This window comes from Primulina tabacum, chromosome 8 (assembly GCF_025594145.1).
Source record: "Primulina tabacum isolate GXHZ01 chromosome 8, ASM2559414v2, whole genome shotgun sequence".
NCBI lineage: Eukaryota > Viridiplantae > Streptophyta > Magnoliopsida > Lamiales > Gesneriaceae > Primulina > Primulina tabacum.
Window position 1 is genome coordinate 16,934,049 of NC_134557.1, and position 72,089 is coordinate 17,006,137.

The 72,089-nt window shown below is 37.0% G+C and overlaps 2 protein-coding genes and 1 long non-coding RNA gene across 3 annotated transcripts; 1 reads left to right on the top strand and 2 right to left on the bottom strand.

The window, feature by feature from the left end:
• The first annotated feature begins 19,168 nt into the window (after positions 1-19,168).
• Positions 19,169-20,799, top strand: LOC142553841 (uncharacterized). The gene is made up of 2 exons (XM_075664357.1): positions 19,169-19,596; positions 20,067-20,799. Exons 1-2 carry the CDS (start codon positions 19,251-19,253, stop codon positions 20,600-20,602), a joined length of 882 nt encoding a protein of 293 aa, XP_075520472.1. The 5' UTR covers positions 19,169-19,250; the 3' UTR covers positions 20,603-20,799.
• Positions 20,800-40,606: 19,807 nt separating this feature from the next.
• On the bottom strand, positions 40,607-43,725 carry LOC142554834 (calcium and calcium/calmodulin-dependent serine/threonine-protein kinase-like). The gene is made up of 7 exons (XM_075665505.1): positions 42,889-43,725; positions 42,601-42,655; positions 42,398-42,508; positions 42,027-42,259; positions 41,721-41,925; positions 41,055-41,114; positions 40,607-40,974 (listed from the first exon to the last, which is right to left on the bottom strand). Exons 1-7 carry the CDS (start codon positions 43,602-43,604, stop codon positions 40,798-40,800), a joined length of 1,557 nt encoding a protein of 518 aa, XP_075521620.1. The 5' UTR covers positions 43,605-43,725; the 3' UTR covers positions 40,607-40,797.
• Positions 43,726-68,531: 24,806 nt separating this feature from the next.
• LOC142554835 (uncharacterized) lies at positions 68,532-70,452 on the bottom strand. The gene is made up of 2 exons (XR_012822219.1): positions 70,309-70,452; positions 68,532-68,739 (listed from the first exon to the last, which is right to left on the bottom strand). It is a non-coding gene; the product is annotated as an uncharacterized LOC142554835 (long non-coding RNA).
• Between the last annotated feature and the right edge of the window lie 1,637 nt (positions 70,453-72,089).

The following is a 72,089-nucleotide window of genomic DNA, read 5'->3' on the forward strand; positions in this document are numbered from 1 at the left end:
AGCTTAATAAAATTATGGAAAAAATTATATTTAGGCTCAAATAATTAATAAAAGTCTAAGTTTTTAATTTGAAAATTTTATGCTAAGGTTTGGTTTAATTCGGGATTAAAACACATTAATATGTTATATTTAAAGAATAATTTAAAAGTCATCGATTTATGCCAAATAAAAATATGGAAAAATTCATGTATGTTTAAATAATTATTTGGGACATGTTAGAGTCAATGGAATTAATAAAATGTCAAAACGTGAAATTTTACGTCTAGGGGCAAACGGTAATTTTTGGGTTTCCCGGGCCAAAATGGTCATTTTGCACCCGATGTGAGATTTTGGTTCTGGCAGCGCCCCGAGCACAAATTTACTATATTTTAAAGGTTTATGCATCATGATCACGATTTTTAAGATTTTATGAAAATATACGTTGCCTGCTTGAATTTAAAGAAAATTTCATTTATGCATGATTTTTATAAGTGATGTAAATGATGATATTTTGAATGATGGGAATTAGTTGTGGCTATCGAATTATATGTAAATTTTTAAGTCGTATATTTAAATGCTGATGATGAGGCCTAGGCACAGTGGATGGGTGATCCTGTCATTGATGTCCAACAGCCGCCGGGTACCGCGGTTCTATGTATGATGGATCCATCGTAAATAATGAATGATGTACGATAGTCACCTCTAATGAACTGAATTCACCAATGATAAATGTTAAATGATGAATGATATTGTTGAAAACTAAGTTTCGCGTTTGACAAATTGCGAACCAACTGCTTATGCAAATAACTGAATACGAGAAAACCAAACAACTCAACTGAATGCGTATCAGCTAAATATTATACACGTAATCAACTGAAGCAGAAGTATAACTGACTGATCAGTTGGAAACTGATCAGTTGAAACAATTAGTTATGAGTTTTCCAGCAAAGTATCTTTCAGCAGATCCCTCAGCTATACACGTCATCAGTTGAGAACGACAACCGACAAATAGTACACAACCGACTGCAACTAGTAGTGGAACGCCGCATTTCGGAGATTGCAGTGTACGATTGTTAGAGAATATCGACGTGGCAATCAACGGATATAAAGATTCAAATGATATTTAATATTACCGTTGAGAGGGAAACCTATAAATAGAAGAAGAGAGCAGCTGAGAGAAAACACACGCGATTACTATTCTATTCGAACTTGCTGTTACTCTGCTCAAATCACAACTCGCATTCAGATATCAAAGCTCACTCTTATCAGATTTATCAGTAGCAATCAAGGCTACCTTTACGAGCTTGTTAGAACCTTGAAATCCTTGTTAAGATTTATATTCAAGTTGTGTTATATTCATTCGCACTGTAAAAGCTTTTGTGAACTAAGAGTTTCAGTTTGGCAGTGTTAAGTCCAAACTAAAGTGGGTCAGTACATCGTGTGTATTTGATCAAAGTCTTTTAATGAAAATCCTATCCTCATGATAGAAGGGGTGACGTAGGAGTTATTCCATTCTCCGAACATCCAGAAACATATCGTGTGTCTTTCACTTCAGGTACTTTCAAGTTATTCTATCTTTCAGTCAGTTTACTTCCGCGACTGTTTTTTAGTTAAACTGATTGTTGTCGACTGACGAGATACCGAGTGTCAGTTTATCACTAAACTGAACACAACCTTCGAAAATAATTTTAAATCCGAGAGTGTTTATTCAACCCCCTTTCTAAACACTTTCCACCTACTATCAGATCCTTTCAAGTGGTATCAGAGTGGTTATATCTTGTCTAAGAATATCTTTACTCAAATTATTGATCATGTCTTCTTTCAACAAAATCCCTATGTTCTCCATAGAGGACTTTGATGATTGGAGAATCAGGATGCAGGCTCACTTAGCTGCACAAGACGATGATATGTGGTACGTCATCACTGACAGACCAATGAAGATTCTGAAAGCTAATACAGAAGTCGCAATCACAGAGGGGGCACCTCACAGACTTGAAAAGCCCAGAGATGAATGGATTGCTGAAGACAAACGTAAAGCAAACCTGGACAATGTAGAAAAAGACATACTGTACAAAACACTGGACAAAGTAACGTTCAGTAAAATCAAAATGCGCAAGACAGCCAAAGAGATTTAAGAGAAGCTGATCCAGCTTTGCGAAGGGAATGAACAGACCAAAGAGAATAAACTCTCTGTTGCTGTTCAGAGGTTTGACAATATCAAAATGAAAGCTGGTGAAACGATGCATGAATATGATGAAAGAACCAGCTGCATCATCAATGAATTAAATGCACTTGAAAAGGTGTATACAAACAAAGAAGTTGCATTAAAAATTATCAGAGGTCTTCCCAAGGAGTGGGACGTAAAGACCATGGCGATGAGGGAATCTAAGGATCTGAACAAAGTTGAGATTCCTGATCTATTTGCTGATCTAAAGGCATATGAGTTCGAGTTGCAAACTCGAGAAGGAGAGCCCTCTACTCCAGCAGTCACAACTGCCTTAACTGCTGTTAAAACAAAACCATCTGGTTCAGTAGAGAAAGTTGCTGATCAACTAAGCAATGATGCCATGTCATTGTTCATCAAAAAGTTCGGAAGATTTATGAGGAAAAATCAGGGAAACTTCCAGAATCACTATCAGAGAGACAATTTCAAGGAGGAATCAAACGCTTGCTACAACTGTGGCAAACCCGGTCACTTCATTGCTGACTGTACTAAACCCAAGAAGGACATCCAAGGCTCAACCGAAAGAAAAAAGAAATCTTATGAGTACAAGAGGAGACCCAAAGAAGATAAGAAGTACTTTCGGAAGAAGCATGAGGTGCTCTTAGCTGAAGAGAGCAAATCAAAATGGGCTGAAACTGATAGTGAAGAGTCAGAGCCAGAGACCTCGTGTAGTTCAAGTGATAGTGAAGAAGAAGTGGAATGTCTGATGGCTGGTGATACAGAACTGGAGTCAAGCAGTCAGCAGGTATTTGACTTTGGCTCAATTGATTTCACCAAAGAAGAACTCATTTTAACTCTGCATGACATGGTTAGTGAGTATCATAAGCTTGCCTTATCATTTGAAAAGGCTAGAGCAAAGCAAAATGATCCTATAGACAATAAAACTACAACTGATGTATCAGTTGATATGTTGAGTCTTAAAAAGGAAATTGCTGAGCTTACCACTGAAAGAAGCAGGAATCAATCAATGATTCAAAAATTAATGCTTGACAATTCAAAGCAAACTGAGCTTATTCAGGCTTGGAACAAATCATCTATTGCATTAACTGATATACAGAACTCTCAGAAATCAGTTATTGATAAAACTGGTTTAGGGTTCAGTAACCAAGATGAAATGACTTCCAATGATACTCAACCAAAACTGAATATGGTCAAAGGGAAATACATTCACTTTGTCAAATCAGTTATGGTACAAGAACAACCTGAGCCAAGTAAACTGATTGAAAAGCCTACTGAAAGTACGAAGAAGGCTAGAAAATATGGTATTGGTTATAGCCCAAAAGTTTCAACTGGCTCACGCAGTCAGCCGACGAAAAGATTCAGCAAAAATTATTCAAATGGCTACTCCAATTACTATAACAACAAGCCGGTTCAGAAAAGATATCGGCCGAACAATCAGTTGAACAGATGCAAATCACATGTTGTCTCGTCTGCACACTACACATCGAGCACACACAAGTCGAGAAAGACCTTCTGGAATACAGCAACTGGACAGTCAGTTAGACTGATCCAAGTCTGGATTCCTAAAGGACTAATCAATTTCGGACCCAAATAAGAAAAAGGTACTGATATTATATTTTTTGTGTGATTGCAGATGTAACAGGTACAAGCAAGGAATCAATCTAGTACTTGGATAGTGGATGTTCACGACACATGACAGGAGATGCAAACTTGCTATCTAAACTGATCAATTACACTGGACCAAACATCAGTTTTGGAGATAATTCCATAAGGTAAAACTGTGGGTAAGGGTAAGCTTATCCATGGTAACTTTATCATTAATGATGTTTTATTAGTTGAGAATCTTAAGTATAATCTGATTAGCATTAGTCAGTTATGCGATAATGGATTCTCAGTTCAGTTCGACAAACATTCCTGTTCAGTCAAAGATGCAACTGATGAGGTCATACTAACTGGCAAACGATGTGGAAACACTTACAAAGTCAGTTGGAATGATCAACCTTATGCACCAATATGTTTTATTGCTTCTAAATCTTCTAAAAACTGGTTGTGGTATAAGAGATTAAACCACCTGAACTTCAAATCTATTGCATATCTGAGTAATAACGATCTTGTCACTGGTTTGCCCAAAATGGTTTTTACCAAAGATAAAATTTGCTCAGCATGTCAGTTTGGTAAACAAGTCAAATCTTCTTTTAAGAACAAGGGCAGTAAATCTTCTTCCCGATGCTTAGAGCTATTACATATGGATCTATTTGGTCAAATACCAGTCATGAGCTTAGGGGGAATGAAATACACCTTAGTGGTTGTAGATGATTTTTCAAGATTTACTTGGGTTATATTTCTCAAATCCAAAGACCAAACTACTGCTCAACTGATCAAGCTTTTCAAAAGACTATTAAACGAGAAATCAGTTGAAATTGATAGAATCAGATCCGATTGAGGAATTGAATTCATCAATCAAATTCTTTCAAAATTTTTAGAAAATGCTTGGAATTAGGCATGAGCTCTCAGCAGCTAGAACTCCTCAGCAAAATGGTGTAGCTGAGAGGAGAAATCAGACCCTTAAAGAAGCTGCTAGAACAATGCTTGCTGATTCTGGTATTTCTCAGAGGTTTTGGGCAGAGGCAGTAAACACTGCGTGTTACACTCAGAACAGATCAATGATTAATAAGAATAATTTGAAAACACCTTATGAGATCTGGCATGGAAGGAAAAGTGTGGTTTCCTACTTCAAAATATTCGGCTGCAGATGTTTTATTCTTGACAATGGCAAAAATCATTTAAAAGCCTTTGATGCTAAATCTACAGAGGGAATATTTCTGGGATATTCATCAGTTAGCAAAGCTTATAGAGTCTTTAACAAGAGCACACTAAATGTTGAATAGTCTATACATATTGCTTTTGATGAAACTGTATTAAGTGATAAGCCAACTGATCCAGTTGAGCTAGTTGATAGATTTACAGATATCAGTTTGGAGGATAATCATGAAGAAGAAAATCATATCAATCGAGACATCTTTCAAACACCTGAACCAGAAGTGTTAGATCAACCAGTTGAACAAGAAGTTGTTCCTGATAATCAGTTGGACGAGTCTATTGAGAATATTCAATTACCAACTGATGCAGCAACTGAAACTGAATAAAACAACCAGATGCAAACTAAAGCAGCTGCTGACTTGGATACAACAAACGCTGAACTCAGATGGAAGAAATCACATCCTCCAGAACTGGTGATAGGTAACCCATCTGATCCGGTAAGAACAAGAAATCAGATGCTCAATATATTTATTCATTCAGCTTTTGTATCGCAATTGGAACCAAAGAAAACTGATGAAGCTCTTGCTGATCCAAACTGGACAAATGCAATGAAAGAAGAGCTAAATCAGTTTACCCATAACAATGTCTGGAACCTAGTTCCAAGACCAATTTCAAAAACCGTTATAGTTACAAAATGGGTGTACAGGAATAAACTGAACGAAGATGGTTCAGTTGTGCGCAACAAGGCAAGACTGGTAGCACAGGGATATAGGCAAGAAGAAGGAATTGATTACGATGAAACATATGCACCAGTTGCAAGACTGGAAGCTATAAGAATATTCCTTGCCTATGCATCATTCAAAAATTTCAAAGTCTACAAGATGGATGTAAATAGTGCATTCCTAAATGGCCAGTTGCAAGAGGAAGTCTATGTTGAACAACCTCCAGGTTTTATCAATCACCTTCTTCTTGATCATGTCTACCTTTTGAACAAAGCCTTATATGGTCTTAAACAAGCTTCAAGAGCTTGGTATGAAACTCTTTCTAAATTTATAACTGATCACGATTTCTCTGTTGGATCGGTTGATAAGACATTGTTCAAGTTTTCAAAGAATGATCATATCTTACTCATTCAAATTTATGTGGATGACATCATATTTGGGTCAACTAACCCCAAATTATGCGAGAAATTTGCTAAGTTGATGCAGGAGAAATTTGAAATGAGCATTATGGGTGAACTGACATTCTTTCTTGGACTTCAAGTGAAGCAACTGGAGACAGACACCTTTATCAGTCAAACAAAATATACAAAGGAGTTGCTGAAGAAATTTGGCATGGGATCATGTTCAGCTGCAAGTACTCCCATGAGCTCATCAGTTAAACTAGACACTGATCAAGGAGGAATATCAGTTGAGACGACCCTTTGCAGAGGTTTAATAGGTTCATTATTGTACCTAACTGCTAGTCGCCCTGATATTGTTTTTGCTGTCTGTATGTGTGCCAGATTTCAAGCAAACCCTAAGCAATCACATTTTTCAGCTGCCAAACGTATTTTAAAATATTTCAAAGACACTCAAAATGTTCGGTTATGGTATTCTAAAGACTCCTCTGTCAATCTAGTTGGTTATTCAGATGCAGATTATGCAGGATGTAAGCTTGATCGAAAAAGTACAAGTGGATCATGTCAGTTTCTATGAGACAGACTGATCTCTTGGTTCAGCAAGAAGCAGACATCCATTGCTACCTCTACAACTGAAGCAGAATATCTTGCTGCTGGCAGTTGCTGTGCTCAACTGCTCTGGATTCAGCAACAACTGAGAGACTATGGAGTCATTGCCAAAGAATCAGCTCATATTTTGCGACAATACAAGCACGATTGCTATTACCTACAATCCAGTTCTTCACTCCAGGACCAATCACATAGATGTCAGGCATCACTTCATCAGAGATCATGCCTTGAAGAAGGACATACGACTGGAATATGTCTCAACTGAGCAGCAAGCAGCTGACATCTTCACCAAACCGTTGCCCGAGACTAAGTTTTCTCACTTTCGCAACATACTTGGTTTAATTGATTTATCATAATCAGCTCTACTGCTTAAATGTCGGTTTATTATCTGTCATCTCTTATGTTAAGTTCGTGGTTTATTTATCAACTGTTGAGAATAACTGTTGCAGGTAAATAAGAGACAAACATAAACCAAAATAACAATTTATTTATTTAAAGAAATTGGTGCGAATTACATCATACAATTCTTCCTGAACAAAAGCTCTCCACTTAGCCATCCACTGTCTTATATCTCCAGTGGAAGTTTTGAGGAAGCTGTCAGACTCAGCTATGAGCTCTAGGATTCTCCTTTCCTTGTAGAGCATCAGCTCGTAGATATGGTCTGGTTCGAAAATGCTCACCGTATAAGCAACATGCAAGCGCTCCCGGTACTTCTCCAGTTTTTCCACCAGGACGGGGGTAGTAGCCATCTCATTCTCCCAAAGAAACTGGAGTCCCTGCAGCTCTTCCCAGTAGCGAAGGATTTGATGGAGGACTTCATCTTCCATATCAACCTTTCGTTTCTCCAAAGCTGCGGTCATGAACTCTTCAGTCCATGTCTGGAGCCTTTGAACTACTTGCACCTGCCATTTTAGTTGCTGAATATTATTTGCTGTTTTGATTAAAACTAACTGAGCTACTCTTATTTATAGCTCAGGGTTAAGGAAGATGAAAGGACAAATCATTACGGAAGACAATTAACCTTCTAAGCTTAAGATTTAATTTAATTCGTCTCGCTTAAAGTTCTCGTAATTTATTTTATGCATTTATTAAGGGGGAATATTGATTTAACAAGTTAACTGAGAAGACAGCAGTTAGTAAATCCTCAACTGAAATGAGAAAGTTTTACAACTGATCGTTCAGCTGATGATTTCACTAATCTTCTCACGTAAGTTAACCAGTTAACCATTGTTATTCCAAATCAAGAGACGTGACTGATTATCAAGCATTAAATACTATCTTCCATCAAATGACAGGTTGAATCGTGGACTCATTTAATCCACATATTCCTAACACGCTTGCAGCACACGTACACACATTTTTGAATTCAAAATTTCGTGGACTGACACGTGTCCAATAATTCGAACAGTCACGTACATTAGTACTATGCCCGCTCTAATGCTCGCTCCATTTCAGTTCTTCTTTCTTACGCTTACAACAAATTTTCAGAGCTAAAGCAAATTCAAGCTTTCTTTTTCGCAGGAAATTATTCACGACAAATGGCAAATCAAACTCCCATACATATGCTGAATGCAATTGCGATTAACTTTGAATCAGCCTAACAGTTGGAGAAACCGATATCAAAAACATATTTCTAAAGCTAGAATCAGCAGGACTGAGAACGTTTTTGGGGCAATCGTCTCAAGAGATTTACCCAAAGGAACTCCAAGAATTTTACTCCACTGGAAAAATCACCTTTGATGGAAACATCGCCTTCACTATCAATGGTCAGTTGTTGACCATTTCTGAAGATTCCTTTGGAGAATTATTCTCGCTACCTTCTGATGGAATGGCACATCTTGCTGAGGTGAAAGCATCTGACGTTGAAGAGATGAAAACCCTTCTCTCCGCTGATGGACGGAAAATCAAGGTTTCCGATCCAAAGAAAGAACTAAAGCATGAAGTTCAGTTGTTGGCCGATATTGTGGCCAAAGGGCTTTTGGCGAAGGCAGGATCCTTTGCTGCCACCTTACGTTGGAGAAATTTCAAGCCATCTCTATCATCATGGCTGAACGAAGACTCAACTGGAAGCGTCTTATTTTCAATATTTTAAAGAATATGCTCCAGTCCTCCAAGCAGTCCAAGGGATTTGCTGTTCAACTGAGCTATTTGCTGAAAATCAAAGGGGTAGTGGCTGATGACTCAGAAAGAACATCAAAGTTTAAGGTTTTCATTGCCAAAAATGTTCAGCCGCCGAAAACCAAACTGGAAATCTCTCCTGATCAGTTTGTAAAAATCAATAAGGAGATTGGGACTCAACTGGCTGCTCCCAAATCAGTTAAAAAGGCCAAGATTCTGGCACAACTGAAGACTACCAAAAGAAAACTGATCGTCAGTGGATCAGATTCTGAGGACATACCTTATCAGTCGATTACTAAGAAGCAAAGGACTTAGAAGACAAAGCTAGTGGCTACGTTGGCATCTATCCCAGCTGAGAGACTGAAGTCATCAGATGCCCAACAGCCTATCCAGGCTATTCCTTTGAAAGCTATTCCCACTGATAAGAAGAAGGAATCAGCAAAAGTTGCAGTTCCTTTGATTCAAATCACACAACCTTTGATCCTTGCTCCTGCTAGACCCAAGGGAATCGTTATTCAGGAACGAGTGGACTCTACTCACTCTGGACTGAACATTCCACATATTCTTACTGATGAGAAAGGAAAAGGCAAGTGGATTGAAGAGCCAAGGCCATCCAATGCCATTCAGACTCACATTGACCTCATCTGGGAATAGGTCAATGCTTTTGCTGAGTCTAAAGTGAAGATTTATGATACATGGACTAGATTCAGAACGCACACATTTTCCAAAAAGCTGAAAAATCAGTCTAAGCTGAATAAGTTCATCAAGATGGAGGCAACCGTTATCAGAATGGTCAAGGCCGCTATAATAATTCAAGCTTTGGGGAGAAAAAACTATATCTTTGATCAAATCAGAGCCAAGAAGTTGGGCCAACTGATTGAGAAGTTGAAAAGCAACTATATTCCCACTAGTCCAACTGCCTATAATGATCGAACTGTGATCACGCAGCTAGAAAGTGATCTTATGTCTCTGCAATCTCAAATAAAATTTTGGGAGATGGATCAAGAACTCGTGAATCTTGAAGGAACTTCAGGAGATGAAGAAGATAAATCGCCTTCTCAACAAAAAGAGCAATCCCCTGTACAAGCTGCTGCTACAACTGAAGAGCCAGTACAGGATGTACCTCAATCTTCTACTGCTGATTATCAAATTTATTCAGAAGCTGAATTGTCACTCGCAAATATTGATGAAATCATTCGGTCAATAGTACAAGAATCTCAAAACGATGTACCTTTTTCTGAATCAGTTGATCCCTCAACTGATCCAGCAGCTCAAGAGACTTCTATTTTATCTAAAGAGTCTGCCAAGCATGCTGTCTCTACTGAACCTGTTGATCCAACTGATGAACCAGTTCAGTCGTCTGATCGAGAGCTTGCTGACATTGTTGAGGCTCAGTCGCTCCTTATTGAAAATCTACCATCTGACGAGCACGCACAAGTATCAGCTGATTATCAAACAGTAGCACCAGTTGATGATCCTTCAGCTGAAAATCCCGCAGACTCTCAAATTCAGTTAGAACCTTCATCTGCTGCTCAGGATCCATCTTCACCACCTCGAATTCAAGAAGAAGTCATTGAAACCATTGTTCCAGAACAGACTATGGCTGAAACGATAGTATCTGACAGGACCTTGGTGGTCTTTGATCAAGTTTCAAGAGAACAAGAACCTGAAGCGTCTGGGCAGTCACCTCCTCATTCTTCCACAGATTTTGACTTAGTTCTTGAAGAAATTCAGGATCTTCAAAATAATATGAATCAGATGATTACTTCCATCAACAAAATCCAACATACTCAACTAGCTCACACTCTAAAGCTAGAACATTCTGAAGTATTCAACACAGAGAAACTGAAAGCTATTCAAGCTGTTGTAACCTCTCTTTATCTTGCAGTCGATGACATTCAAAAGAACAGGGGTTTAGCAAAGAGTCTCACTGCGACTCAAGAGTCTATTAGCAAGCGAGTTGAAGGTCTGGAGAATTCTGTTTCTAGAAAAATAGACTTGTTGCAAACCACAATGCTTACTGCTGTCTCAAGCATCTACACTACTGTCAACGTCCTATCAACTGATGTTCGAAGATTATCTATTAAGATGGATACGTTTGACAAAAAGGGGGAAGAGATTAAAGAGATTCTAGAACAACAAAAGAAGTCTTCCAGTTGAAGAGCAGTTAGTTTGAAGTAGCAGTTCTTGTATTTTTTGAAGAATCTATTTTCAGTTCTATTGATCAAATCCTTATGTTATCTACAATGAGTTCAGTTATTCAGTTATTATTGACTCAGTTTTGTCAAACACCATAAAAGGGAAAATTGTTGAAAACTAAGTTTCGACGTTTGACAAATTGCAAACCAACTGCTTATGCAAATAACTGAATACGAGAAAACCAAACAACTCAACTGAATGCGTATCAGCTAAATATTATACACGTCATCAACTGAAGCAAAAGTATAACTGACTGATCAATTGGAAACTGATCAGTTGAAACAATCAGTTATGAGTTTTCCAGCAAAGTATCTTTCAGCAGATCCCTCAGCTATACACGTCATCAGTTGAGAACGACAACCGATAAATAGTACACAACAGACTGCAACTAGTAGTGGAACACCGCATTTCAGAGATTGCAGTGTACGATTGTCAGAGAATATTGACGTGGCAATCAACGGATATAAAGATTCAAATGATATTTAATATTACCGTTGGGAGGGAAGCCTATAAATAGGCGAAGAGAGCAGATGAGAGAAAACACACGCGATTACTATTATATTCAAACTTGCTGTTACTCTGCTCAAATCACAACTCGCATTCAGATACCAAACTGAATTGGGTCAGTACATCGTGTGTATTTGATCAAAGTATTTTAGTGAAGATCCTATCCTCGCGATAGAAAGGGTGACGTAGGAGTTATTCCACTCTCCGAACATCCAGAAACATATCGTGTGTCTTTCACTTCAGTTACTTTCAAGTTATTCTATCTTTCAGTCAGTTTACTTCCGCAACTGTTTTTCAGTTAAACTGATTGTTGTCAACTGACGACATACCGAGTGTCAGTTTATCACTAAACTGCACACAACCTTCGAAAAGAATTTTAAATCCGAGAGTGTTTATTCAACCCCCCCCCCCCCCCTTCTAAACACTTTCCAACTACTATCCGATCATTTCAGATATGATAAATGATTAACGATGAATGATGAATGATGAACGATGCTTAACGATGAACTGTTTTGACACGTCACGATTTCATATGACATGTTTACATTAAGATTTTAAAGTTCATGAAAGATATGTTGAGTATGGTATTATTCACTGTTGTGTGTTATGTATATGTACTTGTTATTTATGGTACATGTGTGTTGAGTCTTTAGACTCACTAGACGTGTGTGATAAAGGTGAGTTCGATATCGAGGGGACTAGAGGTGCTGGACTCTGAGTAGGCAGACCTGGTGCGATGACCACGACCCGAGGACCTCATGTTTTCCATGCATTTATGATATTGAGAGGATATGAGTATTTTTATGCGCTGTGGTTTTCACTGTCGGATGTTAGGATTTTTACTTGTTTTTACTCCGTTATATTTTAATTGGTAATGACTTAAGATCATATTTAAATGTTATATTTTTTCAATACAGCGCATGCATGCGAAACTTTTAAATATTATTTCGAAAATGTGAGTTTTTTTTTTGAAAAAAAATGTCCAGTATAATTTTAAAATGAGAGAGACGTCACACTCAACATGTATAAACTGAGATAACAAATAATACGTAATAAAACCACATTAATTTTAAAGTAGAGAGTACATACTTAAACTTGAATGTACTTGCATAAACGTAGACGTGCCAACACATCGTAAAATTTTTCATTAACATGCTTCCATCATACATACTTGGACATATATAAACATCATCATTTTGCGTAGAGATATGATTCAAATCAAGTGACCCACACGTAAATGCGCCTGATCAGACTAAACCACAGTATTGGGCTGGCAGGGAAGTCCACTACCACATACATGAGATCACCGGTCATGCTTTACTGGGTGGATTGGTCCATGGTCATGCTTTACCGCTTTCCAATTCTGATCTAAACCCTGTCATGCTTTACTGGGGTGGAGAAGTCCTAGGCCACGTTCATCGGCTTCCAAACCCGTTCATAATTTGGTCACAAGACATTTAACATACCTCTAAAATAAATATTTTCTTTCGCACGTCGAACATACTATGTAGAGCCCAAAATCAGTACACGTAAAACTCATGAATTTATTTAATTGTTAAATCCTTTATTTAAATTTAAAATGATTTTTTTTAGTGATGCATGATTTATTAAATTGCATTATTTTAAATTATGTATGTTAATGTGATGCGCGTTAAATTATGTTTCGAGATTCTTGTTTCAGGCGATTATTCGATACGGGATCGAGGAGAAGACCGATGACGACTTTTGGCAGAATTTTAGTGTGGTATTTTATTTTAAGTCAGGATTGGGGCATTTTAAATAAGTTATTATGTTTTAGTATTTTAAAGGCTTAATTTAATTAATTGGTGATTTTATGATTTTTAAAACATTTAAAAAATTAGTGAGTGTGTAATTATTTTTAATTAAAGGTTTTTACTTTAAGTTAGAAAATGTTAGTATTTTAATTAGTGGAAAGCAATAATTTGGCCCTAATTAAATCACATACACACACATTACACACCTAACTACATGCACACACACTTTTACACACACTAGAATTCGCCTAACACACACACACTATCACTATTCAGATTTTTATTATTTTTGAGAAGAACAAAACCTAGGGTTCTTGAGAGAAAAGGCAGCCGCCCCTCCCTTCTCTTTTCCAGCAAATTTTTGTGTGGTTTAGTGCAAGAAAATCGAGCCACCATCGTCCCGGATCAAGCCTCGCTCCGTCTCCGCTTCGGTATCGTCATATCGTGAGTTTTAAATATCAAAAGGCACGTATATTCTTTTATTTCTGCGTCGGTCATGTCATAGTAAGTGTTGCGTTGTTTTATGCGTAAAATCCATGTATGATGTGCAAGGTTTGGGCAGAAATATGTTGGATCGATTTTGAAACGTTTTTAGATCTAAAATTTCGAAATTAACTGTTCTTTTGAAAACCTGCGATTTTTCGGTCGTGATTCTGAGAAAACTTTCAACACAAAAATTGTAGAACTTTGTGATACCTTCGATTTGATATAAAATTCGAAACATTTGGATGAAAATTGAGTGAGTTATGATCATTTCCGTGGGACTGCTCAAACTGCGTTATTTGGAAAATTATGTTATTGATGTGTTCTTGAAGTTTTATTGTTGCAGGCTTCGTTGGAGATCGATGGGTGACCTTTGCTGCATTTAGGTATGCTAGTATGATGTTGGGTTGGTAATTGGTGTACCGGAGTGTCGATAGGCACTCGAATTCATTAGAAGTCGTAAGAAGCGATTTGGTGTCAAGTTCCGTGTTTTTGAGTTGCATCGAGTCGTAGCTTGAATGTCGTTGAATCGGGGTGTTTGTACGGGTTGTATCAAAGTAGTAGCATCCTAGGATGGGTCTCGAGGCGTCGGGTCATAGTCCGTACAATCATGTTTAGAGTGTTAAGCATCACATGTATTGAATTTTCGTTGGTTTGCTTTCACCGAGGGTACACGAATCCAGACCCGGACCCAGGCACGGGGTCCGTGCCTTTGTTCCTTCCGAAGTGTCATTTTGTCGAGTCTACATGGACCCTTACAAGGACCTAGGCACGGGTCCATGCCTTCCCTTTCCTTCACAGGCATTTTACAGTACCTACACAGACCCGGAGCCGGACCTAGGCACGGGGTCCGTGTACATCCTGTTTGGGAATAGTTTAGAATTCCCTTTGAGATTGTTTTGGGGTTCTATACCATGGCTTAGTACGATTATTAAACGAGGTCAAGTCCCGAGAGATTTAGAATGTCATAAGCTGTTTATTTACTTCGGTGGTGAGCACGAGTACCTATGTCTAAGCTATGAAAGGTGAGTGTTTGAACTCATGTTAGTATGTGCAGCAGCGGCCCCAAGCGAGATCCAACGAATCCCTCAACGCCAAGTAAGTATGTTCGATGTGCAAAGGAAAATATTTTCATGTTTTTGAGGTATGCTAAATGTCTTGTGACCAAATTATGAATGGGTTTGGAAGTCGGTGAACGTGGCCGAGGACCTCTCCACCCCGTTAAAGCATGAACGAGTTAGATCAGGATTGGAAAGCGTTAAAGCATGAACGGGGACCAATCCACCCGTTAAAGCATGAACGGGGATCTCATGTATGTGGCAGTGGATTCGTCCATGTCAGCCCAGTACTATGGTTTAGTCTGATCAAGCGTATTATGTATGGGTCACTTGCTTTGAAACATGCCTCTACGCAAAAATGATGAAGTTATGTATGTTCAAGTATGCAAGCATGTTTAAGAAAGTTTTAAGTTCATGGCACGTCTATGCATGTATGTATGCAAGTTCAAGTTTAAGCGCAAATTCAAGTTCATGTATGTATGCTCTATTTTAAAGTTGCGTGTGGTTTTATTATGTATAACTCGTTACTTCCAGTTTATACGTGTTGTCTTTAGACTCACTAGACTTGATCGATGCAGGTGAGCATGATTTTGAGGAGGCTAGGGGTGGGGACCAAGGAGCTGGCTTGGACTGAGCAGGAGGCGAAACCCGAGGACCGCCCAAGTTTTTAAGTTTTATGAAATGTCAAATACTCTGATCTCGCGTTACGGGTTATGATTTCAAACTAGTACTTTTGTCGAACTTTATTTTTAGATCTTTTGTTGCAACCATTTTTGGGACGTACGGTTTACGTTATTGAATTTGAATGTTGATTACTCTTATTTAAGAAAATTTTAAATTTTTCCGCAAATTTTAAGTAGTAAAAGTACGGTACGTCACATACTAATACGTTATACATGCCTGCTCAAGACAAAAATGTTAAAAAAATAAAAATTTCCAGAATGCTTGGCGCTCGGGCGGTAAAATCTTAGCGCTCGAGCGCCGCCCTGCGCAAAAAACTTGAAAACCAACACATTTTGAGCAGTCGCACGATAACAATCATAACTCACTCATCTCTTGTCCAAAAATTACGGATTTACTGTCAAATCGAAGATATCAAAAAGTACTACGTTTTATATGTTGAAAATTTTTCCAGAAAACATATAAAAAATTCACAGGATTTGAAATGACAGCTTAATAGGTTTTTGAGATCTAAAAAAATCGTTTAAGCATTCAAAGTTTGAGCAGTCACACAAAAATGATAATAAATCACTCATTTCTTATTCAAAAATTACAAATTTACTGTCGAATCGAAGTTATCGAAAAGTAATACGTTTTATATGTTGAAAGTTTTTCCAGAAAAGCAACCGAAATTTCACAGTAATCAAAATGACAGGAAACTCGGTTTTGAGATCTAAAATTTTGATCCAAAAGCGTTTAAAACATTTTGCTCAAACTTTTTGCACAACATACATGAATTTCGTATACAATACGCATCAAAATACTTACTACGACAAGATCGATGCAAAAATAAAAGAATATACATGCATTTGCGTCTAAATGCTCGAAGATGACGAATACCGACGCGATGGAATATGGGGGACGATGAGGTGATGTTTGCTGTGCGGTTTCTTGAAGAAAAATGACCGAAAATCTGCTAAGAATTCATAGGGGAAGGGGATGAGGTGGTGGCTGCTGAAGAATCAAAAGAACCCTAGCTCTCCCTTAAAGAAATGAACGTGTAGGTGTGTGTGTAGTGTGTGCTGAGTGTGTGTGTATAACGTAACGTGTGTGTGTCTGTTAATTAAGGGGAAATTGTTTAATTAAATAATTAATCATATTAATTAAAATGTTAAACCAAGCACAAGTTAATAAAAATTCTAATCCAATATTAACTCTACTAAAATCCCCTAATTTAAATAAATATCCAAGAAACTAATCTTTAAAAGTTTAAAATCTTCAATAGTCAATTTAGCATTTTGAAAGGCTTAGAATTTTGAAATCACCTAATAATTAAATTAGGCTTTTTAAAAATGCTGAAAACTTTATAAATCCTTTAAAATAGTAAATTTTTGACTGAACAATAAAATACCACATTTTCATAAATCGCCTAAATCGTCACCGGTCTCTTTTCTCGATCTCGCATCGGATATTCGCTTGAAACACAAACTCAAGAAAATATTTTAACATGCATCCAATAAACATATAATATTTTAAAATAATACTAATCATAAATCATGCATCGCTAAGATAATTTGAAAATTAAATAAATAATTTAACAATTTAAATAAATGCATGGGTTTTACGTGTACTGATTTTTGGCTCTACATCCACCCCGATAAAGTATGACCGGGTTTGATCAAGATTGGAAAGCGATGAAGTATGACCAATGACCAATCCACCCGGTAAAGTATGACCGGGGATCTTATGTATGTGGTAGTGGACATCCCTGCCAGCCCAGTAGTGTGGTTTAGTATGATCAGGCGCACTATGTTATGGGTCACTTGCTTTGAAACATATCTCTACGCAAAATGATGATGATTACTTATGTTTAAATATGTATGATGCAGTATGTTTATGAAATGAAGGCACGTCTATGCTTATGTAAGTATGTTTATTTAAGTATGTTCAAAGTTTAAGTATGTATGAGCTACCTTAAAATGTATGTGGTTTTATTTTACGTTACTTGATATTCCCAGTTTATAATATTTCAGTCTTCAGACTCACTATACTTGATCAATGCAGGTGAGGACGAGTATCAGGAGACGAGAGGCGGGGATCAGTGAGCTGGCTCGGAATGTGCAGTGGACTAACCCGAGGACCGCCTTAGTTTTCAAGGATTTTATTTTTATGCATGATAAAATTGTCTACTCTGATCTTTTTAACGAATTACTTTATGATGTTTTAAACAAGCACTTGTTGCAAGTGTTTACAATTTCAAATATTTGTTCAAGCATTTTTTATTATTCGGCGTTTTGAATGAGAACTTCTTATTTAAGAAAAAAATTTTATTTTCCCAAATTTTAAGTATGTTTCAAAGTACGGTACGTCACACTTTTTGTTAAACTATCATCAATGAATATTAATAATAAATTATTGTATCTAACAATTATCTAGTCTTCATTTGTGCATAGAAAATATAGATAAACATGATATCATGTACTCTATCGAATTTGGTGTAAATGGATATGTGTTCAATTAATAATTTATGTATCTATGTCAAATTTCGAATTCCGACAAAGAAATTACCTTGTTCGCCAAGTAAGCTACTAGGAATCTATCATTTTCAAAGCGAAGACATGACATATAAAAAAAAGTAAAAATTTTTTTGTCCAATTTATATCAATTAGGCTACGTTTGGTTGGAAGGATAAGATAAACTAATGATTAGTATGTAAATGATAAAGAAAATGATTGTGATAGGATTGTAATATATGGTGTAAAATAATATTATGTTTGGTAAGATTTTTAAGTGTAGGATAATTTTGAATTTTTTGATGAAAAGACAAAATTGCCCTTTCCCTACGCGGCGGCGGCGACGGCGACAGTCGCGGCGGCCGGCCGGAAACGGCTGACGGGGGCGGCGGCCGGAAACGGCTGACGGTGGCGGCGGCCGGAAAAATCGGCCGGCGCCGGAAATGGTCGGCGTCAGCGGTCGGCCGGTGGTTGGCCGGCGGCGGTCGTGGCGGTGGCGGGAAGTGGTGGTGAGTTTGAATATAAGAGAAGGGTAAAATTGGAAAAATAAGAGGTATTAAGAGTTGGATAAATAATCCTAGGGGGTGATGAGGTATTATTTTAACCTACCTAATATAACCTAATCATTCATAGGAGGGATTGACTTGGTTAAATAATCACGCGTACCAAACAGCTGACTAGGCAGGATAAAAAATATAATCCCGCCTAATCACGCGTACCAAACGCTCCCTTATAGTATTGTGATTGACTCAAAATTTGTTATAAATCTATCTAATAATTATATTTACACAATATTTTAGCCACTAGATAAATAATCAAAATTTAGGTAATATAAAAAACAAGCAAGACAAGATATGATAACGTGTTGTGAATAGTAGATAATATAGAAAAGAGAGAATGATTTGAAATGCTTTATTTATCATTTTGAACCTCTACTTATATAGCACATTGACAAGTTTGAATAGTTGATAACATGATAAAATATAAATCTTATCTCAATAATCATCTAAAATATTTTATCTATAACAGATTTTATATTTTTAAATTTTTTATGAAAATTTTTTATTAACATTTAATTATTTTTATACTTATTCCAAGAATGTTAATGAATTAATATATAGTAAGGACATTTTTGTAATTCAATGAAATACAAAATTAATTATCAATGCTATAATATTTAAAACGTCAAACTATTCCAACATCATTTATTATAGATTTCGATTTATGTTTAACGCCGCCACAACCCACTCAAAAAAACCCTAATTTCCTAATTCTGCGAAGACGATGGCGTTAGACGGGGCGGCGACGCAACCCAGCAAGATGAGATGGGGAGAACTGGAGGAGGACGATGGAGAGGATTTAGATTTCCTGTTGCCGCCGAAGGAGGTATTGGGACCGGATGACAACGGGATAAAGAAGGTGGTGGAGTACAAGTTCAACGATGAAGGGAACAGGGTGAAGATTACAACCACCACACGCATCCGCAAACTGGCCAACGCTCGACTGAGCAAACGCGCCATGGAGCGCCGCTCGTGGCCCAAGTTTGGCGATGCCGTGCACGAGGACGTTGGCAGCCGCCTCACCATGGTCTCCACCGAAGAAATTCTCCTCGAACGCCCACGCGCCCCTGGTATTCACCTTGTGCACAATTTCCTTTAAATCGATCTATATTACCATCTACACCTGCTCGATTACTAAAAAAGCATGTTTCTTTTTCCTTTTTTTTTTACAAAAATAATTATTTAATATATGATGCTTGTGTCCAGTTGATATTGTGTTGTATGACGGGTAATTTGGTGATGTCATGGTTTGTCAAATTTGAGAATTAAAATAAAATGTAATTGTTTCCTGAAAGTACTGGAATCAAATTGTTTGAGGTGATTTTTGTTAATAAATGAAACCGATTTCATTGACGAAACAACATATAGAGTCAATACAGTAGGCCGTCTCAAGCTAATGTGGAAAATATCCCCCCTTCACTTTAAAGAAGACTAAGGTATTTTTGTTGGGGCAAATATGTTTCGGTGATTTTAATGTTCAGTTTATTCTTTTTTCTTTCGTTTACCAGTACAACTTGTTAATTGATGAATGGAAAGATAGGTACCAAACAAGAGGAAACTGCAGCTTCCGGTGATCCTTTCGCTCAGATTGGGAAAGCTGGAGCTGTTCTCATGGTTTGTAGGACCTGTGGGAAGAAAGGTGATCACTGGACCTCAAGGTGTCCTTACAAGGATATTGCTCAACCAAGTGAGTCCTTCGTCGATAAGTTACCATCCGAAACTGCCACTTCTACATTGGGTGCTACAAAGGGAGCATATGTGCCTCCAAGCATGCGAGGCGGTAATACTGAGAGGAGTGGTACAGACATGAGACGCCGGAATGAAGAAAACTCGGTTAGAGTCACTAATCTTTCTGAAGACACGAGAGAGGCTGATTTGCATGAGCTATTTCGTCCTTTTGGTGCCGTCAGCCGAGTTTATGTTGCTATTGATCAAAAGACGGGGACCAGCAGAGGTTTTGGTTTTGTCAACTTTGTGAGCAGAGAGGATGCTGAGAGAGCTATCAACAAACTGAACGGATATGGTTACGACAATCTTATACTTAGAGTCGAATGGGCTGCTCCTAGGGCAAACTAGTCATCTAGGAGAACTCGTGGAAATAAGTCTTTTTAGACTCGACCGTATTGGACATGATTATCAGGAACATGTTTTATTTGCGTTGGATGTGATTTTGATGTATTTGTCATCTATTTTGATCTATTGTTTTGTGATGTTATCTTAATGCTGGCATGCTGCAATTGATTTTGCCTTTTAAACTCATTTTTTTCACTCTACGCATACACATAGTTACAGTAATTATATATATGTATTGTTAAAGATTAAAGATTTTGTATGAAAAAAATACATTTTAAAATTCAAGTTTAAACCGTTTTGTTCCAAGGCTCCTTGACAAAATTATTGATCCTCAGGGAAGTTTTTATTCCAAAACCTTAGTATTTAAATAATCTGCAAAGGCAACATTTCTATTAGTATCATTTATTGGAAAATAATATTTAAAATGTGTGTATTGAATATTTGAATGTTGAAAATAAGAGTTGTAAATATTGAAAATTAGTGTGTGATGATGTAGGTAATGATGTATTTTATTTTTGGATTATTTGTAAAGATTTCCTATAAATAGATATCTCATTTGTGAAGAAAATCACAATTGAGTAGAGAGAAAAATATTATAAAGTGTGTAGTTTGGTAAATTTTGAGAGTTTGAGATTTTTACTTTTTACCATAAATTTTTATTTTTTCACAACACGTTATCAGCACGAAGCTCTAAAAGTCCTACATACTTTTCCAAGCTCCAAACAGAAGAAAAAGGTAACAAAAATAATTATATTTATTTTACTGTTATTTATTTATTGTGTATTTATTTAATATACAATATAATGTTATTATTAGAAATAATAAAAATAAATTTTTCATAAACTTGTTATAAATCCTGAGAGAATGTTAAGACGACATCCCACACTCCCGGTAAGGGATACGACAAGTATAAAAGCCTATAAGATTTTTAAACAAAATAAATTATGACACTCATTATAATATTATGATATGATATACATAATTATTTAAACATGTCTAATATTATATATATCATATTATTACCATAAAATTATACAAATACATACCTTTATTTTTTTTTGTACCCCAACGGTCATAAATGGTAAAAAACGGCTAGTTTTTGCCCTATAAATATGATCTCACAAACACATTCCATCACTCCAACTTTCTCTTCTTCTCTAAAAATTATTCATCATCAATTTTTCGAAGAAAAAAGAAGATGGCTTTCTCAAGGATATTTTAATTATTTTGGTTGTCATACTCACGAGTTTTGTATTTATCGGAGAATATCCTCCTCGTGCGTTTTCTTTATTTTTACAAATACTTGTACTTGTTGTTTATCCGTTACTTTGTATTGCAATAATTATTAACTAATAAAATGCATCGTAATTTTTTTTAGTACCACCATGTCAAATTTAACAAAGCTCGAATTTGTTGCGCTCGACATCACGTGAAAGAATTATATGCCATTGACTCTAGATGTAGAAATGCATCTTGAGTCATTGGGTCTAAGCGAGACCATTAAGGAAAATGACATATGCACGTCACAAGAAAAGGCAAGAGCCATGATATTTTTGCGTCGACATCTCGACGATGGATTGAAATGTGAATATCTGACTGAAAAAAATCCCATGGCTTTGTGGAAGGGATTAAAAGAAAGATTCGAACATATAAGAGAAGTTATACTTCCGACCGCCCGGGATGAATGGAATACATTGAGATTCCAAGACTTTAAAAAAGTCAGTGATTACAATTCGGCGATGTATAGAATAATCTCGCAATTAAAATTTTGTGGACATGAGGTCACAGAATCTGAGATGCTTGAAAAAATATTTTTCACGTTTCATGCATCAAATATTACTCTACAGCAACAATATAGAGTACGTGGATTCGCGAGATATTCTGAACTCATCGCCTGTCTTCTTGTGGCGGAAAAAAACAACGAGCTATTAATGAGAAATCATCAGTCCCGACCCACTGGATCAACAGCATTTCCAGAAGTAAATGCTTGTAAGTAAAAATGAATTTAAACCTGGAAACCAAAATCAAATTCAAAGACAAGGTTTTGGTCGAGGTCGAGGTCGAGGTCGTGGACGTGGACGTGAAATTGGCCGTGGTCGTGGTCAAGGCCGTGGTTTTGAAAATAATCGAGATAGTTATTTTTATAACTCATCTCAAAAGAACGTCCCAAACCATCCACAGAAAAGGCATCATGAGAATACAAGTGTTAATGAGAAGCACTCAAAAAGATATGAAAGTTCTTGTTACAGATGTGGTACTCCAGGACATTGGTCCAAAGTTTGTCGAGCCCCTGAGCACCTTTGTAAACTTTATAAAGAATCATTAAAGAGGAAAGAAAAGGAGACCAACTTCACTGAACGCAGTGACCGTTTGAGTGATTCAACTCATTTTGATGCTGGTGATTTTATGAATGATTTCTCTGGAAATGATCAATATGTTGGTGGGATAGAAATGAACAATATTGATGCTGCAGATTTTCTCAACGATTTCTCTGAAAATGAACAATATAATGGTAGAATATAAATGTACAATAATCTATTTTTCATGTATTCATAGAATAATGTTTTATTGTATAATTATAATTTGTGTTATATTTAAATATATATTGCAAGTAATTTATTTCATTGCATATTTTTTTGAAGTTCAAATATGGAAAATGCTATGAGCAAAGCTGAAGTTTGCATACCCGATAGTGGTACAACGCACACTATCCTCCGAGATAAAAGATATTTCTTGGAACTAAAACCAACAAAAACAATGGTGAATACAATATCAGGTCCTGTAGACTTGATTAAAGGATGTGGTAAAGCACAATTTTTGTTACCTAATGGTACAAAATTTTTGATCAATGATGCTTTATATTCACCACAATCGAAAAGAAATTTGTTGAGTTTTAATGATATATATTCCCATGGGTATGATACTCAAACAATGAATGAAGGGAATGAGAAATATATGTGTCTTATCACATATAAATCAGGAAAGAAATATGTGATTGAAAAACTACCAATGCTATCTACTGGATTGCATTATACACATATAAGTCCCATTGAATCAAACATGGTAGTTGATAATTCTTCGATATTAACCAATTGGCATGATCGATTGGGACATCCTGGTTCAACAATGATGCGAAGAATTATAGAAAATACACATGGTCATCCACTGAAAGACCAGAAGATCTTTCAGAATAATAAGTTTCAATGTAAAGCATGTTCTCTTGGAAAACTTATTATAAGACCATCACCAGTCAAAATCCAAACTGAATCACCAATGTTTCTTGAACGTATTCAGGGTGATATTTGTGGACCAATCCATCCACCATGTGGACCATTCAGATACTTTATGGTATTGATTGATGCCTCCAGCAGATGGTCACATGTATGTTTATTATCAACTCGAAATGTTGCATTTGCAAGATTACTTGCTCAAATAATAAAATTGAGGAATCAATTTCCTGATTATACAATCAAGAAAATTAGACTTGATAATGCTGGTGAATTTACTTCCCAAACTTTCAATGATTATTGTATGTCTATGGGAATCATTGCTGAGCATCCTGTTGCTCATGTACATACACAGAATGGATTGGCTGAATCATTGATTAAACGTCTGCAAATGATTGCTAGACCAATGATTATGAAAACAAAGCTCCCTATTTCTATATGGGGACATGCAATTTTACACGCTGCTTCATTAATTCGCATCAGACCAAGTGCATATCATAAATACTCCCCATTGCAGCTTGCATTTGGTAAAGAACCAGACATTTCTCATCTGAGAATTTTTGGATGTATGGTGTATGTGCCTATTGCACCACCGCAACGAAAGAAAATGGGACCTCAAAGAAAGGTTGAAATTTATATCGGTTATGATAGTCCATCAATCATTCGATATCTTGAACCTCAGACAGGCGACGTGTTCACAACACGTTTTGCTGATTGTCATTTTAATGAGGAAATCTTCCCAATGTTAGGGGGAGAACAGAAACATACCGAAAAGGAAATTACATGGTATGTATCATCATTGTTACATCTGGATCCAAGAACAAAACAATGTGAAAAAGATGTACAACAAATTGTACACTTGCAAAGAATAGCAAATCAAATACCAGATGCATTTGCAGACACAAAAGGGGTAACTAAATCATATATACATGCTGCAAATGCCCCTGCTCGAATTGAAATTCCAAAGAAACAAATGGAAGATACTCATGATGTCATTAAACGCCTGAAGCGTGGAAGGCCAGTCGGTTCCAAGGATAAAAATCATCGAAAAAGAAAATTCATAGAGAAACACGATGATCACAAAATAAAGAATGACGTTTCTGAAGAAACACATGATGATCACAAAATAGAGAATGGTGTTCCTGAAGAAACACATGATGATGAAAATGTTCTATCAGAACCACAAACTGACGAGAATCATGAAATCTCTATCAATTATATTAATACTGGAAAAATATGGAACCGAAAAGATATAGATGAAATTGATGATATATTTTCTTATAATGTGGCAATCGACATCATAAATGATAACGAAGATCATGAACCAAAATCTTTTGGTGAATGTAAAAATCGGCAGGATTGGATAAAATGGAAAGATGCCATCCAGGTTGAATTAAATTCGCTAAATAAACGTAATGTTTTTGGACCTATAGTCCTTACACCTGAAGGTGTAAAACCTGTTGGATACAAATGGGTTTTTATTCGAAAGCGAAATGAGAAAAATGAAATAGTAAGATATAAAGCTCGACTTGTTGCACAAGGTTTTTCTCAAAGGCCTGGAATTGATTATGAAGAAACGTATTCTCCTGTGATGGATGCAATTACGTTTCGGTATTTGATTAGCTTGGCGGTATCTTAAAATTTAAAAATGCTTCTTATGGATGTTGTTACAGCTTACTTATATGGATCACTTGATAGTAATATATATATGAAAATCCCTGAAGGATTTAAGATGCCTGAAGCACAAAGTTCAAAACCCAGGGAATGTTATTCTGTGAAATTACAAAGATCATTATATGGGTTAAAGCAATCAGGTCGAATGTGGTATAATCGACTAAGTGATCACTTGATGAAAAAGGGATATGTTAATAATTCAATATGCCCTTGTGTTTTCATTAAGAAAACAACATCCGGATGCGTAATTATTGCTTTATATGTTGATGATTTAAATATCATTGGAACGAATAAAGAAATTCAAGAAGTTGTGTCATACTTGAAGGACGAATTTGAAATGAAGGATCTTGGAAAAACCAAGTATTGTCTGGGTTTACAAATTGAACAAAAAGAATGTGGAATGTTTGTTCACCAGACAAATTACACAGAAAAGATCCTTAAACGTTTTAATATGGATAAAGCAAATCCTTTAAGTACTCCAATGGTTGTTAGATCATTAAACATAGAAAAGGATCCATTCCGTCCATGTGAAGATAATGTAGATATTCTTGGTCCAGAAGTACCATATCTAAGTGCCATCGGTGTCCTTATGTACCTTACAAATTGTACAAGGCCTGATATATCTTTTGCCGTGAATCTGTTGGCAAGATTTAGCACATATCCAACAAAGAGACACTGGAACGGAATTAAACATATATTCCGTTATCTACGAGGAACGACAGACTTGGGACTTTTGTATTCAAAAGATGCTAATCCAAGTATAATTGGTTATGCTGATGCTGGATACTTATCTGATCCACACAAGGCACGTTCCCAAACTGGATATATATTTACTCGTGGAGGCACTGCAATATCTTGGCGTTATCAGAAACAAACGCTCGTAACAACTTCATCAAATCATGCCGAGATTATTGCACTACATGAAGCAAGTCGTGAATGTGTGTGGTTAAAATCAATGACCCAACATATCCAAATTTCATGCGGATTATCATCTGATGAGAAGCATGTGATACTATATGAAGATAATGCTGCATGTGTTGCTCAAATGAAAGAAGGATACATAAAAAGCGACAGAACTAAACATATTCCTCCTAAGTTCTTCGCATTCACCAAGGAGCTTGAGAAGAATAGATGTATTGATGTTCGTCACATTCAATCAAGTGAAAACTCATCAGATCTCTTCACAAAGGCACTTCCTACGTCAATATTCAGAAAGCACATATATAATATTGGGATGCGCAATCTACGAAATTTGTGAAGAATTGTTCATGTCAACATCAGGGAGAGTTTACGTGACTGAACTCTTTTTCCCTTACTATGGTTTTTATCCCAATGGGTTTTTTCAAGTAAGATTTTTAACGAGGCAGTACAAAAACACGTAATGAAGACATCATCGTATCATGATCATCATCACAAGGGGGAGTATTGGAAAATAATATTTAAAATGTGTGTATTGAATATTTGAATGTTGAAAATAAGAGTTGTAAATATTGAAAATTAGTGTGTGATGATGTAGGTAATGATGTATTTTATTTTTGGATTATTTGTAAAGATTTCCTATAAATAGATCTCTCATTTGTGAATAAAATCACAATTGAGTATAGAGAAAAATATTATAAAGTGTGTAGTTTGGTAAATTTTGAGAGTTTGAGATTTTTACTTTTTACCATAAATTTTTACTTTTTCACAACATCATTATTTATTTCAACCAGATAAAAATTAAAGCCCACCTATTTTTTATTTTTTTTAGAATAAAACAACCTATTTTGAAATTTAGAGATTTTGTTATGAACATAATTTGCTTTAAAAGAAACTACATCCAAATGATACCAGAAATTTGGGGACATTTTACACCAAGAAGGCTATTTATATTTTTTTAAAAAAGAAAATATGAGATCGTTGGATTAATTTTATTTATATGAACTTACATGTGAATAATTATGTATTGTGAGTTGTTGGTTAAGTGAAACTCAAAATAAATGATCAACTAATGTTTCGTGTTATTGGGCTTTAACCTATATAATAGGTTGTGAGCCTTTAATGTGTACAAACATAAGTGTAATTTTTGTTTTTATGATTGTTAAAATAGGAATATTAAAATATAATGATAGACTTTATCTATATATAGGTCATGGTCCCCAAATTGTGCTAAATTACATTGCTTATTATCTCCTCGTACTAAAGAAATAGTTCAGAAGAGAAATCAAAGGATTCTTTCAAAGAAAAACGTGTAGATCTAGAAGAACAAGATACATTCTAAAGAATTTAGGATTATAGCTTCAAGTACGCTTCCGCTTAAGTTTTCAATCAAAATTTTTATTGATTTAGCATGATCGATTCCGTGGTTTATGTTGATTTTTTCCAACAAGTGATATCAGAGAGCCACTCAAAATTTTATTATTACTTGACATCGTGCACTTGCGATTATATCGAGCTTGATTTAATTGATTTTTACCGAAGATTTTATAGTGCAAGTTTTGCTTGATCATGTCTGAAGAGGCGAGACCCACTAAAATCTTGAGCGGACAAGAGAGGAGACTGAGGAATAAAGTAATCAGAATGCTCAAAGTCAAGTGACTTAACCAGTCAGAGGTAGAAGCCACTTGGGAGAGAGAGACTGAAATGAAGAGACGCTACTCAGGACATTTTCGTGAGTCATAATTTTGAGAAAGAAATTTTATTTAAGGGAGGAAAGATTTGTAACGCCCGGCAATCAGCCCACGTAAACCACATGCATGAAAATTATTTAAATCGCTTGCTTATTTTATTCAATTAATTTTAAATGCTTTAATGATATATTTTATATGATTTAATGTTTAAATTGCATGATTTCATTAAATTAAAGATTTTGTCTGGATATTCAATATTAGGCCGGGGGAAGGAGACCAGAGACGACCAAGGTGAATTTTTTTCGATAAATGTTTTTAAGGCTCGATAATATGATTACATAGGATGATAATTTTTTGAAAATGTTAGAGTCCAAATTATTTTACGAGTCGAGCCTTACTTTATCTGAGAAGCCGATTTTAGTCAAACGAAGGACTTTTAAAGATTCGAAAGTTATTATTTTTTAAACGATTTTTGTTAACCTTTATTTATAATTAATTGGGCCTTAATGAGTCTAATTTTTCTAGAATTAATGGGCCTAATTATTCCTAAACAAAAAATATTAAAAACCCTAACTTTTAAACCCTAAAATTCGAAAATTATAAAATAAAAAACCTAGGGTTCTAGACTCCTAAAGCAGCCGAAAACACACACAACACACACTAAAATTTTCGAAAACTTCAAGGCAAAAATCCAAGGCAAGTCGATTCCCGTTCGCTCCTCTTGGCAACCTGCGCAGACGATTGAATATTCGAACGTTTTTAATGCAAAACGACCCTTCTAAACCTTTTTTTCACCATTCAAATCATATTATGCATAATTTATGTTTTTAGCATGAAAAAAATGTTTAGATCAAATTATTTAACGTTAGACGTGTAACGTACCATACTTTTTACTATTTTAAAATTTGAGGAAAAATTAAAATTTTTCTTAAATACAAGATGAACTTTCAATTTTCGGTCAAAAATCAATTATTCATTCAAAGTATTTGTAATGAAAGAGATCACCAATAAAGTTTGCTAAAGAGCAAGACTTGTTTAAACATTGCAATCAAAACGTGAAATCAGAGTAGTTGAAACATTGCATAAAAACTTAAAAACATGGGCGGTCTTCTGGTTTAGCCTCCCGCGCAGTCCAAGCCAGCTCACTGGTCCTCACATCTCGTCTCCTAAAATTCATCCTCACCTGCATCGATTAAGTCTAGTGAGTCTAAAGACTCAACATGTATAAACTGGACATAACAAGTACTACGTAGTAAAACTACATGCATCTTTAAAATAGGGCGTACATACTTTAAACTTGAACATGCATATCAAAGCTTGAAAATACATAGCATAGATGTGCCATCAACGTAAAACGTTTCTTAAACATGCTTGCATCATACATACATGAACATACATAAAATTCATCATTTTTCGTAGAGATATGTTTCAAAGCAAGTGACCCATACATAAAAGTGCCTGATCAGATTAAACCACAGTACTGAGCTTGGCAGGGAAAGTCCACTACCACATACATGAGATCCCCGTTCATGCTTTAACGGGTGGATTGGTCCCTGGTTATGCTTTACCACTTTCAAATCCTGATCTAAACCCGTTCATGCTTTACCAGGGTGGAGAGGTCTTCGACCACGTTCACCGACTTCCAAACCCATTCATAATTTGGTCACAAGACATTTAGCATACCTCAAAAACTTAAAATATCTTCTTTTGCACGTCGAACATACTTACATGGCGTTGAGGGATTCGTTGGATCTCTCTTGGGGCACTGCAGCACATACTAACATGATTACATGCATATAATATTTCATAGCCTAGACATAATCGTTGTGCTCACCACCCGAATGACAATTTCTTATGACAATCTAAAATCACTTGTGACTTGACCTCGTTTAATCAATGTACTAAACTATGACATCGACCCCCGGACAAAATCCTAATATGATGTGTGAACATTTCCCAAAACATAGGAGACATGAACCTAAATAATGATTTAAAAAGTCATGTACAAGCGCCTAGGCGCTGGGCATGAAAGCGCCTAGTGCCTAGGCGCCAGGCACTAGCGCCGCGGCGTTGGCAGTGCCGCAGCCTTAGCGCTTCGGCGCCCCAAGGGCAGCGCCGCGGCGCCAGGCTTGCGAGAGTCGGGCGCTGCGCTGCGGCGCTCCCCATTGAGCGCTGCGGCGCTAACCCTGCGCAAACTCGACCCCAAATGCACAAACTCGTTGCAAACTCTAACCCACGCCTTATCGACTTGAACCAGCACCTCGAGACCCATCCTAGGACGCTATGGTAGTGATTCAAACTCACACAAATGCCCCAAACAACGATGCAATCCATACAATTCAATTCAAGATGTGAACACGAAAATTCGACACCAAAATATTTCCTAAGACTTCTAATGCAACCAAATGCCTATCGACACAAGAAGAAGCACCAAAATTCATCCCAATATCATACTCACAATACTTAAACGCAGAAGCAATCAACCAACGGTTCCAAATGAAGCCTGCAACAAATAAACTTCAAGAATTCGTCAAGAACACATTTTCAGAAAGAATACAGTTTGAGCAGTCCCACGAAAACAATCATAACTCACTCATTTCTTATTCAAATATTTCGAATTTACTGTCAAATAGAAGGTATCAAAAAGTACTACGTTTTATATGTTGAAAGTTTTTCCAGGAAATCGATCGAAAAGTCGCAGTATTTAAAATGGCAGCAAATTCGAGTTTTCAGATCTAAAATTGTTTCAAAATCGATCCAACAAATTTTTGCTCAAACTTTGTACAACATACATGAAGTTTTACACATAATAAACATAAAAACAAATACTATGACGAGATCGATGCATAAACGGAAGAATATACATGCCTTTTGATAATTAAAACTCACGATACGACGATACCGAAGCGGAAACTGTGCAAGGGTTGATCCGGGACGATCGTGGAATGATTTTCTTGAAGAAAACTCAACTAAAATATGCTGGAACACTGAAGAGGGAGGGACGGCTGCACTCTTGTTCTAAGAACCCTAATTTTTTCTACAAAAATCTGAAAAATGAAATGAAGATGTGTGTGTGTGTGTTGTGAGTCATGTAATTGTGTGCGTGTGGGTGTGTGTGCATGTGTTTGGGTTAATTAGGGGATAAAATTGTGCTTAACTAATAATTAACAACTAATTAAAATACTAATATTTCTCCAACTTTAAATAACATCTCTTAATTTAAAATAAAATGTACAAGTGACAAATCTTTAAAAACTTTAAAGTCATAAAATCACCTAATAATTAAATTAAGATGTATATGTAAATGCTGATGATGAGGCCTATGCACAGTGGATGGGTAATCTTGTCACTGATGTCCGACAGCCGCCGGGTACCGCGGTTTTTTTTTTTATGATGGATCCATCGTAAATGATGATGTATGATAGTTACCTCTAATGAAGTGAATGATAAATGATAATGATGAATGATGATTAAAGATGAGCTGTTTTGACACGTTTATGTTAAGCTTTTTAAGTTCATGAAAGTTATGTTGAATATGCTATTTTTCACTGCTGTGTGCTTGTATATGTACTTGTTATTCCTGGTACAGGCGTGTTGAGTCTTTAGACTCACTAGGTGTGTGTGATTCAGGTGAGTTCGATGTCGAGGAGACTGAAGGTACTGGACTCTGAGTCGGCGGACCTGGTGGGCGACACGACCCGAGGGCCTATGAATTTTCTGCACTATTATGATTTCATGTTTTGAGAGGATACGAGTATTTTATACGCTGGTTTATTTTACTGTTGGATGTAGGATTTTTCTCATATTTTTACTCCGCTACATTTTATTGGTAATTGCTTATAAAAATTTTTAAATGATGATCTTAAGTAGGATTGCATGCATGCGATTCATTTAAATGTTTATGTTAAAAAATGAGAGCTTTTTTTTTAAAAAAATAATATCATCACTTTTAAAACGAGTAGACGTTTCAGTTGGTATCAGAGCAAAGGTCCTGTATAGGGTTGTGCCGTCGCCAGCTTCTGCAGCTCAATCTTCAAAGCCTCAAGTCTGTAAACTTTTACGATTTAAATGTTTAAAATGGTTTATTGTTATCAGCTGCATGATTTCATGATTTACGCATTATGATGATTTACTGCTTATGTTTAACCGTTTTTACGATTTGAGGTCCATTAATTTTAAAAACGAGATTAATTGCATGATGGTTACGTTTTAATTGGACTGTATTCAGATATGTCTCCCAGACGCGAGCACAGGATGGTCAGAGTGAATGATATCCCTGAGGGTGGCAGAAGACTTCCACCACCACCACCGTCAGGGGATCCAGCTACCCGAGTCCTAGAGGGTATGGCTAGACTATTGGAGCAGGTGCAATAGGCTCCTAGACCGCAGACTGATATTTTTGAGCAGTTTCATAGGCTCAACCCGAAGGAATTGGGGGGTACCACTGATCCATTCGTAGCTGAGGGGTGGATCAGATCACTGGAGCTTCACTTTGATTACCTTCAGATGAGGGATGGCGAATGGGCCAGGTGCGCTATCTATATGCTGAGAGATGATGGGTCTCTATGGTGGGAGGGAGCTGCGCATGCTGTGGACTTGGCTACCGTTACCTGGGCCAGGTTCAAGGAGCTATTCTACAGGAAGTATTTCCCAGCTGATGTCAGGGGTCGCCTGACGAGAGAGTTCATGAGCCTTAGGCAGGCAGCGGAAGCGGCATCAGGCCCAGTCCAGTGCTCAGCCACCGAAGAAGCAGTTTACGGGACCGTCGAGGCAACAGGGGCAGCAGAGGCCCTAGGGTCAGGGTAGGAGACTACAGCAGCAACAGAGACCTCCTCAGGCATCAGGGGCGCCTCAGCCAGATGATATGCAGCCGTGTCCGCAGTGAAACAAATTTCATATTGGTAAGTGCTTATGGGGGACCTACAGATGTTTCGTTTGTGGCCAGGAGGGCCACAAAGCAGCAGACTGCCCTAAGAGCAAGGGCCCCACTACCGGCAGAGCATATGTGATGCATGCCAAGGAGGCGGAGGCAGCACCAAACTCGACATTGATTACTGATAACCCTTTTGGTTTAAAATTTTAATTTACTGTCCAATCGCATGGATTTTATACTTGTACGAGGACTTAATTGTGGAATTTATAACTTAGAAAGTTTTAGGATGCATGTTCTACTTGGTTGGGATTAATAATTAAATTGTTTGATTCGAGGAATTATAGGGACCTAATTGTAATAACATATAATTGAAGGACCAAAGTGCAATTTTTGAAACTTTAAGGGGTTAATGTGCAATTTTCGATTTTTCTGAGAGTAAATTTTGAACTTTTGAGAATTGATGTTTGGGTTAATTCAGCAATTATTCGAGGATTTTGGGTTAATTATCGATAAGAAGTTTCTTAAGTTCAACTCTATCAGACTTGTTGGTATGTTTTGTCGCAGTGATGATATGTATTGCAGGTGTAGCCACGCATGCATTGCTAGATTCAGGGGCTACGCATTCGTTTATATTCGAATCTTTTTTGAAGCGTCTAGGAATCATACAATTAGAGATGGATTTGGGTTTCAGAGTATCGATCCCATCTGGGGATCAGATGTTCACTTCCCGGATAGTGAGAGGATTGGAGCTCAGATTGCAGCAGAAGACAGTACAGGCAGATCTGATGGTACTACCACTGCCAGAGTTTGATATCGTCTTGGGCATGGATTGGCTTTCTTCTCATGGAGCAGTTATAGATTTCCGTCAGAGGTCAGTATCAGTCAGACCCCCCAGTGGGAAGCCGTTTATTTTTGAGGCAGCAAGACATCAGTAGTTTCCGCATGTCATTTCCGACTTGTGTGCGCGGAAGCTTATCAAGAGAGGCTATCAGGCATTCTTAGCCAGCATCGTATCAGTGACAGAGCCAGTCAGCTAGAGGTTGTAGGATGTGGATGTGGTCAGCGAGTTCTCCAGCGTGTTCCCTGACGATGTTTCAGGCATTCCACCAGACAGAGAGGTGGAATTCTCTATTGAGCTCATGCTAGGAACAGTGCTGATATCTAAGGCACCATACCGATTAGCGCCTGCAGAGATGAAGGAGCTCAAGGATCAGATCCAGGATCTACTGGATAAGGGTTTCATTCGCCCTAGTTTTTTTCCATGGGGCGCACCAGTGCTATTTGTTAAGAAGAAGGATGGCATCATGCGTCTGTGCATTGACTACCAAGAGCTGAACATGGTTACAGTGAAGAATAAGTATCCATTACCTAGGATCGAAGACTTATTTGATCAGCTTCAGGGAGCCTCAATGTTCTCCAAGATAGACCTTCGATCCGGATACCATCAGCTGAAAGTGAGAGAGTTAGATGTGCATAAGACAGCTTTCCGGACGCGTTATGGGCACTATGAGTTCTTGGTGATGCCTTTCGGTTTGACGAACGTGCCAACGATTTTCATGGATCTCATGAATCGCGTATTTTAGCCGTACTTGGATCAGTTCGTCATAATCTTAATTGACGATATCCTGATCTATTCGAAGAGCAGGGAGGAGCACAGTCGCCATCTGAGGACAGTATTGCAGACTCTACAGGAGTGACGACTATATGCCAAGTTCAGCAAGTGTGAGTTCTGGCTCGACAGGGTGGCATTCTTGGGCCACATTGTATTTCAGGATGGCATAGAGGTCGACCCCAGCAAAGTAGAGGCAGTCAGGGATTGGCCAGTTCCGAAGAGCGTGACAGAGATCCGCAGTTTCTTGGGATTAGCAGGTTATTACAGGAAGTTCATCCAGGGCTTCTCTTCTCTCTTCTATAGCGGTACCCATGACTGCTTTGACGAAGAAGAACGCCAAATTTATCTGGGGATCTGAGTGTCAAGAGAGTTTTGACCGACTGAACCAGGCCTTGACCACCGCATCAGTCCTAGCTATGCCATTAGGGCAGGGAGAGTTTGTGGTATATACAGATGCATCGAAGCTTGGGTTGGGCGCAGTTCTGATGCAGCAGGACAGAGTAATAGCCAATGCGTCCAGACAGCTGAAGGTCCATGAGAGGAATTATCCGACTCATGACCTAGAGTTAGCAGCAGTGGTATTTGCCCTGAAGATATGGAGACACTATCTATATGGGGAGAAGTGCGGGATTTTCACCGACCATAAGAGCCTGAAGTACTTCTTCACTCAGAAGGAACTGAACATGCACCAGAGGAGATGACTCGAGCTAGTTAAGGATTATGATTGCGACATTAGCTACCATCCGGGTAAGGCTAATGTAATGGCAGACGCTCTGAGTAGGAAGCATGCAGAGATTGCCCATCTCTCGGAGCAGAGACCGCTACAGGCTGAGATTCAGAGATTTGAGCTTACAATTTATGCCAGGGGCGAGGCCCTGAATCTTGCTACTCTGACAGTACAGCGGACTTTGAGAGACAGAATCCGGACGGCGCATACTTCTGATGAGCAGTTACAGAAGTGGAGACAGAGGGACGAGGCTAAGGGCCAGAGACTGTATACAGTTGTGGATGGCATAGTCCGATATAGGGACCATCTATGGATTCTTGAGAGTGATTCTCTTCGAGTAGATATCTTGAGCGAGGCCCACAACACCCCATACTCCATCCATCCAGGGAGTACGAAGATGTATAAAGACTTACAGACTCTTTACTGGTGGCCGGGCATGAAGCGAGATATTCCGCGATACGTCTTCGAGTGTTTGACTTGTCAGCAGGTTAAGGCAGAGCATCAGAGACCTGCAGGGAAGCTGAGACCACTCTCTATTCTCGAGTGAAAATGAGAGAACATTACTATGGATTTTGTGACAGGGCTTCCGAGGACTACTAGGGGATTCAATGCCATTTGGGTAATTGTTGATTGGCTCACTAAGTCAGCTCATTTCTTACCGATCCGGAAGACATTCGCCATGACTCAGTACGCAGAGCTGTACATCAAAGAGATAGTCAGACTTCATGGGATTCCAGTGTCCATCGTGTCAGACAGGGATCCGAGGTTTACGTCTGCGTTCTAGAAGAGTCTTCACCAGGCTTTGGGTACGAAGCTACTGTTCAGTACCGCTTTTCATCCTCAGACAGACGGTCAGTCAGAGAGGGTGATTCAGATTCTGGAGAACCTACTCCGAGCATGCATGATCGACTTTCAGGGCAGCTGCGAGCCGAAGATACCACTTGTGGAGTTCACATACAACAACAGTTATCAGGTATCGATAGGTATGGCTCCATACCAGGCACTTTACGGGAGGAAGTGCAGGTCGCCAGTTTATTGGGATGAGGTAGGAGAGCGAGCAGAGTTGGGTCCGGATATTGCCAGACAGACAGCAGATCTAGTGTCCAGGATTAGAGACAGGATGAGGACTGCACAGAGCCCTCAAAAGAGTTACGCTGATCAGAGACGGCGAGATCTTGAGTTCGCAGTAAGGGATCATGTTTTATTGAAGGTCGCAACTATGAAGGGTGTGAAGAGGTTCGGGAAGAAGGGAAAGCTCAGCCCTAGATTCATCGGACCATTTGAGATCCTAGAGAGAGTTGGGACACTCGCATACAGAGTTGCTTTACCGCAGAATCCGACGGGAGTTCATAATGTTTTCCATGTCTCTATGCTGCGTAAGTACATGTCGAATCCTTCACATGTGCTTAACTATGAGCCACTTCAGCTGACACCGCACCTATCTTTTGAGGAGAGACCTACGCAGATTCTGGATAGACAGGAAAAGAGGCTCCGGAATAAGGTGATCCAGATGGTCAATGTCAAGTGGTTGAATCATTCTGAGGAGGATGCTACATGGGAGACCGAGACCGAGATGAGGAGTCGCTACTCGGAGTTATTCGGTACGTTCTAATTTCGAGGACAAAATTTTGTTTAAGGAGGGGAGAGTTGTAAGGTCCAGAAATTTAATTCACGTAACCTGATTGCATGCGAACTAGGATTTTTATTTTTAATTATGTGCTTAATTATTTTTATGCATTTATGCATAATTCATGCATGATAGGATTTAATTCATGAAATTTTAAAAGTTCATGCATTAGGGTTTCTAGGTGCATTTCACGCTCGAACAAAGAACGGAGACCCGAGAATTTTCAAGAAAATTAATTTTATTGCACGATTATTGTTATTAATTAACACAAGGTGTTTTGTTGGTGTTTTCAAAAATGAGAATTTTACAAGTGTATTTTTATCCTCAAGACTTTATTTTTACCGGTAAGTAAATTTTATCGAATCGGTGGACATTTTAATGGCTCGGCTAATATTTTCAAAATCTTTCCAACACGAAATATTTTTCAGAATGCGTTTGGATTTAATGGGCCTAATTTTAAGCTTATTGGGCTTAAACTCTTTTAAAAACTTTTAAAATACAATTGTGGCCCATTAACTTAGTATTATCTATATAATTAGCACTTAAACACCATTTTACCCTAAACCTAATCGTGTATCAGCCGCCCACCCCTCCAATCAGCAACCCTCTTCGTGAAGTGCAGCAGCCAAGGAATTCGGTGCCTTCATTTCTTCAAACTCAAGCATCTCCTACACCTCGGTTCCTTCGAGCATTTGTGCATCATAAGCTCTTCAGGCACACACGTATCTTTTATTCTGCATCACACATGATATTTTTTCGCTGATTTGTGTGTTTGTTTGCATAGATTTCTCGAGCCGAATGTTATCACGGAAGAACTTCGGTTTTGGTTCCAAATCGCACATCTTTTTTCTTCCCACTCACGGCTGTGTTGTTTTGTTGATAAGGTGTGTAGGCTGCTATCATTAGGGGTCAGGTTTACGTGAGTAGCTAAAGGGAAAGAGTGGGAGTCAAAGCCATGTCCTTTGGAGAAGAAAGCAGAGCGGGTTCCTTGCGGGGTTCTTCGTAGGGAGTAGATCGAAGAAGAGGCCTGGTCCAGCGGTGCAGGGGGCCGACTCCAGTCATGGATCAAGCCTTGGAGGTTCCGAGCCACGGCCTGGAAAGGCTCTACTGCTGCTGGAACAAGCATCAAATTCGAATGAGTGTGAGGAAGGGGTTGGGTCGTGCCACGGGTTTGGGGTCCTAACGAGCGTGCTCATGGTATAAGCTGCATGGGGCTGGTGGCTTGGTTCTAATAGGTCCCTTAGGGTCTGGTGTAGGTCCCTAATAGGTTGGTTCGAGGCTGGTACGTCGGGTTGGCTGATGGCATTGGTGTTAGAGAAGGTAGTGCACGAGGGAGCGAATTTGGGAGGGGCCGAGAGTTTTTGGCATGTGTTGGAGTTTCATCTAAGAGTTTTGGGAGGGAAATCATAATTTAGGATCCTTTAAGACTTTTTAAGACATGGTAAAAAGTTGGGAGAAATTCGGTTAAGTTTCGGTTCGGTTCGGGTTAAAACCGGGACTCCGGTCCATGTTTTAAAACAAATCGGTTATGTTGTGATTTTGGCTCAAGTCTACGTCTAATAATACTTTTAATAATGTTTTTGGACATTCTAAAGAATTTGGTAAGCTTCGGGTCAATTTTAGAGGGCCAGGGGTGAAACGATAATTTTTGGGATTCTAGGGGCAAAATGGTCATTTTGTACGCGGGATGAGATTTTGGTTCTGGCAGCGCCCTGAGCACAAAATTATGATATTTTAAATGTTCATGCATTATGATTCACGATTTTTAAGATTTTATGGGAATATACGTTGCATGCTTGAATTTAAAGAAAATGTCATTTGTGCATGATTTTTATAAGTGATGTAAATAATGATGTTTTGAATGATGAGAATTAGTTGTGACTATCGAAGTATATGTAAATATTTAAGATGTATATGTAAATGGTAATAATGAGGCCTAGACACAGTGGATGGGTAATCTTGTCACTGATGTCCGACAGCCACCGGGTACCGCGGTTTTATGTATGATGAATCCATCGTAAATGATGATGTACGATAGTCACCTCTAATGAACTGAATGATAATGATAAATGATGAATGATGATTAAAGATGAGCTATTTTGACACGTTTATGTTAAGCTTTTTAAGTTCATGAAAGTTATGTTGAATATGTTATTTTCTATTGCTGTGTGCCTGTATATGTACTTGTTATTCCTCGTACAGACGTGTAAAGTCTTTAGACTCACTAGACGTGTGTGATGCAGGTGAGTTCGATGTCGAGGAGACTGGAGGTGCTGGACTCTGAGGATCTGGTGGGCGGATCAAATCTTCATCCGCGTTTCAAGAATAATAATGTAATAAGACGGTGCCCCTACCAAAACTTATTATTATCTATTATTAATATTAATATTAATAATTATTATATTATTAATATTTTAAAAAATAATATTATTATTATATTATTAATATTATTTTTGGAAATCCCCATCCCCGCAATATAACTATTTCAGGGATTTTAAAAAATCTTCGAACCAGAAAAAATTGGGAATCCACGTCCCCGTTTCAGGTTTTCCCCGCGGGTCCATAAACCCGTGGAAAAAATTATCATCCCTAGTAATATTTTTTAATTAAATTATTATAAAATCTGATTTCTTTGCACCTTAAAGAAATAACAAAATATAAAAATTTATTTATGATTATAATTTTAGAAAAATTGTGTAAATAAATAAATATATATGTGGGGCATAAAATTTTGAATTAAAAAAAATAATTAAAATAGACAGCTGAAAGTGAAAGGATACAAGTTCAATCAGCGTGGATAAATTGTTAGCTGCTCTTTTATTAGAATGTGACTTTTTATTATGTTGTAAATTTATGTCCTTTTTGTTTGGGTTAATGATATGTTAAAGATTTTGTTTACGCTACAAATCCAGTGATCATTATTGACCCAGTACGTGAGGTATAAAATTTTTTAGCTCAATAGCAGCCATTGAATCCACTTTGAATTACACACCATTTTTCATGATGATTAAAATCCGATAAAGGCTTCATTAAAATGTTTCAGATGAGATCATTTAGGTGTTCTGTTCCAACAATTTTTGTCGTCTGCCATTTGGGTTGTACCATCGTGTTTTATTTTAATTGAGGAATTTTATATACATTGATTTCACAATTCTTGAATTTTTTGGATAAATAAAATTCAAGTGAATCGGTCCCTATCAAATTATGTAATTTCAACAAGTATCACAAAAATAATTAGGTAAATGTATATGGAATTGAAAATAAATACAAGATATAAATATGACTACGGAGAATATATTGGATCAACTTGAGTAACCATTTTTTTATTAACGATATCATGGAAAATGTTGATGATTAAAATAATCTATTTCAAAATTATATGAATAAATAACGAATTTTTTATATTTAAGCAAAAATATATTATCAATAATTTCAATGATATCCTTGCAAAAATTACTATTGATGAAGAGAATATATGAAATAATTTAAAAAAATGATACGAGGATAATGAAGTTATGAGAAAAAATATTCATTTCTAATGAATTGACATTGTAGTGATTTGAATTACAAGCATTTCATAAACATATATTAATTTATCTTTATTTATAGTTCAATATGTGTATCAAATTCATAGTCTTTATGTAAAAAAAAAAAAAAATTAGATTTGAATATTTAATATTTGTTGTCATATTTAAATTAATAGATTGACAAAATAAGGAGATCATTTGATGATTTCAAATAATATTTGCACTCTGTGTTGCTTATTAGTATTTCAAAAAACACTAAAAATCTTAGGCCGATTATAATTTTTCACATGAGATCTGTAGTTGTCATTCAGAAACATGTTTACTAATTGGGGCGGAGGGAGGATAGAACAGCATCTTGAAGAGAGCTGTCTCTTTGCATTGCAGCCTTGAACTCTTCGAAGGTGACTTTGCCATCATTGTTGGCGTCCATTACATCAAATATCTCGTCTAGTTTCCCTGCTTCTGTTATATCTATTGGAAGGCAGTCATCGGGCAATGCCTGTGCATTAATTTTCCGCAAAACTAATTAACTATAAGCATTAATTATTTGAATATTTCTAATGTGAATCAATGAATTACCCTTAACATAGCTGCTACTTCTTCCTTGCTGATGCATCCAGAGCGGTCCGTATCGTACATCTGAAGTAAAATGATAAAAACAAAGATTATGTGTTGAGTGAAATGCATTTTGCACTTTAGTTTTTGGGGGAGGGGAAAATCATGTGTGAGATAAAAGGCAAAACCTGGTTATTTTAATAATAGGAGATAATATCATTTTCCTTCTTAAGGGAAGATGGATCAAACACCTATATCAGGTCAAATCTCGTAAGTTTAGGACCGACTGACTCTCTTTTGTCGTTGATCACTTACATGAAACCTTTGAGTTTGTGTTTAGATGGATGTATTTCATTTAGTATACATTTGATAAGATGGATTTAAAATCATGAAATTTCGATTATAGGCTCGTTATTTTCAATAAAATAATAATATGTTACGTATTTACACAAAATTGAATATATTCCAAATGACACTATTATGAACTGAATTTAGAGGTAAATTTGAAATGAATGATAATTAACATGAAACTCCATATAAACATATAAAAAGTTGATGTGTTCATGGACTTGTTTCTCTAAAAAAAACAAAAAAAAAAATTGAAAACATTTAATTTCCACGAAATCTTTGGTATTTCAAACATGAATTTCATCTTTGTAATTTGTAATCAAAGAGTAATTCAAAATTCACCTGAAAGCAAAGGCGAAGTGCATCATCTCCCTTTGAATACTTAAGACTCGAAAATCCCCCAACGATTTCTCTCATATCAACGGTCCCATCCCTGTTGTTATCAAACAGATCAAAGATTCGCGGGGCAAGGGGGACGAGAGATAACATTTCCATCGCTTTCAACACCTCCTCGAATTCGGGCAATGTTGCCTGATCATTCTTACATCTGCAGTTAGCCAAAACAAACATCCTTAGACCGTCTAAAATCTAGTCGAAAATGATGTAGGAATGAGTGCTCTGTACTGTTTGATTAGCGGGCATAGCTACATTTTCTTAAAGTTTGTCCTGAGATTTTCAAGTTCCTCGGGCTTGAGATCGTATGATCCCACTAAACTCTTGAGTTTCTTAGTTTTCAAGGAGAAGCTGCTGCTCAGCACACTAGCCATAGCAGCTGCACGAAACTTGCGCCTAGCGTTGAAGCTCTGCAACCGTGAAACGATTTCCGCATCCATCTGTTCTTCCTTCGCTTGATCACCGGTCACCCATGGATGCTGAAGAATCTACAGAAATCGAGAAATCATTACACTCGTTCCTGAACAGAAGTTTTCGCGTTTTATGCGACTCTAGCACTAGACTATCACATAACACTAGACATGTAAAATGACTGAACTTGTTTGATTAGGTGCAGATTATGACACCTCTTCGGCACTCGGTCTCAAATTGGGATCAACTTTCAAAAGGCTGGTGATTAATTGTTTTACTGATGATGAGATATTCTTCCATGTTTTCTCATAGAAACTGAATTGTCCCTGTCCCATAAAATGTTGAATTAGCTTTAGGAATTAAAAATTGTCGAAAATCTGAACTCAGACTAAGTACTTCAAAGAAATGGAAAGTTTACATTTAATATCATTTGCTGCTTCTGCCTGTTTGACTGTGCAATAAAAGGAGGGTACCTGAAAATTACAGAGATTATATCTTTACTATATAACTCATTTTATCTTATAATTTTTTTCCCCTGAAATTTCTATAGATGTGCTTCATATATATGTTGGGCATAATCTGATTATGGTGATTTAAAAATTTCACTTCTGATTATGTTTACTGTCTGAGATTGAAGATCAAATGTAAAATTAATTCTAAGTCAAAATTAAGATAGTTTTTCTTATACATTTCAGGAGAAACTGACCCGGAGAGGAGTATATAGAGGATGACACCAAGCGACCAGATATCGCTTTTTGAAGTAATCTGGTTGCGAGATAACGCCTCTGGAGAGACATAATCGATCGAACCGAACAATCCCACGACAGGATCAGTGAAATCCTCGACGGAACTCAGTCCAAAATCCATGATCTTCAATGGAGATTTCTCATCTCTAGTCAAGAAAAGGCAGTTCTCAGGCTTCAAATCCCTGTGCACAACGTTGGCACGGTGCAGCGCTGCTAGACCATGCGCGAGCTGTTTAATGACAACTGCTGCGTCTGACTCGGAAAAGCTTGCCTTGGCCACAATCCGATCGAAAAGCTCGCCTCCCGAGCAGAGCTCTAGTACTAGATGAACCCCGCCATTGTCTTCATAAACATCATATAGATGGATGACATTCGGGTGAGGTGAAACGTCTTCCACTATTCTTCTCATCACTAGAAGTTCATTTGTCAGCAATGCATCCGATATTAGGGACTGCTTCATCATCAGGTTCGCGGTTTTCGAGTTTCTTGGCTCAGTTTCAGAAGGAATCAATGGGCCAAATCTTCTCAAAGTTTTGATGGCTACATGCTTATTTTCTCCACTTGTTGTAGACTTTTCTATCCCTTTTTTCACAATCGAAAATCCTCCCCTCCCCAATATCTCTGTGATTTCATACTCATCTGAAAGTGATTTTCTTTTCTCTTGTTCCATAACCATCAAATGGTTCCTTGGATTATTGATTAGGAGAAGATTTCATTACAAGAAAATGAGAATGGAATCTTTAAGTTGAGAAGTCAATTAAAAATGGGAGAGGGAGCTTTGATGATTGAGTAAGAGAAATTTTCAGCATAATTTAATAATATGAAATGAGGTGGTTAGACACGGATTTACATCAGCTAATCCACCAGTTTTTTATTTATTTAAATGTGTAATTACAATAATAATTACTATATAATATGATTGTATGCAAATGGCTGCTAGGAAACATACAAAAAGGAAATTTGTCGAAAAAAGAGACAAAAGACCAAGTCATTGGGTGACCAAAAAATTATTCTCCCCTTTTAATATTTCCTTGACATAATTACGCTCGTCCCAATTATTTGGTGTTAAAAAGAGTTTTAGTATTTTTTGTCCAAAAAAAAAAACTTAAAGTTTTTCTTGCTTGTGAAGTAAGGTCAATCGACTTATTAATTTAATCGTTTTTTACCATAACTATTAAATTTGCTAACAACTAATGAAAAATGTGCACATGAGTACAAGAGAGACTAAAACAGTTGTAATCACAAATAATAAAGACAAAAAATATCAGCATCCTAATAAAAAGAAAAGACAAATTTTAATGGTGGCATGTGACCTTTTCGGTTAGTTTTATCAATTATCTAACGTCAGGACCAAAATTAAAGCATCTACAATTGTTCTGGTTCTTTTACGATTTGCTGCAAAAATCTAGCAACTTGTGAATTTGGGATGTTTTGATCCCCGCGTACATGATCGATAAACTATATATTACAAATTTTTTAATATTTATTTACATCGACTAAATCCAAGGATAGTGTTTGTATACTTTTGTTACCTAAAAAAAATGAAGAAGTTGCAAACATTTAATGTCATGTTCCGTAACCGAGATGTGACATCAGCATTATTTAACAATAAGCCTCTTAGTATATCAAATGACCAAAATGCAAGTCTATTGCATAAATCGAATTTGTCTTCACAATACGAATCATAAGTGCGGAAGCTTTATAACATAAAAAAAAAATCAACTAAAACAATTTCAGAAATCTTATTGTCTCGAAACTTCATCACTGGCCTCAAAACATGTCTTGTTCATCATCATGTACTTCGTATTCATTCTTATCTAGAACAGAAGTAAGGAGTGAATGTGTAGGGAAATATTTAGTAGGTGAGATACGTTCGTAGACGCGAATAACATAAAATACATATATACATAATTGTGGATGTGACATGTCACAGGACATGAGTTGAGACATAGTATAAAAAAATAAAAAATCCTTAAAACATATCAGAGATGAAGTGTGAACATATATATGGTACTGGAATTCATCTCACTGTCTACAACAAAAATATACATATAAACATAATTCCGGAAAGAACATGTCGCGCATTGTGTTACATCATGGATCAAGATATGGCATAGACAGAATTGAAATGAAATATTGAAACACATTATAAATAGCGTCAACATATAGGAGGCACTGAAATGTCATGACATCATTCATAGTTTATTATTATGTCCTATATATATTACTCTTCTAAGAGGTGAGGTCATTTGAGCGATTTTATACCCACCGAAAGAGATAATAAGTACGATTTATACATACCGTATGAGCCATAACTACAGTTTTTTTTTCAAAATTTCAAGCATATCAAATGAATCAAAGGTAATGAATGAAACACATGGTGTACAATTGAATTTTTAAAACAGAAATATCATTGTTTAAACATAGATAAGCCTAAATTTGAAATATATGCATAATACAAAAGCCAACTCACCATCTTGAATCGAAACGGGATAGAATCCTTGATGCTTGAAAGTTCCTCTCTTCTTGGTGTTCGATCACGTTTGCTTCTTGTTGCCGGATTGTAGCTCAAAATTGTGCAGATTTTCTGCTTACAATTGGGCAGACTGACGCCTTATAATTCTCAAAAATCTGCAACCTAAGGAACTTGAAATTTGAGAGAATTTGCTTGTGAATTGTGATGTGTTTCTTTTCAGGATAGAACATGCATTTACGGGGCTGAGGGGGACAAATTTGCATAATAAATCATCCTTAATTTTGGCTATCAAGTGCTGAAAATATTCTGCATGATCTACCCCTATCTTGGTTGATTTCTTACCCATACAATTCGGTCAATGCATGGCAACAATCTTGCTAGTTAATTAGTGAAACGTCTACTGCTTAAATACTATTAAATTTTTTTTATTGAAACTATGGCCGAAAATATACATACTCATATATATATATATATATATATATATATATATAAATCAAACCATGCATTTTATAAGGTCATCCAACCACGGTATAAAAATAGCTACAGATAATCAAATCTTAAAAATGTAATCGATATCAGAGTCTGCTGTTTTAAAAGAAACTCGGACATGTTACAAAAAATCGGCCTAATCAACCACGAAATAGAAATTCATAAACATTTAAAAATACTGTCTAAACTCATGTCTCAAAAATCATAACGTGCGGAAGAAACACAAGGTCCTCGGGTTTTCATGTGCACCCCCAACTCCGCCTAATTAGTCTTCAACGCCTCCAGTCTCTAGATCCTCATGATCATATGCATAAATCACACCTGTTGAGTCTAAAGACTCAACACACCTGAACCGTTATAACAAGTACATATACATATCATGCAACAGTGAAAAGTACTGTAATTAGAATAAGTTTTACGATCCTTAAAAGCATAACATGAACGTCAACATATCAAGTCATATCAAATCATGTCATATCATATCATCATATATGTATTCATTTGTCTTTATTGAATTTAGTTCATTAGTTGTGACTTTCATATCAGCTCTAGGTCGATGGATCCATCTACATATAACTTCGGTACCCGACGATGGGGACATGAGCGACAATTTTACTCATCCACTGAGCCTTGTCCTTACATATCCGCATTCGTATTAGTAACAACAAACTCCACTCCTTCAAAAACATGTCATCGTATTCATCACTTATAAAATTCATGCATAAACATACCTTTCCTTCAAACCAAGTATGCAACGTGTTTTTCATCATTAATATAAAAATCCTTGTTCATAATCAACATATACATTTTAAATATGCATTATCAGTTGTCAGGGCACTGCCAGGGCTTCTAACCTAACTCGGGTGCAAAATGACCATTGTCCATCCAAACTTATCAAACGCCTTAAAAACATATTCTCAATCATTTCTTAGACGTAAACTAGAACTCACACTTTAACTTCTAAAATTCATTTTGAAGACCTAGACCGAAGTTCTGGTTTTAACCCGAGTCAACCCGAAATTTAACCATAGTTAGAGACTCCTAACCAAACCCCGTAGGACCCAATTTAACCATCAATAACCCTTATGCACTGGACTAGCGACTAGGCGCTGGCTGTGTAGCATTGAAGCGCTTGGTAAGCAACTAGGCGCCATGCACCAGTGCTGCGGCGATACAAGCACCAATGCTCAAGAGCTGCGGCGCCAAATGGGCAGCGCCACTCCTACGAGCAAAAAAACCCAATTCAACTTCAAACCGAAACTCCATCCTACTCCCAACCAGCCTAGACCAGACTCGAACAAACATCTCCTAGACCACGACTGACCCTTCCTGAGCTGTCCTAACCATGGCCTACAAATCCATGCACGGGGACATGCATGGTTCACCCAAAACAAGACAAACGCTCGCCCCTATCGAACCCTACCTCTACAATCCGACCTAGGGTCACAACCAGCCATGCTTGGGACGTCTTGGACCTTGACTCAGGCCTATCAGAGCCTGAACCCTGGCATGGAACCATCTCATGCACATCCTTTCCCTTACTTGCACCAACTGAGCCCAAACAAACCACAAGAAAACAAGGAACCCTTCGGCCCTCCACATGAACCAGATCCAGGCATGATCTAACACCTAGATCACCTATGAACCCACCATGAAACGTCCCCTATACATCGATACTGGTAGCCCGTCAAAGAACACACCAAAAACGTGAGTCACATGCAAGTTTCTCAAAATAATTTCACGTAAAATCCATGTATAATCCATTCATATCAGTAGATATATATTACATCATGTAAATACAATCAAAATACATATTATGATGTGATCGATGAGAAAACAAAGGTTTAAGGCGTACATTTGTGTTTATACGCTCGAAAAACAACTCAACGATGCAAGAGACGGACACAAGAGACAGCGGAGATGACTGGAGCTAGTGAAGGATTATGACTGTGATATTAGCTACCATCCGGGTAAGCCTAATGTGGTAGCGGATGGCCTGAGCAGGAAGCATGCAGTGATTAATCAGTTGTAGGTACAGAGGTCGTTGCAGGCAGAGATCAGAGGTTTGAGCTTGCATTGTATGCCAGGGGCGATGCCCCTAGTCTTGCTACCTTGACAGTACAGTCGACACTGAGGGACATGATTCGAGCAGGGCAGACTTCTGATGAGCAGTTACAGAAGTGGAGACAAAGGAATGAGTATAAGGGCCATAGGTTGTATTCAGTTGAGGATGGCTTAGTCAGATACCGTGACCGACTGTGGGTTCCTAGCGGTGATTCCATGAGGACTGATATCATGTGGGAGGCCGACAGCACCCCGTACTCCATTCATCTCGGAAGTAAGAAGATGTATAAGGATCTACAGTCTCTATATTGGTGGCCAGGCATGAAGCGAGATATTTTGCATTTTGTGTCTGTGTGCTTGACGTGTCAGCAGGTCAAGGCTGAGCATTAGAGACCCGCGAGAAAGCTGAGACCGCTCCCTATTCCTGAGTGGAAATGGGAAAATATTACCATAGATTTCGTGACAGGACTACCGAGGACAGCTGGAGGGTATAATGCGATTTGTGTGATAGTAGATCGGCTCACAAAGTCAGCACATTTTCTACCGATCAAGAAGACTTTCACGATGACTTATTATGCAGAGCTGTATATCAACGAGATAGTCAAACTGCACACAATTCTAGTGTCCATCGTGTCAGATAAGGATTCGAGATTCACGTCTGCTTTCTGGAAGAGTCTGCATCAGGAATTGGGTACTATATTGCTATACAGTACAACCTTCCATCCTCAAACCGATGGTCAGTGTGAGAGAGTGATTCAGATACTGGAGGACCAACTCAGAGCTTGCGTGATCGAATTTCAGGGCAGCTGGGAGCCGAAATTACCTCTCGTGGAGTTCACGTACAACGACACCTATCAGACATCTATTGGTATGGATCCATATGACTCACTTTATGTGAGGAAGTGTAGGTCACCAGTTTATTGGGATGAGGTAGGGGAAAGAGCAGAGTTAGGGCCAGACATTTTCAAACAGACTGCAGAGCTAGTGGTCAAGATTCGAGACAGGATGAAGACCACTCAGAGCCGATAGAAGAGTTATTTAGATCAGCGGCGCAGAGATCTAGAGATTGCAGTGGGCGATCATGTATTCATGAAGGTTGCACCGACGAAGGGTGTGATGAGATTCAGGAAAATGGGAAAACTCAGTCCTAGATTCATAGGACCATTCAAGATCCCAAAGTGAGTGGGGACACTAGTTTACAGAGTTTCATTACCGCCGAATCTGGCGGGAGTTCATAATGTGTTCCATGTCTCGATACTACAGAAGTACATGTCGAATCCTTCGCATGTGCTGAACTATGAGCCCCTGTGGCTGTTTCTGAACCTGTCTTTCGAGGAAAGACCCACCCAGATATTGGACAGGCAGGAGAGGAGGCTCCTGAACAAGGTAATCAAGATGGTCAAGGTCAAGTGGCTGAATCATTCCGAGGAGGAGGATACTTGGGAGATCGAGATCGAGACCGAGACCGAGATGAGGAGTCGCCACCCGGAGTTATTCGGTACGCTCTAAATTTCGAGGACGAAATTCTTTATAAAGGGGAAGGAATTGTAAGGTCTAAAAAATTCAAACTACGTGACCTGAATGCATGTGTTATAAGGTTTTGCTAAAATGTGTGTTTATTTATTTTATTGCTTTAAATGTATGATTTTTCCATGGATATGTGTTTTACTTCATGGTTTGTTAAGGTTTCATGTGTTAAGGCTTTTAGCATTATTTCGCGCTCGAACGAGGAACATAGACCGGACAGTTAAGAAAAAATATTTTTATTAAATAATTATTTTAAATTAATTAATATATGGTATAATTAAAGATGATTTTCGAAAATGAACATTGTTAAGGTATTTTTACTCAACGAGTCATATATGAAACCGGTACACAAAATTTAGCAATTCGGGGGATTTTTTGAGAGTTCGGACAATATTTTAAAAAATGTACCTAACGAAATATTTTTTGGAAGTGTTTTTGGGCTTGATGGGACTATTTTATCTCATAATGAGCCTAAAATCCTTTTTAACCTAATTATTTTTAATTATGGACCCATTATACACTAATTATTATATTAAACCTACCATCCAAAAACCTAATCTCCTACCCTAGTATTCAGCCGCCCCTCTCCATTTTTCCAGCAACACATTTTCGAAAAAACTTCAGCAGCAAGCCTTCGAATTTTTCAAGTTTTTCAAAGAAGTTCTTCTCCATCTATCCGGTGCACGTTCTACGCGATTATCTCAAAGGTTTCTAGCGTAACTACGCAAAGGCACGTCCTAAATCATGTTTTTCACATCATTCACATTTTTATAAGTTGATTTGTATGTTTTTGCATGAGAAATTCTTAGACCAATCGTGTGCATCAGATTTATATGGTTTTGACATGAAATATGCACACTCTTTTACATGTAACTCACGTTTTCACTTGTGAGTGTGCAAGGGGTTGCTAGACCTAGGTTCCAAGGAGCTATACACGTCGAGACCTAAGGTGAATAAGGCTGAGAGTGCATCGGTTCATAGTAAGGCAAGGGGTTGATCGGTTTTGGCTCGGATGAGTGCATATTTTGCTAGATCGGAAAAAAGTTGAAGGACGCCGATGCATGGGACGTCCAGGGGTGTGGAGAAGGCCTTGGTGGGTCTGAGACACAGCCTAGAGCAGCTCGTGCATGGCTGGTCTCGGGTGGAAGGGAGATCGAAGGAGCTAGCCGCAAATTAGGGTCGAGTGATCGGATTTTTGGGCTTGCATCGGTGGAATCGGGTGAGGTGTGTGAATGGGGCTAAGGACAGTGGTTAGGTCGGTCCAAAAGGGTCCAGTGGTGAGCTAGGAGAGGTTGTTTTGAGTCTGGTTCGGGTTGGTTGTGAGTAGGGTAGAGTTTGGCTTCAGAATTTGTTTGTCGTTTTGGTTGCACGGGGTGGCATCGGAACGCCTGATGTTCGGCCCTCGTAGCACCCTAACGCTGTTGCATGGCGCCCAGGTGCTTTCCAATCACCGCAGTGCTACACCGCCAGCGCCTAGGCGCTAGTCCAGTATATGAGGGATATTAGTTTTTAGCGCTATTGACTCGTTTGGGTATTGATATGTCGTTACGACCGAGATTAGTGAGGGTTAAATTGGGTCATACGAAGTTTAATTAAGAGTCTTTGAAATATGGTCTAAGTTTGGTTGGCTTTGGGTCGAAATTTGTTGGTCCAGGGGTAAATTGGTCATCTTACACTCGGGTCGTGTTAGCAGTCCTAGCAGCGCACCGAGAACTAAAATTGCATGATTAAAATGTTTGTGCTTATTATGAATATGGTTTTTTATGAAAATACGGAAAATACGATGCATGTTTGGTTTTAAGAAAAAGTACGTATATGCATGATTTTTATAAGTGGCGAATACGATGACATGTTTTAGAAAGAGAGGAGTTGGTTGTGACTAACACGAACACGAATATGTAAGGTCAAGGCTCAGTGGATGGGTAATACTGTCGCTGATGTCCCTGTAGTCGGGTACCGCGGTTATATGTAGATGGATCCATCGACTAGAGCTGATACGAAAGTCACAACTAATGATCTAAATTCAATAAAAGAAAATGAACACGTATATGTTGTTATGATGAGATATGTTATGGATACGTTTATGCTTTGACATGTTATGTTTAAGTTCATGCTTTTAAGATCATGCAATATATTTTAATTACAGTACTTTTCACGGTTGCATGTTATGTGTATGTAATTGCTATCACGGTTCAGGTGTGTTGAGTCTTTAGACTCACTAGGTGTGAATGATGCAGAGATGTGGAGACTGGAGGCGCCGAAAACTGAGTAGGCGGAGATGGGTGTGCGCACGTTAACTCTAGGACCATACTTTTTCCGCACATTATATGTTCAGGAGTAAAACATTGTTATTTTTATACATTTACATCTTTTTATATGTCGATGGTTTGTGTAAAGTCCAAAATTAAGACGACGTAATTCAACTGCATGCGAATCTAAAGAACATGGGAAATAGTTAATTAATTGATTTTAATTGCTAAATTGAGTATGTGATATGTTTATAAGATTTTTTAGTAGTTTTTCTACTTAAATGCATTAAAATGCATTTTCAAAGGTTATTCGAGTTGCGATCGAGGAACGGAGACCGATAACTGAAAAAATAGAATTTTTTATTATTAAATAATTGTTTTTAATAATTTAAAATATGGTTGATGCTTTTACTTATTTTTGAAAATACGGAGTTTTGAGGTGATTTTATACGTCGGGACGTAATTTTTATCGGTGTTGGATTTTCTACAAAAATATGAACATTTTTGCAACCCGGCTAATAAATTCGCAAACTTTACTAAACAAAATATTTTAATTATGCACTAATGGGCTTTTGGACCTAGTATTGGTTACTAATGGGCCTAGGCTTGTTTACATGTTTAATTAACACATACATAAGCCCAAACTCTCCCATAACCTACCCAGTAACCCACGCCCGACACCCCAAAAATCTTCAAACTCTTCTCTCAAACTCACACGACACAAAAAAGCAAAATCAAGGGAAAGTTTCGAATTTCTATAGGTTTTCAAGCCATAGTCTTCATATCATCGTTCTTCAATTTGTCAACGAAAAATCGTGCGTTATAAATGTAAAGGCACGCCATATTCTGCCCTTTACTCATCCATCACACCATAGTATTTATTTGATTATGTTTTGTATGAAAGACAAGTCACACTTCATATTATTTTCGTAACTATGCTTGAAAATGTGATAAACTCATGATTTTTGGTTCCAAAACATGTATAACATGTGCTAGAAGGGGCTGCCATGATTAGGAAGTGTTATGGGATTGTTTTACACGATTTTAAGGGTTCTAGAACACACACAACACGCTGCACAAGTCGAAGAACACAAGCTAGAACCAAACAGCATGCTTTGGTGATCAAGGGCTCGGGTTCAAGGGTTAAGGTCCATGGCTTGGCTCAGTTGCAACCAGGGATGGGCTAAGGACGTGCTAGGGTCAGGAAAGAAGAACTAGCCACGCTAGGACTCAAGACAAGTGGTTGGAAAGGGTCCTAGCAAGCTAGGACTCCACCCGAGAGCCATCAAGTGAGTCGCGCATGTGTGCAGCTTGCGCAGGGAAAAAAGGGCTCGGCCAGGGGGCTTTGGACTGGGCTAGGTCAAGTCCTTAGGGTCCTAAGAGGGTGCACAAGGGTCTGGTTCAGGGGCTGTTCCAGTGGTTAGGGTCTTAGAATCACAAACATAGAGTCCTAGCGCTGGTAAGCTTCTCGGCTGCAGCTTTCTTCTGTGTTGAGTGCCTTCAGTTTTGGGGCTATGGTTGAGTCCTAAGGGTTCTAAGGGTCTAGTAGGGTCCATAGCGGGTCTGGTTCGAAGATGGTCCAGCGTGTTTCGGGCGTGGCTCGTGGGAAAATCGAGTTGGCTCGTGTGGTAGTGCATAGGCTTGAGTTAGGGCTTTCTTTGTATAAAAAAATTCGAAACATGGCTCACGGGGGACGAGTCATAGTTCAGGAGGGCTAAAATAATATAAAAAGTCTATGTTTTTAATTTGAGAATTTTATATTAAAGTTTGGTTTAATTCGAGATTAAAACGCATTAATATGTTATAATTAAAGAATAAATTAAAATCCATCGATTTACGCTAAATTAAAATACGAGAAAATTATCGTAATCTTAAATAATTATTTGGGAAGGTCTAGAGTCAATTGAATTAAGAAAATGTAAAAAAACGTGAAATTTTACGTCTAGGGGTAAAACGGTAATTTTACATTCGAAAATTAGTAAATGTCATGGCAGTGTCCTGAATGCCGTTTTATATGTTAATATGATTATTTTGCATGTTTATGGAATTTTATGATGAACGAAAACGTTAAAAGATATGTTGCATGTTTGGTTTATAAGAAAAATTTATATGCATGTTTAATTTTTATAAGTGATGAGAATATGAAATGTTGAAGAAAGTGAAGTAATTGTGACTAATACGATGATATGTTAATACGTAGGCCAAGGCTCAGTTGACGGGTGAGAGTGTCGCTGATGTCCTCGCCGCCCAGTACTGTGGTTACATGTAGATGGATCCACCGCCCAATACGAATACGAAAGTTACAATTAACGATCTGAATTCAACGAAAGTGAATATGAACATGTTTAATATGAATATGAATATGGATATGAATATGTTTACGATAAATATGAATACGTCGTTATGGAAATGTATATGAAAATGTTTATGTTTAAGTTTATGCATCATTATGAATGTTATTTTACGTAAAAGTATTTTCAGTGTTGCATGTGTGCTGTGTATGAAATAATAATAATGGAGGTATTGATGGTTGACTTTGCTGAACTGAAGGTGCACATAACTCGAGGACCAGCGCTATTTTTTCGCACTAGTTTATGATTTATAATTTTAAGTTATGTGAAAGATATTTTTACGACTTTGATTATGATTTTGAGTGGTTTTTGAGAGGTTGATAGTTTTAGCAATTTTGATAAGTAGGAGTTGAAAACGAATGATGATTTTATGTTCTTAAACTATTTTCTTTGGATGTTTAAATGTTAGTTTGTTGTTATATTTCAAAAATAGTGCAAATTAGTTTATAAATATTTATATGTAATTCGTCCGAAGTTTGTGAGTATATATAAAAAAAATTTATAGTACTTTTTAAGAAAACGAGTGGTGGACGTTTCAGTTGGTATCAGAGCAATGTTCCTGTAAATGGTTGTGCCACCGTCAGTGTGGGGAAGCTCAGTTGTCAAGCCTCAAATTTATAACTTTACATGCTTTATATGATGCTATCTGCATGATTACATGAATTATATGTTTACGTCGTTTAATAGCTTTACGAGAATACATGTTTTATATGCTTAAACATTTCTAAAACTGAATTAGGATACGTTGCATGATTAGAAAACATATATTTAAATACATGTTGGTTACGTTAGAATTTGGAAAACGTTCAGATATAATGCATCCTAGACGCGCACCAAGTACTGATAGGCAGACAGAGACTAATGAGGATCATAATGTTAATGCACCCCCGCCTACTAATGGGGATGCTGCTGCTCATGCATTTGAGCGGATGGCTCGTTTCTTTGAGCAGCAGCTACAGCAAGCACCTAGGCCACAACATGATGTTTATAATCAGTTCCGGAGGCTAGGGCCGAAGGAATTTTCTGGCACCACAGACCCGTTTGCTGCGGAGGCATGGATTCGAGCACTTGAGGTGCATTTTCGCTACTTAAATATGGGGGATGCTGATCGTGTGATGTGTGCTACTTACATGTTTAGGGATGATGCTTCTTTGTGGTGGGAAGGAGCTGAGCACGGTATTAATCTTGCTGCACTTACTTGGGCTCGATTCAAGGAGATATTCTATGAGAAGTACTTCACTGCTGATGTTAGAGGGCGACTTAAGAGAGAGTTAATGAGCCTCCGTCAGGGAGACTCGACTGTTGCTGAATTTGTGAGGAAATTTGATAGGGGTTGCCACTTTGTACCCCTTATTGCGAGGGATGCTGCAGAGAAGCTTAGACACTTCATGGATGGTCTACGACCTACCATACGACACAATGTGATGATGATGCGTCCCTTGGATTATGCTACTGCTACTACTTATGCATTTAAGTCTAAGCAATCTTTGAAGGACATCGACTTTGAGATGCAGCGCAAGAGACAACAACACCAAATAATTCTTAGCCAAATAAAAAGTCGTACACGAGACCTCCTAGACCTCAAGGGCCACCAAAGCCCCAAGACAAAGCAAAGAAGTCAGGACCAACAAAGCCACCACAACCTGGAGCACCGAAACCTGCAGAGGGACCACCGTGCAAGAAGTGCAATCGCCTACATTATGTACAGTGCGTGTGGGGAACTACTAAGTGCTTCATATGCAAGGAAGATGGGCTCAAGGCTACTGATTGCCCAAAGAAGAGAGAATCTACTGTGGGACGAGCTTATGTTATGCTTGTCGAGGAGGCTAAAGAGGTGGCAGACACGACCCTTGTCATCGGTAACCTAGTTATTTAACGTTTTTATATTACTTTATTTACATGAAATGTTAAATTGGTTATTAGAATTGATTTGGGAATAAGGATAACCTAGTGGAATTAGGTTGTATGTTCTACCTTAGATGAAATTAAGGAATGTTTTTAGAAACCATAGAAAGTGGTGTTGATTTTTGTAGCCTTAATTTATGTGAAGGACATAATAATTCCAAATAAAAGTTCCATGGCCAAAAATTGAGAAAAATAAAAACCAAGGGCATTATAGCAAGTTTCGAAATTTTTAGGGACTAATGTGAAATTTCCGAAATTCTTGGGCCAAAAAAATACAAATCCACAAAAAATTAAGGGCCAAAATGTAAAATTTCGAAAATATGAGGACTGAAATGCATTTAACCAAAATCTAGGGGCTAAATTGTAATTTTCGAAAGTTTAAGGACTAAATTGGAATTTCCAAAAAATCCAGGGACTAAATTGAAATTACCAAAAATTCAAGGACAAAAAATTGTAGTTTTCGAAAATTGAGGGACAAAATCGTAATATCCAAAAATTTAAGGGGTCAAATTGCAATTAATTTGAAATTATAAAGGGTAAATTATGAATTTTCCTAGGAACAATAGGATCCAATCGATCATCTTCTGAAAATTTTGGGAAATTAATGGTACAAATTCCTTAAACTTCAACACAAATATCTAAAACGTTTTCGCCTCAGGGAGGATATTCATTCTAGGAGTTGCTACCTATGCACTACTAGATTCGGGAGCTACACACTCTTTCATATCCGAGACTTTCGTAAAGCGACTGAATATTATTACTGAGGATATGGGATTGGGTTTCAAGGTTTCTATTCTTTCCGGTGACCAAATGATCACGACGAGTATTGTGAAGAATTTGGAGCTTCGTTTATTAAAAGATGTGGTTCGGGCAGATCTTATTGTACTCCCTATGCCTGAATTTGACATCATACTATGTATGGATTGGTTGTCAGCGAATGGAGCTTCGTTTGTCTTTTAGGGGGCAAGGAACAAGCAAATAATGCACATTATCTCTTGTATGTGTGCAAGGAAGCTTATTATAAGAGGATGCCAAGCTTTTCTAGCATGTGTCACTACAGCACATGCTCCTATTAGTCAGAATTTGGAGGATGTTGATATCGTTATAAACTTTCCTAGTGTCTTTCCCGAGAACGTTTCTGGCATTCCACCTGACCGTGAGGTGGAATTTTCTATTGAGTTGATGTCACGCACTGTACCTATTTCTAAGGCACCTTACCGTCTAGCACCCGCTGAAATGAAAGAATTAAAAATCAAATCCAAGAATTGCTAGACAAGGGTTTTATTCGCCCTAGTTATTCTCCATGGGACGCACCGATATTATTTGTGAAGAAGAAAAATGGTATAGTATGCGACTCTACATTGATTATCGAGAACTGAATAGAGTCACTATCAAGAATAAGTATCCTCCACAAAAGAATTGAAGATTTATCTGATCAGTTGCAAGGAGCATCGATATTCTTGAAGATTGATCTTCGTTCTGCGTACCATCAGTTAAAAGTGAAAGAGTCTGATGTTCATAAGACAACGTTTCATATTAGATATGGGCATTACGAGTTTAGAGTCATGCCCAACGATCTTCATGGATCACATGAATCGCGTATTTCAGCCATATATGGATCAATTTGTGATAGTCTTCATTGATGTTATTTTGATCTATTCAAAGGGCAAAGAGGAGCATAGTCGTCATTTTAGGACAGCACTGCAAGTACTGCAAGATAGAAAGTTATATGCAAAAATTCAGCAAGTGTGAGTTTTGGCTTGATAGAGTGGCTTTCTTAGGCCACATAATTTCTATAGATGGAGTCGAGGTTGATCCAAGTAAAGTAGAGGCAGTGAAAAAATGGCCAGTACCGAAGAGTGTAATCGAGATTCGTAGCTTCTTGGGACTAGCTGGCTATTATCGCAAGTTTATTCAAGGTTTCTCGTCTATAGTGGTACCGATGACCGCCTTGACAAAGAAGAATGCAAATTTTTTATGGGGATCTGAGTGTCAAGACAGTTTTGATAAGTTGAAGCAAACCTTGATTTCTGTGCCAGTGTTAGCTATGCCATCGGGGCAAGGAGAGTATGTTCTTTATACCGATGCTTCTAAACTTGGTTTGGGCACAGTTCTGATGCAAAATGGCCGAGTTATAACCTATGCGTCGAGACAGTTGGAAGTTCACGAGAAAAATTACCCCACTCATGTTCTTGAGCTTGCAGCGGTATTTTTTGCATCGAATATTTAGAGACATTACTTATATGGGGAAAAGTGAAAGATATTCACCGATCATAAAAGTTTGAAATACTTCTTCACCCAAAAGAAATTGAATATGAGACAGCGACGATGGCTCGAATTAGTGAAAGGCTACAACTGTGAGATTAGCTATCATCCGGGAAAAGTTAATGTAGTGGCAGACGCATTGAGTCGAAAGGCAGCAGTTATCACTTCAAAGACTGTTGCAGTCCGAGATACAGCGGTTTGAGCTTACAGCATATGCTAGGGACGAGGCCCCTAATCATGCCACCTTGACAGTTCAGTCGACATTGAGAGGTATAATCCGCGAGGGACAGTCTACTGATGAGAAATTGCAAAATTGGAGATTTAGAGATGAAGCCAAGGGCCGGAAGTTATATTCTGAGGTGGATGATATAGTTCGTTATCAAGATCGGTTATGGGTTCCTAGTGTCGACTCTTTGAGGGAGCTCATTATGAAGGAAGCTCATGACACACCATATTCCATTCATACTGGAAGTACGAACATGTACAAGGATTTGCAGTTGTTATATTGGTGGCCGGGCAAGAAGAGAGATATTCTGCGATTTGTATCCCAGTGTTTGACATGTCAACAAGTCAAAGCAGACCATCAGAGGCCAGCGGGAAATATTAAGCCACTTCCTATTCCCGAGTGGAAATGAAAAAATATCACCATGGATTTCGTTGTGGGATTTCCAAGGACTATTAAGGGATATAATGCTATATGGGTGATAGTGGATCGTCTTATAAAATCAGCGCAATTTCTACCTATCAAGACGACATTCACAATGACACAGTATGCAGAGTTATACATTCAAGAGATAGTTCGCCATCATGGGATTCCTGTATCTATTGTTTCTGACAGAGATCCGAGCTTTACATCGTCTTTCTGGAAAATTCTGCATGTAGCGATGGGAACCAAGTTTTATTCAGTACAGCATTCCATCCTCAAACTGATGGTCAATCCGAAAGAGTTATTCAAATTTTAGAAGATCTACTGCGAGCTAGTGTGATCGATTTCCAAGGAAGTTGGGAACCAAAATTATCTCTAGTGGAGTTCACCTACAATAATAGCTATCGATCATCTATTGGGATGGCTCCTTTTGAGGCACTTATGGAAGTAGATCTCCTATTCATTGGGGCGAGGTTGGTGAAAGAAGGGAAATTGGTTCGGACTTGATAGAAGAGATCGCTGAGCTAGTAGTCAAAATTCGAGATAGAATGAAGACTACACAAAGCCGACAGAAAAGTTATGCTGACAAGAGATGAAGGGACCTAGAGTTTGCAGTGGGAGACCACGTATTTGTGAAAATAGCACCTATGAAGGGTGTTATGTGATTTGACAAGAAAGGCAAGCTTAGTCCAAGATTTATAGGCCCAATTGAGATTTTGGAGAGGATTGGAATACTAGCCTATAGAGTGATATTGCCACCAATGCTATCTGGAGTACACAACATGTTTCATATCTCGATGGTGCGAAAGAACATGTCGAACCCATCACATGTAATAAATTATGAACCTCTGCAATTGACTCCAAATATGACTTATGAAAAAAGACATGTCCAAATCTTTGGCAGGCAAGAAAGAAAACTCCGAAACAAAGTCATTCCAATGGTCAAGGTCAAGTGCCTGAATCACTCGGAAGAAGAAGCTACTTGGGTAACCAAGAGGGACTTGAGGAGTCGCTACCCAGGACTATTCGGTAAGTTCTAATTTCATGGACGAAATTTTATTTAACGGGGGGAGGAATTGTAAAGTCCAAAATTAAGACAATGTAATACAACAGCATGCGAATCTAGGAAATATGAAAAATCGTTAATTAATTGATTTCAATTGCTAAATTGATTACATGATATGTTTATATGATATTTTAGTAGTTTTTCTACTTAAATACATTAAAATGCATTTTCAAAAGTTATTCGAGTTGCGATCGAGAAACGAAGACCGATGGCTGGAAAAAATGAAAATTATTTTTATTAAATAATTGTTTTTATTTTTTAAAATATGGATGATGTTTTTTCTTATTTTTGAAAATAAGGAGTTTTGAGGTGATTTTATATGCCGGGACGTAATTTTTACCGGTGTTGGATTTTCTACAAAAATACGAACGTTTTGACAACCCGACTAATAAATTCACAAACTTTACTAAACAAAATATTTTAATTATGCATTAATGGGCTTTTGGACCTAGTATTGATTACTAATGGGCCTAGGCTTGTTTACATGTTTAATTAACACATAAATAAGCCTAAACCCTCCCATAACCTACCATTAACCCACGCCCCACACCCAAAAAATCTTCAAACTCTTCTCTCAAACTCACACGGCACTCACAAGCAAAATCAAGCAAAAGTTTCGAATTTCTAGAGGTTTCAAGCCATCGTATTCGTGTCATCGTTCTTCAATTCGTCAACGAAAAATCGTTCGTTATAAAAGAAAAGGCACGCCATATTATTCCATTTACTCATCCACCACACCATAGTATTTATTTGATTATGTTTTGTATGAAAAACAACTCACACTTCATATTATTTTCGTAACTATGCATGAACATGTGATAAATTCATGATTTTTGGTTCCAAAACATGTATAACATGTGCTAGAAGGGGCTGCCATGATTAGGAAGTGTTATGGGATTGTTTTACACAAGTTTAAGGGTTCTAGAACACACACAACATGCTGAACAAATAGAAGAACACAAGCTGGAACCAAACGGCATGCTTTGGTGATCAAGGGCACGGGTTCAAGGGTTAAGGTCCATGGCTTGGCTCAAGTTTCAACCAGGACTGGGCTAAAGACGTGCTAGGGTCAGGGAAGGAGTCCTAGCCACGCTAGGACTCGAGACAAGTGGCTGGGAAGGGTCCTAGCCACCCAAGTGAAAGGGGATCAGTTACGGTGCTCAGAAACGCAACAGAAGTTTCAAAAAATAAATTTTAAGAAGAAAACTGAACACCCCAACATATTGTGTGTAGCAAATACGAAAAACACAAAATGACATTCATAGGATGTCATAAGATTTTTACCTATCAACCTCAATAGACTGATGATGGCTCCAACTAAGTTGTAAACAACTTAGCTCTTGAATGGTTGAACCTCTACAAGCTTTCCTTGCTCTTGGACTCTTTCCTTCAAATTAGGTCCACCACCAACTAGGAAGATCCCCTCAAATTTTGTACTAGAAAAATTAGAGGATTTTTCTTTTGAGAAGTGTAGGCTTTCCTCAACAATTGAAGAAGCAAAAGTTGGAGAATTGTATGGAAATGTTTCGGCCATATGGTGTACTTGGAGGAGAGAAGGAAGACTTTTCTTGGTTGTGTAAAAAGTTAAAGTGCATGTGAGACACATGCCTTGTTTATTGAAAAAGTTGTCTCCAACCCTTCATCTCCCAAGCAAGCAATTTTATTTGGGCATGTAACAATTACAAAGCCCATGGATTTTTATTTAAATATCTCAAACACATTTTGAGACCATTTAAACTTTACTTGATTTTACACAAGCCCGCTAGTTGAATAATTATTTCCAATTGGGCTCTACAAGACCCTATGTTATTTAATTAATTAAACACTTGAATTAATTTAATTATCTGGATTCTATTAGGTCAACTAGTGTTTAATTAATTCAACACTTGAATTAATTTAATTTAGTCCAGAATAATGTTTATGAAAATCAAAATTTTCAAATACATTATTTATTTGAGCCAACTTTTAATTTAGGAACACTTCCACAAATTGAAAGTCACATTCCCTTAATAGAAGTCATACTTTTATTTTTTCTTACGCTTATAAACTCCTATATAAGCCGTTCAACACATTGAACTATTTTACTTCTCAACGGGATCTAAAAAGTTAGCACTTGTGTGACCCTCAATGGTTCATTGATATAACTAGCAGTGAGTTCACATCTCAATGTGATTCGGGACTAAAATGTCCTTATATGAGCATACCCCAGTTGCTCCATTCTTACTTATCAACTCCTTGATAATAAGAATGTCAGAACTCAAGTCTGATAGTACCCAACCAATCATGTTAAACACCTAGCAGCATCGCTTACATTATACCCTAGGTATCAAATGATAGTGCCTGCAAGAACCATTCTATTATGGTTAGCGTACAGTACGGTACCTTCAAATCATATATCCTGAACGATTCGACAACTATTGATATATCGAGAGTTGCCAAAGAATCGATACTATGTGTCATGTCATAGTTGCATCGATGGTGTAATCTATGAAACCACTTTCATAATTATCACCAACACTCTGATCACAGATTTCAAACTACACACACATAAGATATCCATACCCGAAGGTAAACGGTGAATCCCCAACTACAATTAATCAACACCTATATGTTTCGACAGAACACCCAACCTTGCCACCTGATGACCCCATATGAGTCGGTAAAAAATTCAAAGTGCAATCCTAGTATATAGAGTCTCAATGTTGTCCCGAGTCATAAGGACTAATGGTGTACAACCATAAAGTACGACGTTTCCACTTGATAAATGAGAACCCCTTGGAAAGTCTTTTATGGAGGGTTGTTCAGTGCACTCTACAAGGAGCACCTATCTGCATGCTCGGACATCACAATGTCCCCTACCAATGAAACATGGTACTCACATCGCAGATACTAGTCTCAAACTCGAGAGGCCTATATCCTTCTTAGCGGCGATTGAATCGACTAGGAACTGTTTAGAATATACAGTATTCCAAATATGAGTTTCATGATACTCATCACATGAGCATCTCATATTCTTTCTACTATTTGTATATTCAAGGACTTTATCTATGCAACTAGCATGGGTATACAGATAAAGATGCGCGAAAACAATAATTTCAAATATTATTAAAATAAAGATTGTTTATACATAGAGTTTCATCATGAACTATCGGCCAACACTTGGCTCGACGGGCATCTACTCTAACACCAAGAGCCATCAAGGGAGTCGTGCATGTGTGCAGCTTGAACAAGGAAGAAAAGGCTCGGCCAGGGGGCTTTGTGCTGGGCTAGGACAATTCCTTAGGGTCCTAAGAGGGTGCACAAGGGTCTGGTTCAGTGGCTGGTCCAGTGGTTAGGGTCCTAGCATCACAAACGTAGAGTCCTAGCGCTGGTATGCTTCTCGGCCGCAACTTTATTCTAAGTTGAGTGCCTTCAATTTTGGGGCTATGGTTGAGTCCTAAGGGTTCTAAGGGTCTAGTAGGGTCCATAGCGGGTCTGGTTTGAAGATGGTCCTGCGTGGTTCGGGCGTGGCTCGTGGGAAAATCGAGTTGGCTCGTGTGGTAGTGCATAGGCTCGAGTTAGGGCTTTCTTTGTATAAAAAAATTCGAAACATGGCTCACGGGGGACGAGTCATGGTTCAGGAGGGCTAAAATAATATAAAAAGTCTATGTTTTTAATTTGAGAATTTTATATTAAAGTTTGGTTTAATTCGAGATTAAAACGCATTAATATGTTATAATTAAAGAATAAATTAAAATCCATCGATTTATGCTAAATAAAAATACGAGAAAATTATCGTAATGTTAAATAATTATTTGGGATGGTCTAGAGTCAACGGAATTAAGAAAATGTAAAAAAAAACGTGAAATTTTACGTCTAGAGGTAAAACGGTAATTTTACATCCGAAAATTAGTAAATGTCATGGCAGTGTCCTGAATGTTGTTTTATATCTTAATATGATTATTTTGCTTGTTTATAGAATTTTATGATGTACAAAAACGTTAAAAGACATTTTGCATGCTTGGTTTAAAAGAAAACGTTATATGCATGTTTAATTTTTATTAATTGATGAGAATATGAAATGTTGAAGGAAGTGAAGTAATTTTGACTAATACGATGATACGGTGATATGTTAATACGTAGGCCAAGGCTCAGTTGATGGGTGAGAGTGTCGCTGATGTCCCCGCCGCCCAGTACTGTGGATACATATAGATGGATCCATCGCCCAATACGAATACGAATACAAAAGTCACAATTAAGGATCTGAAATCAACGAAAATGAATATGAACATGTTTAATATGAATATGAATATGAATATGGATACGGATATGATGAATATGTTGTTATGAAAATGTTTATTTTTAAGTTTATGCATCATTATGAAAATGTTATTTTACGTAAAAATATTTTCATTGTTGCATGTGTGCTGTAAATGTATTACTTGTTATCAAGATTATGGTTTGCTGAGTCTTTAGACTCACTAGGTGTGATTGATGCAGGTGATTGTGAAAATAATGATAATGGAGATCTTGATGGTTGACTTTGCTGGACTGAATGTACACATAACCCGAGGACCAGCGCTAGTTTTTTGCAGTAGTTTATGATTTATGATTTTAAGTTATGTTAAAGATATTTTTACGACTTTGATTATGACTTTGAGTGGTTTTTGAGAGGTTGATAGTTTTAGAAATTTTGCTAAGTAAGAGTTGAAAATGAATGACGATTTTATGTTCTTAAACTATTTTCTTTAAATTTTTAAATGGTAGTTGGTTATTTTATTTTAAAAATGGTGCAAATTAGTTTATAAATATTTATATGTTTGTTTTATTTTAAAAATGATGCAAATTAGTTTATGAATATTTATATGTAATTTGGCCGAAGTTTGTGAGTATTAAAAAAATGTTCTAGTACCTTTTAAGAAAACGAGTAGTTGACATTTCAGTTTGGCAGAGTTTGACTGTTACTGAAACATCTACCGTTTTAAAAGTGCGGAAATATTTTTTTTTTCTCAGAAGCTCTCACTTCGCAAATAAACATTTAAATAAATCGCATGCATACAATCCTACTTAAAAACATCATTTAAAAATTATCATATGCCATTAGCAATAAAAGTATAGCGGACTAAAAAAAGAATAAAATACTAGCATCAAACTGTAAGATAAAACATCGTATAAAATTCTCTCAGAAAACATAATGAAACGTCTACTATTCGTTTTCTTAAATCGTGCTAATTTTTTTCCTTAATCTCTATAATTCAAAATATACTTATACATAAATACTTTAAAATATCTTGTCACCATTTTAAAAATAAACATCCAACTAACATTTAAAAATCCAAGTGAAAATATTTTAAAGTATAAAATCGTCAAACGTTATACCAACCTAAAAACATTATTTGAAAAGTATAGCACATACTATAACCTCTCAAAAATATCTCATAACATAAATAAAAGTCGTAAAAATATCTTTAATATAACTTAAAATCATGAATCGTAACTAGTGCGGAACACTAGCGTAGGTCCTCGGATTATGTGCACCTTCAGTCTAGCAAAGTCAACCATCAAGACCTCCATAACATTTTTATCATAATCATCTTTGCGTATTTAACGCACGATTATTCGTTGACGAATCGAAGAACGATGACGATGGGACCTTGGCTTGAAATCCTTTGCAACTCCTCTTTGAAACTTTCGAAATTTCATTTCAAATTGTGGCAAGTGGGTGCCGTGTCCTTGAGGGAAAGTTTGGGTGATAAATTCTGAAAGTTGGCGTGAGTTTTTAGTGTAGGGTTTGAGGTATTTTAATATATTACATACTAATTAAATCCTTAATTAAACTTAGGCATATTAAACATACAAAATTAGGCCCATTAATCTTAATTAAGATTTAATTAAAATATTAAAATAGTTTTGCTAAAATAAGTTTGTGAATTTATTAGCCGGGTTGCCAAAACGTTCGTATTTTTGTTGAAAAACCAACACCGATAAAATTTACGTCCCGGCGTATAAAATCACCTCAAAACCCCTTATTTTCGAAAATAAGAAAAATCATCACCCTTAATTTAAATAATTAAAAACAATTAACCAATAAAAACATTTTCTATTTTTCAGTCATCGGTCTCCGTTCCTCGATCGCAACTCGAATATCGTTTTAAAAATAAATTTTAATACAACCATGTAGAAAAATATCTTTTAAACATGTAAATATGCAAAACATAATTAATTCATGTAATTAAAACATTTAATTAAAATACAAGATAATTTAATAATTTCATATATGTGGTCTGCGTTGACCTTTAAATTTTCGGGGCGTTACAATCTTCCCCCCTTAAATTTAATTTCGTCCTAGAAATTCGCTTATCCTTAATAATCAAAAGTTTAGACTTAGTTCTAGTATCCCAAAAATCCACGCTTCCGCTGCGCTACTCTGATAAAACTTAAGTTCTAGAATGTCCTTACGTCTCCTTGATCCCAATTAAATTCACCTTCTAAATCCTTATTTTGCCATTAACAACTTAATAGGACCAATAATGACTTAGTGCTGTTACTATTATAACATCGAATTTCAAATTTTCTTACCATTCCCAATATTAAAATATGAATGACCATACTTATCGTATATTACTTTTCTTATTTTATACCCAAAATGTTCATCAACCTATCCAATTTCAATTTTAAATCCCAAACACATCCGGTAACGCTTAGATTTTCAAGCCGAATATTGGTTCATCCTTAAAAACCCTTGATTAAAATTCTTTATAAAATTATAACTAAGATATCCCAAGGTTCCAAATATTCTTAAAAGTCTATACCATCGAAAATTCTTATCATTTAGTTCATTCAATTTTCGCTTATTGCTAAAATAGTCCCCATATTCCTTAAAAATTACAAAATCAATTCTTAATTTCCTCAAAAATTATCCTAATTGGTCCTTAATTTCGAAAATTTCATAATTAACCCATAAATCTTGGCATTCTTAATTTCCTTCTATAGGTTTCACATAACATAAATTTCAATAATTTAAACTTATTTACCCAAAATCAATTGCTATAACCAATTTTACCTTTCATCAAAACTTAAAATCCCAATTTATACATTTTTACATTCCCAAAGTCATTGCAATCCTCGAATAATTATTACTTATGAGTAATTCCCAAAAATTAATTCGACTAGTAACCACGAATCATAAATATTTTCTTAGAAAATCTACATGTCCCAAAAACATTCATAATATTCACGATTAACTTACGGCCCAAAAAGTAGAATTTCAATACTAAAACCCAAAAATCAACATAGTTCAATTCCACCACAAAGCCAACATGTATTAAAATCAAATAATTTATTATTTCATATCGTATCACGTATAAAATTCCAGAGCATATAAATCATATATTATCATAAAGCTATTAAATATGTGACGTAAACATATAATCCATGTAATCATGCAGGTAACAACATAAAATCATATAAAGCATTTAAACTTACAATTTGAGGCTTGACGACTGAGCTTTCCGGCGCTGATGGTGGCACAACCCTTTACAGGACCTTTGCTCTGATACCAACTGAAACGTCTGCTATTCGTTTTCTTAAATCGTGCTAATATTTTTTGCCTTAATCTCCATAATTCAAAATATATTTATACATAAATACTTTAAAAAATCTTGTCACCATTTTAAAAATAAACATCTACTAACATTTAAAAATCCAAGAGAAAATATTTTAAAGTATAAAATCGTCAAACGTTTTACCAACCTAAAAACATTATTTGAAAAGTATAACCCATACTATAACCTCTCAAAAATCTCTCATAACATAAATAAAAGTCGTAAAAATATCTTTAATATAATTTTAAATCATGAATCGTAAACTAGTGCGGAACACTAGCGTATGTCCTCGGGTTATGTGCACCCTTAGTCTAGCAAAGTCAACCATAAAGACCTCCATAACATTTTTATCATAATCACCTTTGCGTATTTAAAGCACGATTATTCGTTGACGAATCGAAGTACGATGATGACGGAACCTTGGCTTGAAATCCTTAGCAACTCCTCTTTGAAACTTTCGAAATTTCCTTTCAAATTGTGGCAAGTGGGTGCCGTGTCCTTGAGGGAAAGTTTGGGTGAGTAATTCCTAAAGTTGGCGTGAGTTTTTAGTGTAGGGTTTGAGGTGTTTTAATATATTATATACTAATTAAATCTTTAATTAAACTTAGACCTATTAAGCATAAAAAATTAGGCCCATTAGTCTTAATTAAGATTTAATTAAAATATTAAAAAAGTTTTGCTAAAATAAGTTTGTGAATTTATTAGCCGGGTTGCCAAAACGTTCGTATTTTTGTTCAAAAACCAACACCGATAAAATTTACGTCCCGACATATAAAATCACCTCAAAACCTCTTATTTTTGAAAATAAGAAAAATCATCACCCTTAATTTAAATAATTAAAAACAATTAACCAATAAAAATATTTTCTATTTTTTAGCCATCGGTCTCCGTTCCTCGATCGCAACTCGAATAACCTTTTAAAAATACATTTTAATGCCAACATGTAGAAAAGTATATTTTAAACATTTAAATATGCATAATATAATTAATTCATGTAATTAAAACATTTAATTAAAATACAAGAGAATTTAATAATTGCATGCATGTGGTTTGCGTGGACCTTTAAATTTTCGGGGCGTTACACGTAAAATCATAAATGTGTGGAAAATCATAAGGTCATCGGGTCGTGTCGCCCACCAGTCCTACTGACTCAGAGTCCAGCACCTCCAGTCTCCTCGACATCGAACTCACTGCATCACACACGCCTAGTGAGTCTAAAGTTTCAACACACCTGTACCATAAATAACAAATACCTATATATAGCACACAGCAGTGAAAATTATCATAATCAACATATCTTTCATGAATTTTAAAAGTTTAATGCAAACGTGTCATATGCAATCGTGACGTGTCAAACAGCTCATCGTTAATCATCATTCATCGTTTATCATTCATCGTTTATCATTCATCATTCATAGGTGAATTCAGTTTATTAGAGGTGACTATCCTACATCATCATTTACGATGGATCCATCATACATAGAACCGCGGTACCCGGCGGCTGTCAGACATCAGTGACAAGATTACCCATCCACTGTGCCTAGGCCTGATCATTATCATTTACATATACGTCTTATGCATTTATATATATTTCGATAGTCACAACTAATTCTCATTATTCAAAACATCATCATTTTCATTACTTAGAAAAATCATGCACATATGAATTTTTTTTTAAATCCAAGCAAGCAACGTATATTTTCATAAAATCTTAAAAAGCGTAATCATGATGCATAAACATTTAAAATATGGTAAAATTTTGCTCAAGGCGCTGTCAGGACTTAAATCTCACCCCGGCCCAGGTGCAAAATGATCATTTTGCCCATGGAAATCCAAAAATTACCGTTTTACCCCTGGACCTCTAAAACTGAACGAAGCCTTCAAAACTCCTTAAAATGTCCCAAAAAATAATTAAAAACAGTCTTAGACGTAAACTCGAGCCCAAAACCAAACTTAATCGATTCGTTTTAAAACATGGACCGAGGTCCCAGTTTTAACCCGAATCGACTCGAAACTTAACCAAAATTTTCTCAACTTAAAACATGTCTTAAACCTACCCCATCAGCCTTAAAAAAATAACAATTCCCGACCCCTTATGACCCATGAAACCAACCCAAATGTTGCTGGAAATTTCCAGCACACTTGCTTCCAACCTTAACCCAACAAGTCTCGACTATTTCCTTCCTAGCTTGACTCCGGGCTGTACCAGCCCTGGACTAAACCATCCTAGGACCAAGACCAGCTCACAGACCTCCCCTTGGACCGACCTAACCATGCCCTAAGCCCCCAAACTCGCGGACGTACGCCACAGCTCAAACCACTCCACCTTCAAACCACCCGAGACCAACCATGAACTAACCCCGTCGAACCATTTAAGGGTCCAGACCAGCAACTTCCAGCCTTCACCCAGCCCCGTCACAGACCCAAAAGGGTCGACTCCTTGGATGGGATCGATCCACACATGATTGGAAGCACTAAACTCTCGGTCTACCCACAATACAAGTCCTACTCGATCACACCTCCACTAGCTGCCCTTCCACGCGACCGAGCCCTTACTCCAGCTCTTAAATCTTCTAACTCATGGCATGATCTGTCCTCTAACAACCAAAACAGGCATCCCCTTGTAAGAATACATGAAAAACGTGAGAGAGGCAAAGATTTGCGCAAAAAACCATACTAACCGAACAATGATCTGAAAAATCTGCATGAACCAAATGTTAAACACGTGAGTGATGCAAAAACAGAGGTAAATGGCGTGCCTTGATGTATTTTGAACGAAAACTTGAAGAACCGCGTGAAGGAAAGGCACCGGAGGAAATTTTCTTGCAAAAGAGGAGCTTGGCCGATGTATTGCTGCAATGGAGATGCTGAAACCGAGAGAATGGAGTGGTTGGAGAAGGGGTGTCGGCTTGTTCAATTGATTAGGTGTACGGTAGCCAATGGTACAATAATTAAATAGGTAATAATCAAGATAATGAGCCCTAATTATTAATTAAAAAGTTTAAAAATAGTTTTAAGTCCAATAAGCTTAAAAGTAAGCTCATTAATTCCAAACATAACCCCGGAAAATATTTTGTTTAGGTAAGTTCCTGAAAATATTAACCGAACCCGCAAAAGTCCCCCGATTAGATAAAATTTGCGTACCGTTGAAAAATATGCTTTGGCGGGTAAAAACCCAACAAAGCCCATTTCTGAAAAACACCTTTAAAACATCTTATATTAATTAATAAAAATTAATCATGTAATAAAAATAATTTTTCTGATAATTCCCGGTCTCCGTTTCTCGTTCGAGCGCGAAATGCAACTTAAAAATCCTAATGCATGAAATTTTAAAATATCATGAAATAAATCCTATCATGCAAAAATTATGCATAAAATAATTTAAACACAAATTAATAAAATAAACATGCATTTAATATTTTAAAACAATTTAATAAAATACAAAAGAAATTTTATAACTTGCATGCATGTGGTCCACGTGGATCTTCAATTTTTTCGGGACGTTACAGTTACATTCGAATTCTTTTAAAACAGGAGTTTAAGAATTTGACGAGGTTAAGTTTGTTAATTTGCAGCATTTTTAGTCAATAGTTGAATGATTCTTTTTAAATGCATGTGTTGAGAAATTTTCGAAATAGATTATAAAAAAAAAATTCTAGTAATATTTCACACCATGAAAGAATTAAAGAAGCTGAACAATGATCCTATAAAAAAAAATTGATATTGTGCAAAATCAATTAGCTAAAGTATCCACTGAATTCAGTTCAACATTCCTCCTATTTTCCAAGGTGGCGGATATTGACAAAAAAGGGGAAGAGCAGAAGAAGACAGAACCTAGCAAGAAACACGGTGAGCCAGACAGTTCAACTGATAAAAGACCAGCTGACAAGAAAGCCAAGAAATGAACAGAGTTTGGCATCAGTTACATAGTCTGGGGAGCGTTAATATTTTGTAACTTTTTTTATTTTGAAACGTTTGTACGAATCCTTACTTACCTCTTTCAAAATTAAAGAAAAGTTCATTCTTATTTAAATACGAATATGTAGATTTCAGAAGAATTATTTTATTTACAAGTTAAGAAAGCCTAAGTAAGTTAATACAGACAATCAGTTTTTCAGATAATGAGGATCAGATAATCTTAATCAGAAAAATAGTTCAGAATTCTAAGTTTTGTCAAACACCAAAAGGGGAAAATTGTTGGATATTATAAGTTTCAGAGTTTGAAAAGCCAATCAGTAACAGAACCGAAGATCCGAACTAAACAATAACTGAACTCAAAGAACGTAACTGCTATCAGAACTGAAGGAGACTTGGCAAACTGAAATGGATCAAGTAGAACAGAAGTAAAAAAACTAAAGTTTTCAAAAGTATAAATAAGTCTTAAACTGATGTATCGGAGATTGATAAATAGAATAACTGAAGACTAGAACTGAAAATATTATTCGCAGAACTGATATAGCTAAACTGAAACGATCTAACTGAATTGATAGCAAAATGTTCAAACAAAAAGGACATCAGTTAGAATTGATCGGTTGAACTG

What these genes read in the sequence shown, in the direction of transcription:
- LOC142553841 (XM_075664357.1), top strand. Translation starts at nt 19,251, where the DNA reads ATGGCGTTAGACGGGGCGGCGACGCAACCCAGCAAGATGAGATGGGGA. An exon ending in CGAACGCCCACGCGCCCCTG is followed by an intron (nt 19,597 to 20,066) that starts GTATTCACCTTG and finishes ATGGAAAGATAG; the next exon opens with GTACCAAACAAGAGGAAACT.
- LOC142554834 (XM_075665505.1), bottom strand. Translation starts at nt 43,604, where the DNA reads ATGGTTATGGAACAAGAGAAAAGAAAATCACTTTCAGATGAGTATGAA. An exon ending in CACTTCGCCTTTGCTTTCAG is followed by an intron (nt 41,115 to 41,720) that starts GTGAATTTTGAA and finishes ATTTTACTTCAG; the next exon opens with ATGTACGATACGGACCGCTC. An exon ending in AAGTAGCAGCTATGTTAAGG is followed by an intron (nt 40,975 to 41,054) that starts GTAATTCATTGA and finishes ATTAATGCACAG; the next exon opens with GCATTGCCCGATGACTGCCT.